This window comes from Ruditapes philippinarum, unplaced genomic scaffold (genome assembly GCF_026571515.1).
Source record: "Ruditapes philippinarum isolate M1 unplaced genomic scaffold, ASM2657151v2 ctg979_1_1_1_1, whole genome shotgun sequence".
Taxonomy (NCBI): domain Eukaryota; kingdom Metazoa; phylum Mollusca; class Bivalvia; order Venerida; family Veneridae; genus Ruditapes; species Ruditapes philippinarum.
In genome coordinates, this window is record NW_026866846.1 from 297,740 (window position 1) to 369,828 (window position 72,089).

General features: G+C 31.8%; 2 protein-coding genes across 5 annotated transcripts in view; one reads left to right on the forward strand and one right to left on the reverse strand.

Moving 5' to 3' along the window:
• Window positions 1-19,340: 19,340 nt before the first annotated feature.
• On the forward strand, window positions 19,341-50,432 carry LOC132733969 (protein timeless-like). Of its 3 annotated transcripts, XM_060720665.1 has the most exons (22): window positions 19,341-19,658; window positions 21,847-21,967; window positions 25,033-25,127; window positions 26,368-26,429; window positions 26,833-27,022; window positions 27,584-27,720; window positions 28,215-28,275; window positions 28,620-28,673; window positions 29,478-29,998; window positions 30,501-30,570; window positions 31,260-31,384; window positions 36,807-36,920; window positions 37,249-37,355; window positions 40,701-40,896; window positions 41,215-41,413; window positions 41,648-41,775; window positions 42,967-43,123; window positions 43,395-43,478; window positions 44,024-44,213; window positions 45,135-45,392; window positions 45,728-45,842; window positions 46,317-50,432. In XM_060720665.1, exons 2-22 carry the CDS (start codon window positions 21,868-21,870, stop codon window positions 46,432-46,434), a joined length of 3,081 nt encoding a protein of 1,026 aa, XP_060576648.1. In that variant the 5' UTR covers window positions 19,341-19,658; window positions 21,847-21,867; the 3' UTR covers window positions 46,435-50,432. The 3 variants fall into 3 exon arrangements, with proteins under 3 accessions (XP_060576648.1, XP_060576650.1, XP_060576649.1); XM_060720667.1 differs by lacking the exons at window positions 19,341-19,658; window positions 21,847-21,967 and adding an exon at window positions 23,088-23,241; XM_060720666.1 differs by lacking the exons at window positions 19,341-19,658; window positions 21,847-21,967 and adding an exon at window positions 23,385-23,563.
• An 8,658-nt stretch (window positions 50,433-59,090) lies between these two features.
• Window positions 59,091-72,089, reverse strand: part of LOC132733974 (serine/arginine repetitive matrix protein 1-like) — a 15,683-nt gene continuing 2,684 nt past the window's right edge. The window contains exons 4-12 of one of the 2 annotated variants that reach the window (XM_060720671.1): window positions 69,841-69,935; window positions 69,073-69,110; window positions 68,308-68,448; window positions 67,579-67,650; window positions 66,889-67,008; window positions 66,068-66,190; window positions 65,541-65,655; window positions 64,812-64,930; window positions 59,091-64,273 (exon numbers count right to left, since the gene is read on the reverse strand). In XM_060720671.1, coding sequence (XP_060576654.1) covers window positions 60,277-64,273; window positions 64,812-64,930; window positions 65,541-65,655; window positions 66,068-66,190; window positions 66,889-67,008; window positions 67,579-67,650; window positions 68,308-68,448; window positions 69,073-69,110; window positions 69,841-69,935 — 4,820 coding nt within the window. In that variant the 3' untranslated portion in view covers window positions 59,091-60,276. The other variant, XM_060720672.1, reaches the window with a different exon arrangement.

Sequence of the window (72,089 nt, forward strand, 5' to 3'; positions counted from 1 at the left end):
TTGACTTCAACACATACCTTGACAGTCACATTAATCTATTTTCTTTGCTTTACTGTCAGTCTATCTATTTCTGTTTACGCTTTTCGTAAAGTTTTCAAATTGTTTTATTTCTAAGTCAACAATCTCATTTCCAAAAACAACTGTCAAACGAACAGTAAGATCATATTTTGTTTTGTTTTCTGGTTCATGGAAAAACATATTTACAACGTTTTGAATTGTTATTCTCATTTAAAATATATGAAGAATTTATATGACAATATTTTCATACATGAATCGTGTTCTCTGTGTGCCCACAGAGATAATTGTGTGCACACAGAGATAATTGTATGCCAATTTTTACTTCATTTTTCAAGTTTTATATATTTGATTTTGTATAAACGCTCGATGATTTCATGAATGGACAAAACTATAACATATTGTGAATGATTTCTAGAATTACCTATTTTACGTCGAGCTGACTATAAAGTGTGGAAATAGTGTTGCTTGTTAAAAACCGAATGTTCATGGACGGAATTTACTACAAATCAAAATTAAAAAATAAAATTGTCAATCAGAATTGAGACAAATTCACAGAGATGCTCATATGTTCGTGATTAAAATAAACTTTTACGCCATTCAATTTGAATGGGCGAATCTCTTTGAAAACTTCCTGTATAAAAAAACAACAATGGGCAAGAATAAATATAATGAGGTTATGAATTTTCCGGATTTAAAAGCATCCTTAAAGATAAGTGTAAAAAAAACGAAAAGGTTTTAGTGGTATGACATTTTTTCACTAAACCATTATCGGAATCTGAGCGATATACCGCTTTTCCCTATTTTTTTGTATAATAAAACATACCTTATAGTCAACTGCTCACGGGTTATGTATCATTTTACCATATAATACTACTGTTTTAATATAAATATTTAGCATTTAACATAATTCATAATAAATTATCCATATCAAATCCTTGAATCTATGAAACAAGCAGATTTTTACTACAATTGTGCTTTATAAAGATATAGCACCAATCATAAATGAATGCTTTTGTGAGTGTTTTATTTTTCTTCACAACATCATCAGTAACGTACGTTGTGGTAGCGTGTTTAAAGTTCAACAGAGTTTTATATTAATCTTGTCTTTTGGAATCATCGGGTTGCAATACTTCTGTTGTTGAGGATTGCATACCCCTGTAATAAGCAAGTGCTAGGGGCATGATATATATCACATATTTGATTTTGTCTCATGCTCAGTCTCAATGAATCCGAGACAGTCTGAGTTTTGTAATGATTTTTTTTTTTGTAAAGCTCTTTAGTCAAATTCCCTTTACATTATTTTATTTAGAGTAATATACCTGACGTGATTTGTGTACTAGTGTATCGACTCTTAATTACAATGTAAAGGTTTATAATGTTTTTTGTCACCACTTTATGAAATACAATCATAATTTAGTTAATCATAGAAGCTTCTGGATTTATTCAAATAATTCTTTAACATAATTATGATGTACATGTATTTGTGTTTGAAATTATTTTTGTCCAGTAGAATTGCAGTATTTCAAATATATCATAACATATTTACTTTAGTGAATCGGCAAGAATAGTAAACCCGACATTTATGTAAAAAATAATTGCAAACACTAAATTGGTTAGTGTTTATAAGTAAGCATTTACTACTGAGCCATCCTTGACCAATTTAATTTGTAAATGCTGACTTATATACACTGATCAATACTTAAATTCGGATTTGGACATTTTCCGTTTTGGCGTGTAATGCTTGTATCTGTCAAATACGAATTGTTTTATCGTATTAATTTAATACTTTACCTTTTACATGGAAAAAAAGAATCTGCATTTAATGTGTCTACATTTGTGCAGACACAGTTACACTGTCATCATTAAAAACATATTGAAAATTATTGAATAATTCGGTACATTTTATCTTTTTAACTAAAATAATTTGATGACCGTAACGGAATTTACTATTACGATATAATATAAAAAATATCAGCTTTTTAGCCTTGAAGCAAATTGGCAGCTGTAAAATAAACTTTGATTATTTTTTGTTATAACGTCAATGTTTTAACTTGATTAATGATAATTCGAATAAATAAATCTAACGGTAAAAATATAAACGATTGATTATTAAGTTATTGATTGTACTGCAATGTTATTTATACAATTACATTGTATTGATTGGGGTTTTCTTTTCCTTTTTGTTTTCTTATTATGGAACTGTTTGTTTTTGTCCTGCTCAAAATAAACGCATGAGTTAAGTAGAACATTGATTGAGACAGGTAATTGACTATAACATTTAAATAGATCAACCCCGCAAGTATGATCGTGTCAACCACTTCGATGACTTGTTGGATATTTTGTTCTTTGTTTATGTGTAAGACGTTTAGACAATAATAGAGTGGAAGATGAGTCAAGCAGCCTAAGAAATACAAATTATTTCTGTTTACTTGTCGATGATACGTTAAAATGCCACATCTTATAAATCAACTATTTACAAGTCAAATATTTATTTACAAATAACATTTTCTTATCAACAGTCTTATCATATATCATAGCGTATATGTTGATAAGGTTTTAAGATGTATTAAATAATGTTTGTGATGTGATTGTACGGCTCATTCTTGTTTTCACCTATCAATTTTTTTATTTTTTTATTTTTTTTTTTGGTTTTCCAGACTTCAATCAGCCCAATACATTTTTATGAACTGGCAGCTTCATTGTTTGCATAATTATATCAACATGGTTTCTTTCTTAAAACAGTGATGTTAAATGATTTGTTTCTATTTTAGGTAACATTTATATAGCATATATATAAATGTTATCTAAAATAGAAACAAATCATTTAACATCACTGTTTTAAGAAAGAAATCATGGTAACATAATTTTATATATACATGTATATAGAAATAAATATATATATAGAAATAAAACGGCAACATAAGCCGTTTTATTTCTATTGTTGATGGGTTTTTTTCTTGAAAGGGAATGCGTTTTCTCTTTTAAGGAATGCAATTTTTATGTTTAATAATATTTTATTTCATATATAAAATACATTAATTTGTTTTTTTGCATCAACACAATTACACAATATATAAATGGTTGGGCCAAATGTTTTTGCAACATTATCTAAGACCCTCCCGTTATTGCAATGATTAGCTGATGGTCGGCATTATTTACTTATTTGGACCACATTCTTACATGTACGTAATTTACTCACATATTTCATTTGAATAAGTAAAACCATATCTGTGAAGTATTTTCATTTAACAAATTGTGCAGATCTATGATGATTCACAGGTTTGCTTATAACCTTTTCTCATTTTTTTATTGTGTAGTCTTATTACCATGTAATATTATTATAAATATTTGACATTTATCGTGAGTTATAATAAGAAATAAAGAACATTTATCAATAAGTTGTCATGCTCTATTACAAATGTGACTTATATAGACTAGACCATAATGATTCATAAAACTTTCTGCACGTGAGCTAGTTTGCCTGGGATTATTTTGATGTCGTATGATCGAAACAACCTATGCACTGAATTCGAAATGTCTTAGTTTCAAAACACGTGCAATTAAAAGATACTAAGGTGCTCACGTGATTTTTACCAATTGTTTTATAAGAAATTGGTTATCATATAGTCGCATGTATCGAAAAGTCTACATAACTTGTTAATATGATTTAAATATCTGAAGTGTTTAGATACATTTGTATATGTTTTCCACTCAGTTTTTTTTTTCAAACTTGTGCCATATTTCTCAAATCATTTAGCTCGTTAACGCCTTTCCCCACTGTTTATACATGTATATTTGCTTAAAACTTTTCTATAATGTAATTAAAAATATGACTTCTAACTGTTGTCTAATGTGATATGTGTGATATTTACTGATATATTTTGAAATCTTTATAAATATAACATGTATAATATATTTTAAAATAAGGAGCAGATAATTTCTAACTTTATCCTATATTCTTACACGGTCAACATGTTTGCATTCTTGCATATCAGATTGGCAAGGTTCATTACCGCAAAATGGGCGGGTTCCCTTTGGACGTATATTCCGAACGAACCACAACATATTACAGATATTATTATTCTAATATGACAAACATAAATGAACGTATGTTGTTTTAGGCCAATAATAAGTTATTATTCATTGCCATAATGCCCTACTTCCAATGATTTTACTATTGGCAAGACTTAATATATATTGTATCATATATCATATAAAACATTGATGTTATTACACAAAGTGATCAATTTCTACTTAACAGCCTTACAATTATTTGTCCCAATTTTTCTAATTGCTTATAAATGATATCTTTTTTACATTTGTTTCGTGAAAGCTAATGCAATTAAGCTGATCAATTTAAAGCAAAATATTGCATGGTCATAATAATAGAATTCTACGCAATTATTCTGAAATTTCATCCAATTCTTAATTATATTAAACGGCTCAAGTTTCAGTGTAACAGTACTATAGTGTTTTGTATGGAAATATGATATATTGATGCCAATGTTTCAATGTAAAAAAAAATAGTAAATAACATAACATGAATCGTATTTTACATGACTGGATCTAACGTATATTGGTATTTTTCCATTACATGTAGTTTTAAAACTTAATAATAATAACAACTTTTATTGGAATATTTTGCAATAATTTAGCAAAATGTTAATCGGATATCTTCTGCTACTTAGATCGTAACAAACACATTTGTCTACATGTATTTTTACGAGGTTATGGTGATTTTGAAATACTGAAATAACCAAAATAGAAATATTATTACAAATTTTGATTAGTGATGGTTCTTATCAGAACAGTTTTAATTTGATTTTGATGTTTAAATGTCAAAAACTGGTGCGCTTTTGTAATAAATAATTAGAACAATTGTAATAAATATAATGATTAGACAGCCTTGGAAACTGAAAAAATATTTTTAATAATTTGTACCATCTAATAAACACGTTGTGTGTTTTGTTTTGAAAGTGAAACAAAGGACAATATAATAGATAAAATAATAATAAAACAATGCAGAATTGCCCATTTGAAAGGAAATTATTGTATAATATTTCTATTATTTTTTATTATTTGATTATTGCATTAAGATAATACGCTGTTTTGCACGTAAAGGTTAAAGACTGGGGCCATGTCCTACATTTGCGTTTCCAAATTAGAATAAAAATAATGAAGTATTAGATTAATAATAACTCCACTTTGTGAAGTATAAATAAATGCAAGGTCACCAATAAACTAGTTAAAACTGCTTTTTATCGAATGGTTTTTATTTGTTTATGAACTTGTCACCTTGAAGCTATTGAGCCTCTTGTCTAACCTTAATAATATTGTTCATTTGATTTTGTATTTGTTTTTCAAGAAGTTCTACAAGATTTGAAGAAAAATCTATCAGCATGTTTCAATAAAATATGATTGAAATAAAAATGATTTTAATTAAGCCATTGTTCATTTATACACCATTTTTCTCATTAACTCAACATTTAGTTAAAATTGACATAAAAATGGTCCCAATTAAGCCATTGTTTATTAATACACCATTTTTCTCATTAATTAAACATTTAGGGAAAATTGAAATAAAAATGGTTTCAATTACGCCATTGTTTCATTTATACACCATTTTTCTCATTAACTCAACATTTAGGTAAAATTTACATAAAAATGGTTTCAATTACGCCATTGTTAATTAATACACCATTTTTCTCATAAACTGAAAATTGAAATAAAAAAGGTTACAATTAAGCCATTGTTCATTTATACACCATTTATTTTATTAACATTTAGGGAAAATAAACCAGTAACCTTCAGAAACTATAATGCGCATTTATCAGTAAATAATGATACCTGATACCCTTTATACATTCTGATTGATTGACTCCATTATTTATAATAGTGTAAGCGGGGAAAAAACAAGTTATTGTGTTTGGTTGTGTGCTTCCTGGCAAAATGAGCCCTACTACATCAAGACATTGTGGCAAATATATCACCATTATAATGTTCAAACTTATTCTATAATACATGAGTATTTAAAATCATTTTAATTCAAAGAAACTGGATCAATCAATAATGAACTATGACATACGCTGATTATATGCATGTATGACCATATTGTGCGGTTGACACTCCATCATTTAAGGAATTCACATGAATATACTGTTCTTTGCCAACCCATACATTGTGACGAAAAGATGATACAAATGTTTATCTTCATCCTTTTTGCTAAGTTTGCTAAATAAAGCATGGTTAAACTAAATTCCAGAGAAAACATATGCTTGTATATAATAAAAGATATAAAAATACTTCTTAATATGACAGCAGTTTCATATACAGATTTAACGTTTAAAAATCTGGAAACAAAGTGATCCCTCGGAAGCATTAATCACAACAAAATTACAAGAGAATTGCAGACTCGGTTTGATTGAGTCTGTACATGAGGGATAATGAATAAGTGCAACATCCCTCACGCCCCCTAGCACCAGCTTGAGTGGTACTCAATTCTCAACACTCAATAAAACGTTGCTTTTCATAGGATAGTCATGACGTTTGTAAAGCAATGTTACAAACTACCAATGATATAAATGTGCGTATAATTACTTGATTTATCTCATTTAATGTAACGTTTCTGGGAAAACAACTGGTAATATTGTTCACGATTTTAATATCGTAAAGTTCGTAATAAATATTTTGTCCATAATAAATACTTAGATATATCCGACTGTTTAATCATATGAAATCATATAACATTCTATGGCGTCATGTTATTGTTCTATTTCATTGTGTACGTATAAGCGAAGAGTGCGTAGCAAAATGTTTAATAACTAACTTGTCACCTGACTTTCTTTAAATTGTTTCTATGGTTTTATGACAGCAAACATCTCTTCTTTGAGCGCGTGTTAGAGATGTCACGAGTTTTGAGAAAACATTGTTTTTAATTTGCATCAAAACATTCAAATACTAAATGAGATGTACGTTAAATGCAGTTTGTTAAAGGTAAGCAGACCATGAGTTAACGTGAGTTAATGTAAAGACTTTAAATCTACTTAAATGTTAAAAGTCCTTGGAATTCTTTTATACTTGTTACATCACTTTTTTTTCTTTTTTTATATAAATGTAATACATTTTAATATACAGTTGAGAATGCTGATGTAATTCCTGCGTAGACACGATCTTTTAGGCAAGACAAGATTTGCTTACATTATTGAATGTACTGTGAAATTACATAGATGTTGATTTTTACATTAAAAATTAAATGTTTCAGTCTAGAATATTCTTTAAATTTAGTATATGCTAAGTGAGCTTGTTTTTATTAATTGTATTTAAGAAATTATAAATACAAATTACATATGCAATCCGACTATATATTTACCGAGTATAATCCTGACTGAAATTTGTTGTTGTCTCGTTTTTACAAAAGTATTTTTTCTTCTCCAAGTATACTGCGCAGTGCTTTTTTTCTCTCATTTCTTTCCCTTTGCTCTTTTTTCATAGTTTTAATTCACAATGTGTATAAGAATACCCTTTAACATGAAGATTCACATGAATATTTACTATGCTGCCACGTCCTTATACCTTTCTATGTATACTAGTTGAGTCTTGTACTCATATTGGCCATATGCAGTGTTTTCTAATTTTGTTTGTTTTGTTTCGTCTTAGATGAATATTTTCACGTATATATAAGTGGGGGTTGGGGGTGCATAATTATTTTTAGACCATGATGACCTCCAATGCGAAGTGGCGACATGGCCGAGTGAAAAAAAGCGTCGGACAATTAATCTAAACTCGCCAGCCGTGCAGTTTCAAAGTCCGTCAGAAAACAGTATATGACAAACGGAGCAAACGTTTAGTAAAGAAACTGCACATATGTTATTCAACATCATAGACATATATGTCATGTGTAACATAAAGGTCATTCTTGCATGTTTTAAATTTTTCTAATTATTTCTTCATTGTCTGTCAAAACGTTTTGCTTTCCGAGTCGCAACGTATGATCTATTTCAAAGTTAACCGGTGTCCGGTCTACTATAGCCCGTTTCAAGTAATAGCAAACACTGTAGTGTTGTTAGTTTTTTTTGTTTACAATTAACAGAACGAAGAAAATTAATGTGAATGAGCGACCATTGGTTTCATCGCTATGGGTTTTGAGTGCTCTTTCCATACAATTCATTTATCGGTTACAACAATCATTTTCTTGCAATTTGGCACCATATATATGTCTTTCAATTAAAGCCCTTGAGGGATATTAAAAATAAATGCTTTGACATCAGCAAAAACTTAAGCCCACGATTTTGTTTCCGAGAACTCTACTACAAATATATATATTTTTAAAAAATAAATCTGCTTCCGGCTTCTCAACTTAGACTCCTGTGTATAACCATATTTAGAAGTAGTAGGAATTTTATTAGGCTAAACCTATATTTACTTGTACATAAAAATCTCAGATTCGTCGTGCTAAAATAGTTTTGCTGCTTCAGGAAATATTTCAAGATGGAAAATAGTAAGTCTGTTAGTTGTATTTACCAAAGTGGTCTTACATTTTCTGATTTCTGGTACTATATATACTCTACTATTTCAGTATAGCCCTTAGGGCAAATGTTATCTTAATTGATCATAATATTTTGAGGTATTTTGACGGTTGTCCAAGTAAGATTAGTTATGGTTTAAAGGTTACAGAAATATCATATATTTTTGGTTCTCGAAATATATTGATATTTATTTCAATGCCCATTATGTCACAGAATTGCTACCGTTTTTATTTCTCAAAAAATTATTTTTGGTATCTTTTTATAGTGTCCAAAAATAAGTCACTTGCCAAATAGATGATCTATCTTTTTTGCTTCTTATGCTCTTTTGGTAATTGGTATCATTATAGTGAGTAAAGTACTTTGTATAGAAGTCAATATACTACTTTGTTTACATTTTTCTAATTTTGTGACATAAAGCATTGCTCCCTATAATGTTAATCTAATGCCAAATGTATATAGCGACCCTTTTAAATAAAATGGCGGCCATCTTGAATGATCAGAAATAGTTTTAGGCTCATTTCACATTTGATGTAGGGATTGTTTCCAGAAAGTTCCATGCTTGTATCACTAATTGCACCTTTATGACAGCAGCCAATGCCTTTTTCCCGCTCCATATATAACAGACATTATTTGAGTGTAAAGAAACGTTGATTTTTTTTGAAGTCGGTTAATGTTATTTTCAAATTTTAAAATAAATGAACCTATCATATTTCCATTAATTTCTACAAAAAGCAGCAGTATTCCCGCCATATACCAATCAACTGGAAGCATTGTTGAAATTATTTAATTATATAAGTTAAAATATGAGTTTCAGAACTGAGCAATTTGCTATTTCAATTTTTTTTTAAAGAATTGTTGCAATAAGCAATCACGGAAAAGAGAAAATTGATACTATATATAAGCCTTGAAAAACAAATGATAAAAAGATAATTGCAAAGCTGTTAAATATTTATTTAAAAAAATACCATAATTTTGTCGGTCTACGCTTTAAAAGCGTGTTCTTAAATATTATAGTTAAAAAAGTATAAGGCTGTTAAAATAAAATGATTGTAAACTGGGTCAATAATATTTGGCTTTGTTATGAAATTTTTTTGATAAGTCGTCCAAGATGTTCGAAAATATTGTTACAATTTGAAAACTGAATTAAGATTCATAAAACGTCTAATAGGATAAAAACTGGTATTGACCCATTTATTCATATATGCGTACAAGCACTTGTGATATGAAGCATATATTCTATAGTCTGTCCCGTTAAAAATGGAAATGAACTTTTGCCTGGTATTGTATATAATTTAAACATTTTTACCATATTACTGACATTTTGGGAAAAAAAAAAGAAAAACATGCCTAGATATATTGACGTCAGAGTTAACATGACATTAATTTAAATGATTATACTGTTATATTAAATAAAAAGATGGACTATTCAAATTTGTTGGGACAGACTATCTCACATGCATATTAAGTAATGTTAAAGTCCAGGATTGTGGAAGCTAAAACCAGCTGTTAGTATAGATGATACTAAACATTTTTAACACAATAAATCCAAATTCAAAATCCTTGTTTTAAATACTTCTACCAAAGGTAAAAGGTTTTTGTGAATTGATTGTGTCAATTATTGCACGTGCTATTAGTCATTTAAAACGTGATATGATTTATTATTTATACTAGACAAAAATAGAAATGTTTCTATTAATTTGAAAACTGGTTCCAAGACACTGTTTGTAAAACATATCTTTTGTTTAAATTATATGAGCATTTTAAGTGTTCCAAACTATATTAAGTATTCAAAAAATATAAGAAATAACAAAAAAATAGCATTCAAAAATGAATCAAGTGCTTTTAATATTTCATTTTCAATTAAACTTAAATTACACAAACAATATCAATTAAAATTAAATTACACTAACAATATCAATTAAAATTAAATTACAAAAAAATGTTTATTAAAATGATGAACAAGGACCACAGCAATAATGATTTTAGTTAGCCTTGAAAATTTAAGAAGCAATTTGGATAATTGGCCATAACTATTAATTTATTATGCTTTATCATCACCGGTTTCTTCTGGTTTTGATATTAAGACCATTAAAGTATTGAGAGGGCAGTGGCTAAATTATTCATAGAAAATGCATCATTCTTTAGTACGTCTGTTAATTTCCCCGCGATTGTTGCGTATTTTATATGGCTAAATGTGGCGTCATTATACTCATTGCTAAGTACTGGTTGGTTCCGGATATGTCTATATATGTATAGCTACCTACACAATTCGAACTAAAATACATTTTGTATAAACTAAGAGCTATAAGCGGCAGGTAGCATTTCCTACAAGGAGTAGCGTTTTGGATAAAAGTGTCGTTATACAACAACTTTCTGAGACATGTTAGTGAGCGCAAGCACAATGTGATTAATCTTCAAACATGCGCTTACCAAATCACATTGAACCGAGCTTCCTGAAAGTAAATAAATATGCCTGTTAATAATTCCCGGTGCGTTGACTTAGTTGTTTTATATAGTTACATGCCTCCAGATGAGTCAAAATATTTCAATAAAATCAAACTTGAGAAAAATGTACTAAGATGTAAGGAAAAGTAAACAGTTTCAAAATTCAAGTAAGATTTTACATATTATGTGCGATTAATGACTGAATTTTCAGTATTTTCAACTATATTTCTACTGCGTTACTAACGCAGTAAAGGCTATTTATGCATATTTGACCACTTTTTGGTAATTTACGTGGTTTGTAAGTGCCATTGAAAATGTGTAAATTGCTTCCTCCTGGTTACTTCACAATATTACACATTCAAATACATTTTCAAAATTTCATGAAAATTATCATGAATCTGGAGGCGTGCTGCTTTAATACCAGTTAAAAAATATGAGCAGCGTCACGACAAAACCAACATAGTGCGTTTGCGACCAGCATGGATCCAGACCAGCCTGCACATCCGCGCAGTCTGATCAGGATCCATGCTGTTCGCTTACCAATTCTATTACAAGTAGAGAAACTGGTAGCGAACAGCATGGATCCTGATCAGACTGCGCGGATGCGCAGGCTGGTCTGGATCCATGCTGGTCGCAAACGCACTATGTTGGTTTAGTCGTGACGCGGCTCATATATTTACTCGATTTCTTAACATAATTATTATGTTGTTATTAACACTATGCTCATTGGACAAATTGAATATTATATTTTTATTTTTCGACTTCCATGTAATGTATTGTAAACTACATTGCTATTTTCAATGACATATATCCAATGTTTTTATTAAGAATAAGTATACGTGTTTCTAATTTACTTCATATAACCGCCTCTCTCGGAAGAAAATACATGTCGGAAGATAATACAAGGCCCTCCATAGTTAGAAATCAAATTATGTTGCAAAACATAAGGGGTGTAAGACAATAATAAAATTGTGTAATAAATTTAATTAACAACGTTTCATTCTGTTCCATATACATGTAATTCTTATTGCTTATGCTAAGCACATATAAAGTTATTCATTGTGAAGAGAGTTCTGAATTCATTATGGTCCCATATATATATATATATATATATATATATATATATATATATATATATATATATATATATATATATAGTTCCTTTAATACATAACCTGTTGGGTCTTGTTTATAATCCCAAGCTGTGTTTCATTACCATTGCAATATGTGCATTGTAAGTTTTTACTGTGCATTAGACAAACTTGAGTCCATAGTTGAATATTGCAGTATTAACAATGGTTTTCTAAGTCATAATGTGTTTTTGTTTTAATGTGGTTTTTGTTTTAATGTGGTTTTTAATACAATTGTTTCACCAAAATGCCTCTGAGATCATGAGATCATGTCATTTGGACATGATATCTTTCCCGTTTGATTTCGTTTTACAGTGATGTCTAAAATAAAACCAATCACTATGTGAAAGATTCAGAATTTTGTACGCACATTCGTTTGATGCTTAAGTCACCTTGAAAACACACGTGACTTTAAGATTATTATATATTTGCTACCACTGTTGCATAAGGTTTGAATTGTATTTGGTAGAGTCTGTATCTGATTATTCAAACATGTGCTTGTTATATCATAATGTTATTTCCGCACTTTCTAAAGTAATTGTGTTTTGATGACCTTTCCCTTGCTTCCTTCCTTCCTTCCTTCCTATCTTATTATCATGTAGTGTACGGAAGAGCACATGTAGCTTTACTTACAGCTTTTCTTACTAAAGTAACGTTGTGTTTCATCTTTATAAGTTACGTAAAATCATTTTGATGGATACAAACTTATTACATTAAATGACGGTACGTGATGAACTAGTTTATATAAATGTATACATGATACAATATTTAGAAACATTGTATCATAGTTTGGGTATTATAATTCAATCGTATACCCTCGTTAACCGGAATGCAGGTATATAATATATTAGTTAGCCACACACCAGTTAACGTCTGTCGGGAATAAAAATATAGCTGGGGTTTACTTTTTAAGGGCTAATTGAAAATAATATGTCATTTTCAGATGATCGTACATCAGTTACCTTTTTCTTGCGTTTCACATGTGAAGATAGGGACCATGTTTTTATTTTTACCTTTGACACAAAAAAAGAAAAAAAAACATGAAAACAAACGGAAGTCTGATTTATACTGGGGGGGGGGGGGCTATGTCCTTTCGTACAAATTAGATAACCTCATTACATCACTTGTACAATACAATATCTCGTTACAATACATATATCGTATAGAATATATAGCTTAATCTATGATCTACAAAATATACATGGGAGAACAAATATGATTTTTTGCAATAATAACAGTAATTAAACAAGTACTTGTTTATGAAAATTTAATCGTTGTTTTGTGTTTACCAGCATTATCTCAGGTTGACAAAATTCATTATCTTCTCCAACAAACAGACAAAGTATGAAGAAAGTTATATATAAGCATAACTTAACATAACAGCATATCAATTTTATACCATTTGTAAAATTGTTAGATTTACATAAATACCAACGATACCGACATAGGCTTTCCGCACGAGGAGTTTAAACATACTATATTTTCTGTAATGATGTTTTATAAAATGTGTCAAGTTTTAATAAATTCAATACTGCTCGCCTGGTGTATATTATAGATAAGCCAATCAAATGAAATTCGTCTTCAGTGTCTTGTGTAAAACAAAGGTGACATATGTGCTCTTGTCCGCTTTATTCTTAAGTTATGTGCTCAGATATTCTGAAACGGGACAAGTAGTGAACTGCCTGAAGAACATTTGATTAATATATCTGTTCAAAGTATACAAAATGATGCTCTTTTTGAAAACACAAATCAAGTGCTGTCAAAGAAGAAGCGCGCTAAACGTTCAAGGAACGGCGCGCTCCACTTCTATCAGTTATAAGCACAGAAAAAAATGGTGGAATATTACTGAAACTGCTAAGAAAATTATAAAAATATAAAAGAAAATTAACAGGAGGATAATAAGGCATAAATGACTTTCAAATGAAACTGTCCTCTAAACTAACATCTTAGTGTGAACACAAGTTAAAAGTAATTATCTTTGTTAACCGGTTGTCTTTTAGAAATTTCAGAAATTAACCAGAAAAAAGTTTAACTAGAGAAAAAGAATCAAAGTTAAAAAGGAGCATAACTTTACAAAATAGTTTTATGAATATCTCTCTGTGAAAGATGGCATTACAAAATAAAGATATTCGCTGAGGATTGATACTTTTAAGCTAATACCTTCTAAAGGTTTCTAGTGAATTTGACCTTTTACATTTTGACCTTACAAAAGGGTGTGACAGATATATGTGTCATCAGGATGCAATCATATATCAAGTTTCAATGTAATAACGTTATCTTTAGTATTGCACTTAATGACCATAAGAAGAACTTTTTCACTCAAGTTGGCAAAAGCTCCTGTATATAAAGAGAAGCGCCTGGGAAAAAAATATTGTATTTAATTTTTACCTAATAATCGCATAATATGAAGTTCGACACCTACTATGCTATTACAGTCGTCTGCCAATAATATCTTAAATGAATCATTAGAAGAAACAACGTGCAATATGTGAAATTCACTATTAGGAATAATGTATAAAATAATGTATACATGTATAATGTTTATATAATTCAAAATTTGTATACCAGTACATTTTCTCCAGGGCGACGAACCAACGTGACTTCTTATATGTTAATGCGTGGCAAATTATGCAAACAAGACAGGACCGATTCGTCGTGAATATCTTATACTGAGCGTTTCCATCTTTTTAACCCTACATTAGCATTTTTCTTTGCTGGTTTCTCTGATTTTCTACAAACTATTATCGGTTGATTCAGTCGATGAATTGTTTTGAAAAACGTGCGCGTATTAACTAAGTGAATCACTTGGCAAAACACACACATCATATTGGTGACTATCAAGTAATGTACTTTCTAAATAAAGAAAATCTATTCAGTATTATTATAGGTATTATTAAAACAACCTAACAAATTGAATATAATTTTAAATCTCCCACCGTGAAAGTTGTCCAAAAGTGACTTGGTTTCGTCACCCAGATGTTGAATAAAATATTGAATATTGTTACACGTCATGTAGTTTTAAAAGTTCTTAAGTTTTACACATCTTTCTGTTTTAGATACTCCGGTCGATCTGTTTAAGAGGCTTTTGACCTTTAATAACAGCTGTATCATATCGTTACCTTAACGTTGTGTCAGTCATGCAAAACATAAATATAAGTTCACGAAGTAAAGAAAAACATAAAAGAACTGTCAATGTTCACGTGAAATCATACAATTCCTTTATTACGTTAGAAGAAGAACGCGGTAAAAGAAGAATAAATCATACAAAGAATTAACGTTCCCATGGATGATTTTGCTTTCATCGAAATATAACTATAAAATTACATTGTTTCAGATGTGCACTTATATGATTTTCTTGCGGTATTAATTTTCTATCAAATGTCATACGACATTGTTATTTATTCATGCATATGTAAGTTTTCTTCTGGAGATTTTAGAAACAAAAAGAACTAAAACTTGTACTCATACTATAATAGTTCACATGATGATCATATCATAAAGTGTTTGTGTTTTTAAATAGATCAACTGGCCCACTAAAATCAGAAATATATGCAAAAGATAATTAAGAAATATGCTCAGAAATTCGTATTGAAAATCGTATTTTTGTGCTATTCGTTGCCAAATTTGAATAAAAAGCGTTGCAATCTCAATAAAATCATTTCTAGTCCCGTAATGGCGAAACACCTCTGTGGAGTCCCTTTAAAATTCTCATGTACATATCATTTGTCTCTTTTTAATTAATAGTAATAAATTTAAAGTAAAGTTACAGAAAAAATAAAGTCGATTAAAGTGAAATTATGCTCATTTTTTCATTGTGTATAGTTGAGCTGAATTAGAGACTGACTGCTTTAATTGTGAGGGACTAATAATAGTTCAAAATAGTGTAATATTTCAAGTATTCCAGTATACATTTGGGAGAGCGGTTTTATAGAATGCTTTAAATGGTGCATTATGCATGTATGTTGGTGACGATAATTATTATAATGAAACAATCAGTAACTTACAAAAATGCGCTCATTTAATATAGAAGATACGCACAATACATCAAAAATAAGGGAAATAACTCTATATGTATAGGATATCTTGCTTTGGATGCTTTTCACACACAAAAAAAGCGCGAGTCTTAAATCCTAGAGCCTTTAGGCTGTACATTTTGAGAACCCCTATAACATGCTAACTTAATAAAAAGGAATCTTTGAAATATTTTCTCTATCTAAAGCATAACTATGAAAGAAGTATGGTCGATCCTACAAGACAAAGAATGTCATAAAGACTTTAGATTTTCCTATAAACGCACTTACACCACGGACAACCAGCTTGTCGCTATACGTTTATCCGGTCAATTACTAAATGCTATACAACTACATGTGCTTTGATTCAATCATCATACAATTATTATATGGTTAATTTTAAATGTATTAAGTCGCTCCACGGACTTTTATTGACAATTTAAATCCGTGGTCGCTCTAGCTGTCTATATACAGGCATTGTCAATATATTCTGGGAGGTACGGGACAATCTTCGAATTCTGTACAATTAATAGTTGGCACGTCCCTTAAAATCACTAAACTGTAACTTAGGCCTAACTATATATTCATATACATTAAATATGTATCTTTCTTTCTTTCTTTAAAAGTGTTATATATAAAGTTTTACAGATACTTGAACGATTATGTAATGAAGCGACTTTTAAGCCAAGACACCGAGCCCAACACTGCACTGTAATTCTGGCAAGCGCGGGAGCCTCAATTGAAACAAAAATATACTTCCGTAAGCTGACCTTATAGTTTCCTCACATTATTTAAGCATTTAAGGTAGTACACCCCTAATGGGCACTATAAGGAATTGTAAATTTGACAACATAGGACAGTTATATGCCTTAAATGTCACCTGTATGCAAAATTTAAACAAAATTTACCGTGTGGTTTATGAGTTATGGACATTTTTATGAACTAAAACTTTTCCATTAGAAAGGATTTTTTCAAAAATGAGGAAACTCTAAATAATCTATAATATCATCATTATGAAAATTGTTTTCCTTTTGCTCATTGTTAAGAAATAAATAATGACATTTAGGTAACAAATTAAACAAGCAAAATGATTGTTTTTAAACGATATGTTTTTAATATGTTTAAAAATGTAACCCTACCCCACCCACTTTTAACACTAATTTGACCATTCCCCTATGTAAAAAGCCTTATTTAAGATATCCCTAAAATTTTCCAAAATGAGGGGCTATTTTCAAAGTTTGCCTAAATTTTCTTTAATGTAAATTGGTTGGTCTTGCAAAATATAAAATACTTTTACCGTTTAGTTTTTATTTTATTAAACTTTGGAAATATCTGGTATCATATTTGCTATTAAATTTGGCATTATTTAGTAAATAAATACCTACAATAATTATATAATTAAAATAAAACACTTTTTTCTTCCATAGGGGGGCTGAGAGATTAATAAAAAGTGTTAAAATGAAAAAAAAGAAAGAAAAAAATTGCCCCTTCTGGGGTTTGAACCCACGCCCGCTCAGTTTCAATACACTTTAAAGTGATTTGAATACTCTTCAAAGTGGAGACAGTGCATTAGGGGTGTACTACCTTAAAGTTCCTTGGCGGGACAGCGGTTAAAGTTACAGATCAGTAACAGATACCCATGTCTCTTGATGAGTGTGGGATATATTGCACTTTTTTGCCTTTGTTTTTTGTTCCATGACGACAGAACAAATTTAAGAGTAAGTGTACGAATGCCTTTTAGTTATTTTGCGTCTTTTTTCCCCCACGAATCTCTCTTTCAAAGACGTTTCTCATGATTTGCGAAGAAAGAATTTGAGGAGTTTCGCTAAATAAAGCGTTTGATAATTTGAAACAGGGTCTTTACTGAAATCTTGATTAAAAAAAAAAATATTGTAATAGATTTTTACAGCGTAAAGCAAAGTTTAAGGTGTAACATATATAATATGCATGTACGTTTCATTGTCAAGTGTTGTGTTGTATAATTGGCTATGTGTATTCTATTTTATTTTGTGACACACAGTATACATATGTTTTTCGTTTAAATTTGTTTGTCATGTTTCCCGCCCTTTTTTCCATTTAAGGTAGGTAAGTAAATTTGTATGTGTCATAACCAACTATTTTATCCTTCACTCCCCATTCTGTTCGCTAACTTTTGCGGTGCCAATGTACGTTTTTTGTATTTTTTGTGACTGCGTTTAAAACTGTTAAAAGAGCTATATACGTTCATTAAATTGTTGATATTTTGTGTATTCAACTTTATAGCCTTAAAAAATGACAGTAGAACTAGTTGGTTAGCTGGGGCCTTGATGAATCCCTGAGCTTCCTGCCAAAAAGCCGAGTTATCCCAAATATTTTTGTAAAGTATGTATGCAGTCTATGTTTCATGAGGGTCCATCAGCCCGGTTAGGCACAAAAAGCATTTATAAATTTCACTGTCGAGCACGTTACCAGTAATGCTTTTGAAGCACAAAGTGGTGATACTTTCGTCCGTGCAATTTCCAAAGAAATGAGTTTTGAGTCGGAAGTAGGTCACTGTACATCCAAACGTGCATCTTGTGACAATAATGAATGGAAAAGCTTAAGCTCTGATAAGTGTTGAACTGTTGCCAACAAAAGAGGACGTCGTTAAAAACGCCGAGCTTCGCACACGGGGCCACGTACATATGTACTTGCATCGTTAGCTGCAATCTATGTACAGCTTACGGTTAACATCTTGATATAGCTATAATTATGGGCCTACTCACCCTACTGTACCAATGTCGAGATTTGACTTACTAGGAACGAAAATACCATAAAACAGATTAGAAAAAACAGCTAGTATATTCAGACTTTTCTAGGCAGTAGTACTTACGGTTGGTGACAAATACGTACAGAAAAAATCGACTTTCAAAGATTATTATAATTCTGGGACCAGTCACCTTAAAAGTGTTAATTCAGAGTAGGCCTAATGGACGCTTTTTATAAAATCACTGGGAAGTATATTTTATAATGTGAATTCCTTACTGAATCACTAATCTATGTTAAACGTTAATAGAAGTTCCAAATATTGGGTATTTCTTTCAATTAAGAAATGATTACTTCGACACCAAATGGGAACGCAAAGCGTACGCAGTTTTACATTAACTGTTGTGCGGGGTGAATTCTCACGTTATACGAAAAAACGTGAACAACACCGTTGACCTGGGTGTGAATCTAATTTTAGTAACAATTACAAAAACATCCGGGCATTTGACAAACGTACAACGCGAGTTTAACTGTTGACTGTTGTTTTATTGGAAAGAGAACTGTCAAACGCTGTGTTATTGCTTATATTGATGGATCATTTGAAATTCAATATTTTAATGCATTTATTTTAATTCAAGCAGACAATCTTAATTCTTTAAATGCAAAATGCTATAGATTTATACCTGGACACTCATTTTGTGCATGTAAAATCACGTGACTTACAGTGGTAGTCATTGAGTCAAAACAGAAGGGAGCAAACAAGCCTTTGAACGACTGGAAAAAAGGGAAAATTAACTTTCTGAAAGGTAGATTTAACGTTTCTTGTGCCAAAGAATTTATTAAAACTGGTTTTCAACAAAAAATGTGTATTTAGGCCATGCGTATGTTTGACACAATTAACCATGTCATTGACATAATTAAATTCGTTCCTAAAACTTTCACTCCTTGCCTAATTCGCACCAAAGTAATATTGATGTGACTAGTTTACACCATTTTGTGTGATTGGTTTAGACCATACATCTTCAAAAATATTGAAAATTGTGTTATTTTGTTTTATAATTGATGGGGATTTTTTGTATGTTTGTAAATACTAGGGGTGCTTGTTTCACTGGAAGTGCCCATATCATTTTTTATGTTGCAAATATTATGTTGCAACAACTATGAAAATGTGAGAGACATAAGATTCTAATCTGAACATTTTCGTGTAAAGTCCATCAAAGTTTCCTTCAAATTGACAAGTATTTGTTCTGACTTCCATTTGAAAGACCCTAAAGTCATGAAGAATTATTGTTAGTACTCAACATAAGAATAAAACAATGTAATGCATGTGATACAAAATGAGATAAAATGATATTTAATGTATGGTCAATATCTTTTCTGACCCAGAAATAAGATATCTCAAAATATAACAACACTTTGGATGTCATAATATTTTCACAAATTTTTTGCTGAAACCTTAGAATAATCATAGAGATTGTAACAAAGAAATGTAATTTAAAACTTCAATTTCACCTGAAGATTAATTATGCTTTTTTCATGGCATTTTATTTTTTCTCATCGAAAATAATTTTATCCTGTAAAAGTGGTAATTGAACAAAATACATTAACAATTTATTGTCATTTTCTTGTCATTAAAGTTATCATGATTCACAGCAAGTTGATTACAGCAAAGTGGATTGGGATTTTTTTTTGAAAGGCAGTACTTCTTACATCATTTAATGGCCTGCTTGCAATGGCCATAGGGCACCAATAAGATATGGCAAAGATTCTACAAATTGTACTATTTTTTTTGGCTTCTAGTTTAATTTATCTATTTGAGCAGTTCTTAAACCAGGAGTATCAAAAAATCTTTTTTCTACTTTAGGGTTTCCATAAATATTATGACATGAAATAGATATCATAATCATATAGACACAAATTGAGTATCTAATATTAATTTATTAAGTCAAATTTAACCAATTATTGACTGGTCAACAAGAACACTCTGGTACATGAAAGTAAAAATTAATGACATATATTCAATCAGGGGTTCCATTAAGTTTCAAAGTTTGGAAGTCAGATTCTGAAATTGTCTGACTTTGGAAGTCAAATTATTTAAGCATTATACATTTTGGAAGTCTGAAACCAAAATCATGAATAAATGACTCACAAATGTCCACTAATGAAAGCCCTGTATAATGTATTTTGTAACAGAAAAGACTGTTAGTGGGGTTTTAAAATATGTTACTTTTTATGTAGTTAATTTTAATTAATTAAAGACATTGAGGTTATTATACTCCTTAGAGAAATGATAAATTTATTGTCTTTGCACAGTTAGTTTTTTTTCAACACAGGTTGATATTTCATACATTGATTCACAGTGACTATTTAGGATCATAAAATTGCTATTTCAAGTGGATGATAGTAAGTACTGATACCATACACAATATGCCGTTTTTAACAATTGTTGAAATCAAGGAAAACAAAGATAATTTTCAAATGAATACAATTACATTGTATGTACAAATATATGTTTGTTTTGATTATATTAGGATTATTATGTGTATTACAGACAATATTATATTTCAGTTTAATTGGGCTTGGAGTATGACAAATTTCCAAGCATTTAATTTTTTTTGAGATATAAAATATATAACATTCATTTCCTATTTAAAGTCACAATAAATATTGTTTATCAAATAATTCAATGATATATATTTTTTTAAATAGTACATGATAGAAATTTATGTAGATCTACATAATGAGGTAAAGAGAGAAGTTCAGTTGCAGAGTAACTTAATTAAAGCTGCTTCGCTTTGCCATTTAATTAATAAACAGATAATATTCTTATTAGTAAGAACTGTAGATTTTCCAATACGGTATAGTTATAAAGGTATACTTATTTGTTATTTTAAATTTTTCTATTTTAAATTCTACTTTAGCTTGAGGTATGTTATACGAGAACAATAGTTGAGTTTAACTGGGTAATTTCAATTTTAGCTTTAACTATTTCAGGTAGTGGTAAAATCAGACAAGATGGAGTGGATGATTATGAATTGTGATGGTGTCAAAGGACACTGCAGTAGTCTAGGAGACAGGGTGGAAGGGGTCTACCAGGCAGCAGATGACTGCTATGGTACGTAATAAAAGTTTTTACCATATAAAGCAATTTGTGATGACTGAAGGGTCTTACTTTTCGTTAAAGGTCACTTTAGCTTGTCTTTAAGTCTTCAAATTTTTTACAGCTCATCTGAGCACCAGTTTGTTTGACTCTTAAATTGTTTGGCCTTTAGTGAACATGTTTGTATGTATGGCTGGGTCTTAGCTACAATGTAGTCTTTTTTGCCAAGTTTATGTAGTTGAAGCATCAGAAAAACAGGACTTGCATAGATTTTGTGTTACTTAAGTTCGTTGCAAAGACTCAAAATATTCCATGGACAATATATCATGTCTTTATAAGGATTTTCTGAAGTTACAAAATTCTTTTTTTGTATAGTCTGATTAAAAAGAAACCTTTGTTCAAAGAAGATTCGCGAACATTTTTGAATAGGGTTTCATTATTGACTGCTGGATAGGAATAGGTGCTCTACATATAGAAATGTTTCCTGAACGGCTTCCTTGACGGCTACGTATGATCTAAATGTAAATTTCGTTCTCGATATACCATAATAGCAAAAGTTTGAAATAGACAACATGATTGGTAGGAGTTCTGTTAATTTCAACGTAAGTTAGTATAAAGGTGTATTAAGAAGTTTGTTAGCAAGAAAGTGACGTTGAATTTTGAATAGTTTGGAATCAAAGAAACGTAAATCTCGTTGTTATACCTGATTAGTTCATATTAAAGGTTATAATTTGATAGGAAATTATAATATTAAGAAAAAGATTGTGTGAATATATCTTTGACAAATATTTTTTTTTGAATACATGAATCAAAATTATATTGTTTTACTTTGCCTGACATTTGGATTAAATACATGACAGCCACATATTGTTTTATATCTGAAGTGAATTTCCTGTTATGTCTAAGAGGAAACAATTTGCTTTCTGGGACAGTCATGTGATCGAAAGTTAAAAGCCCGCTGAGTAAATTATGATGGCAATTACGTGCACTGTGACAAAATGGCTTTTAGAACTTAAAAGAGTCGTATAATTGTGATAGTTAATCAGATTGAGAAATTCACTTGGATGATAACAATTTTATCAGTTCGGATTTAAGTATGATAGGTGAACGGAGGGTAAATCTTAACAAAACTTGTGAATGCAGTAGTATCTTTATCTTGACGATGGCAAGTGCATTTGGATAAGAAAAGTTTATTGATGAGTATTTTGTGAACATTTTTTTAACATAGAGGAAAATTCCGGTTTACGTGATTCCCTGAATGTCTTCTTCGTTGGATAAGTATGATTGCAGTATGTGTTTTATTATACAGATAGAAAACAAATTTTAACATAAACAAATGCACGTTTCTCATAATAAATATTATGTAGGGATGTTGCAATCATTTGTGTTGATTATTCGTCCTGCGTGAAGTGTATTTAATGTTTTGATAACGATTTTTCAATGATAAAGATAATGTTCATTCTATCAGGACGTGATTTAACTTAGACGATTGTACTAGATGATTAACATAGTGGTGCGATCTGGTGTAAAACTGTCATTATTGAACCATGCTGTTTAGAATTGTTAAGAAGCTTTGCGGGCTCATGTTTGGATTGGTCCAACTAGACAAAAGTGTGTTGGATTTTGTTTTTATACGTAAATGTATCTTGCAGGAGTTATATACCCATATGGATTTAATTTTTCATACATGTATTGTACTGGGGTAAAGATTTAGAACGATTGCAGAAAAAAATATGACAGATATTCTGTCCAACATTCAGCAAGTATCTGTAAATACAGAAATATTTTCTTATATTTTCATAGTAAAATCAACATTAATATAATATAATTATTCCAAATTAATGGTCAGTTTTATATGTAATCATTTAAAAAATCTGGAATACCTTTTTGTTTCATGCTTGGTATATGTATATAATTAATAAAAAAAAATGTAATATGCCCATCTTGCATTATATGGTGGTTGAAACGGTGCTTTTAAATTCTAAGCTTGAGATATCCGTGTTATTTTGCCTTTTACTTTTTTCTACTTAAAAGTAGTTATTTCACACAATCATGTCTAGAACTCAGTTGGTAAGAATATGCCAGCTAGACTGCAATATTTTTAGCAGCTCCAACCACATACATAATTTGTGCACTGAGCTATAATGCATTGTTTAGCGGGAAGACAAGAAAATACTTTGAATACAATGCATTGAGCAATGGATTTCCCCTTGTGGTAAATTTGTTTTCACGTTTTGGTGCTATAACAAAAGATACCTTAACTATCAAATTAACAAGCCTTATAAATCTATTTGACTGTATTATTCCAATAAATGTCTGAAATACTGTCAGAAGGGGAGATGTTATTTTTTACATAGCTTTAAGGTTTCTTAAAGTTTTTTTTTATCATACTTAATTTACTAAAGTTGTTATTGTAAAAGGTAATACCATTTAATAAGAATGACCTTCATTTCTTAGAGATATAGGCTTGTGGCTTAAATGTATTATGATTAATTAAGTTCTTGATTACCAGCTATCTTATTTCTTCACTTAATTTTATAATTGACTAATACATAATTGACAAGTAATAGTCCAAGGTCTAATATAAGTTAAAGATAGCTTTGCTAAAATAAGAATTCTACATAGCTGTTGTTTACATATTAAACACTGTAAAATTTTATTTTGAGATGACTTAGAGTTGGAATCATATGTGTTACATTGAATGATTCAGTACTTTAACATTTTATTTTAAGATACAAACCTACTTAGATGAGAAAAATTTAAAAAGAAAAAAAAGTAGGGAATAAAATATTTATTATGATTAGCTAATGAAATTATTAATAGTCCACCGCAATGGCTTAGTGATTCTTTGGGAAGGAACAAAATTTTCTAATAAGAATTATGAAGACTTATTCTCTTTTTTAGCTGAAGTTGAAACTTAAGTAAGATCAAGGCTTAAGTTGAGAAATGACAATGGCTAGTCAGGGACCCTTAAATTTTCTGAATGTTGGTTTATGACTAGAATAATGTACTAAGTACAACTTTATAATCTTGATAAATGTTTAGTAAATAGTTTATGAATATTGTGCCTAATTTTGCAGAAACTCTGACAGCGTTAACAGAGAACCTACAAGAGGAAGACCCTATTGATAGAAGTACTCGGAGACAGCTTGCTGCCTCCCACCTCATACAACAAGTTGGTTATGATTTAAATATATTTGTAGAATTTCTCCTGCCCCCCCCCCCCCCCCCCCAAAAAAAAAATAGAAAGTCTTAAGTATATTGTTTTAACCCAGGTTAACGTGTTGGAAACCGAGAGTGACCAGCCTTTCCATTCATAATTAATAGAGCAATGCCAGCTGGCACATTTTTTGGAATGTGACCTGAGGTTCTCTTCTATTGGTTGACCAAACTCTAAAAATATATTATTTTTTCATTGAAATTGATAATGGACTGTGTCAAAGTGAAAGATGGAAGGATCAGTACAAATATTTACCTGATAAAGGGATAACCTAGTGTAAAATATGTATATATGTGTTTGTTTTTTTTTCCTTTAAAGAAAGCCTGATGTTTATCAGGAAAATGGTATTTTATACACACAAGTTAAATAAGCATGATGTCAATATATGATAATTGAAATGAGAAAAGGTGCTAATATAGAGGGACATTATTCACGCGGTAGTACAACGTGCTTGTTACGTCTACATTTGCTATATAGAGGAGTACATAAAATGTGTGAACATGTGAATACAGAGCAATGTTTGCTTCCTTGACAAATGTGCAGTCATTGACCCAACTCAATACTGTTGTCTGACTGACTTTAAAGGGACTCCACTGAGGTTTTTTGGCATGAAAGGACCGAAATTATTTTTTTAATGTTTTTGTATAATTAAATGTAGGCCTTGACCAATAACTCGTTTTGCACAATTTTGTATCATTCACTCATTTCGTTTCTTTGGAATAATCAAGTTTTATTATATAAATGGACCCAAAAAAGAAAAGTGTTTTAATGTTTCAAATTTGCCAAAAAATCACATAAAACCTGATTATTAATTCATTGCAGAGTATATTTATATATCATCTTTTGCATAGCTTTTAATTTTAAGTGTTCTGAATGAGTTGAGAAAGAATTTCAAATATTATGATTTTAGGCTACTCAGTGGAGTTCCTTTAAATTTTCATCTTGATATCCCCAAAATTGAAAGTGAATTATTCCAAAAGTGGAAGCTGGACAAGTCCATTTAAGAAAATTCCAAATATTAAACTTCAAGAGGTTAAGAAATCTCCCATTGTCTTAAAATGTAACTTGCTTCCTTTTTACTTCTATGCTATACACTGTAAGAACGTAGCCACTCATATTTATTTGTATTCCGTACTTGTTAAACATAGTTTAATTACTGATAGCCTAAAGTTAAACTTTTGTTTCTTTTCTTCAGGACTTAGTGCCTATGCTCATTGATCTTGAAGATGACCCAGAGCTTTTCCAGCTGGGTGTTCGGTAAGACTATATTCATGTATTCTTTTTTATTGTAAAAAGTCTTGAACTTTCCTCATGTTCCATTCATGTAATATGATAGCCGGTGACTCTTCACATGTTTTAAACAGAAATGAGATGAAAATATAATTAATTGAATGAATTGAAAGCTTTGGATCCATTAAAAAAGTTATGCTATCTGATTGGTTGAACTTTAAACCTCCTTCTGAAATAAAACACCGAAAAGTGAATATTTAAACAAAGCTGTCAAGTTTTGTAATATGTAATTATATTGTTGAAATTTAATTGTCATCTGCTAGCTGTTAGTTATGTGATGTTTTTCCTTTTCTGATGTGGAAAGGGATTTGAAAAAGTAACATAGTCGTCTTTGAATGTTTCATGATATCTGTTTATATACTTACTTCAGTCTTCTGGTCAGTCTAACGCAGCCAATAGAATGTCTGCAGCAGACAAAATGTGGGGAAACAAAGGGCCTACAAGGGGAGCCACCATGGGTGTGGGATGTGAATTCCATGCTCCTTGAGGCCAAAACAGCTTGCTCCGAGGAAAAGTTTATCAAAGCAGTATTCTCAGAAATCCAGAAAATTTTGGAAGATGTAAGTACAAATTTGACAAACATATTAGAGGGGCAAATAAGTTTTACATCTGCAAGACAGCTTCTTTAGCTTATGTTATTGAAAGATAAATTAAAAAACAGATTTATTTTATAAACTATTAAATACACTGGGTTTTGGCATAAAAACTTTAGCTTTCTAGTTGCAACTGAATTTACCCATGAAAGTAGTGCATACTAAGTCAGTTAGTCTATTTGTGCATATAAAGCCAGCCTATTTTGCTTCCATTGCTCATTATTGTTGGCAATGTTCACTTTTCAGTCACTAATGTTTTTCAAACCTCCTATAAATGTTGAAAGACTTGGTCCAGATTAATAAATGGACAAGTCCACTTAAGAAATTTAGCGCGGCCAGGTCACAGTAATAATATGTAATGTATTAAGCAGTAATTGTTTTAATTTTTTTTTTGTGAATTTATATCGTATACTAATATGATTATGATCATAAAAGAAGTGTTGATCCAATAATAAGATTCTATTTTTTAGCGGAACTGTCCTATAGGCAGGTAATGTTCATGCATATTTTGTTTTAATTTTACTATAGGCTGGAGAGTATGATTTGGTGGAAGTGGATTGTGAGTCGATTAACCAATGTTTGTTGATGATAAGGAATCTCCTTTACATACAAGACACTGCTCAAGGGCCAGAATATCTGTCTGGCATTCATATGGTTTTCTTGAGGTAAGGTTATTTTTATTTATGTGCTACAAGTCAGATGATTATTAAGAAAAGTTATCAGTTTGTGTTAAAACTTAATTATTTCTGATGGTTATGTAGTTCTGTGAGCAAATGAGCAAAAATATTTTCCTCCTCACCCACATCGATTTGTAACTTTTATCTTTATCTATGACGTTTTTTAACAAAATTCGAGCACAGCAGTTCAAAGTTAAATTTTCCCCAAGAGCAATATGGCTATTAGTTTATTCTAAAAAAAGTAACTACTAGTCCTTCATTGAGAAGTTAAGCTTTAATGTCCACGCTTATTTAATGGTGAATAACGTCAATGTAGTAAAATAGGACATTATTTCACCCCACCCACTGTTTATTAAGTAGATTCTCAATTATTTGTAGCTCTGTATTTCTATTTTGAATGAAATCGTTTCATCAAGGCTGTAACTGTATGAAAGGTTTATAGTTGTATTGCGTGTTCCAATACAAATTGTCTGTATTTTTAGGAACCTGTTTCATTGTGGGATAGACAAAGTACTGTTATTCCTGCTGAATGCCAATCAAAAGGTAAGTTATAGTGAGTTTTTTATCATACACAAATGAGAGAAGAGGTCATTTCTCTTCTGTACTGGATCGCTGTTGATCTGTATGTGTAAATTACGAGTCAATATGGTTAAAATCAGTGAAAAAATGCTATAAATAAGGTTTTTTTCCAATTAATAAAATTGATCATAAGCTTAAAAAGTTGTTGGATAAGATATATTTTGACATATTTTTTTCTGTCATATGGATGTTTTATTTTCTTTTTTGGCAGTATCACAAGATTTGGACATTTCCTAATTGAAATGTTCTTTTTATGAGGCTATCATAAAGTCACATGTGTTTAAATTGAAAGTGATTAAAATTTTCAGGATTTCTGGGGAGTGACTTTGGTTCAACTCATCTCTCTTCTGTACCGAGATTTGGTAAGTTTTTTTCTATCTATTGTAGAACCAAGTTCAGATGGTGGCTGATTTATGTACCATGTACACTTTCATGAACACTTAATGTACTGTAGTTGCCCTGTACAGTTTTCTAATGGTATGATATAAATACTATACTATGAAACTATGATAAAAAAGATCATTTGTTGTGATTTTGGTACTTGCTCTCCATTTTGATGTTGTCGACTTATAAAGGATCTATTTGTCTATGAAATGTGTGCTCTTCATGTCAATACATGATGTAAATGGTGGAATTGAAAGAGTTGGAACTTATTGCTTGGTGTTTAAAAACAATATCTTTGACACAGTGTTTAGATAACTTTTCAGACACATGTGTTAGAAAATGTCTGATGGAAGATTTTGTTGTCACATAAAAAATAAACAAGTCAATCGCATCAAAAGGTTTTGCTTTGTAGGCATTAAATTAAATGTTAAGCCTTCTTAATGACAGTACTTTTGCATGTGACACAGTAAATGATATTAATTCTTTACCATTCATTGGCAAGGGAGAAAATTCTCAGATCCACCATTTTCATGTAGGCATGGAGAGCTTCCTAGGACTTCAGGACAGGGCATTTTTTCTCTTTTTTTTCCTCTCTCTCGAATGATAATCTATAAAAATACACACCATAGATACAAATATTTCTTTTTTTCCCTATTCAAATTGTTGAAAAGTGACTTTTGTTTTTTTGTAAATATGAAGATGACGACCTTCTTATTTAGTTTTAAGATACTGTATTTTTTTTTTGCTGAGTAATCATTTTAGTTTTTTATTTTATTTTCTAGGTCAGTGAGATATTTGTACGTATAGAAGACATGTCGTCGTGTGGGGAGGAGTCATGTGACTCGTCTAACTGTTCACATTGCGAGGCGGCGATGGATCGACCATATCCCTTCGATCCTCCGTCTTTTAGGCGATCATCGTCAAAAAACAACAGTAGTGAGAGTTCGGGAAATACATCACCGGATTTTACAAAAAACGCTGTAAGCTGTACAACGGAATCGAAAACTATGATTCTATCAGATCACAATGAGGTAGAGAGCAGAACCACATCACCGCTTTCTTTGTGCTTTAGAAACTCTTGTCAGATAAATCAGGACTCGGACAGTTTGAGAAAAAACGATAATTGTGAAACGGACCCTTGTTCTCGGTGTTTTGGAAATCAGGAAAAAGACAATGCCAAAGTTGATCCTGCTTTGATCAGTTGTTCGACTCATACACTGGAACAAACTACAAGTGAAAAATTTAAAAGTGCATCTGCCGATAATAAAAGTACAGACTCAGATTCTTCGCTGGACGAATTAGGGTAAATATTATGTCTCGTATTTCTATATTGAATATATTCTGTTATTGAAAAGCTTTGTATTAAGATGTATCAAAACAAATGGAAAGTTCTTAAGTCAAGACTAAATAAGTTACTGCCAGATTTATTCTGTTTACAATTTTATAGTCTTTTGGAGTTTCACGTAAACATTCAGTATTATGTTTAAGATATGTGCATGTACAAATACCAAATGACTTTACTATTTAAATTTGCATTAAAAAGTTTTGCTTTAACTTCACAGCTACTTAACATTACTATTTTAATATTTTACTGCTGATTTTGTACTTTGATTATTTCAAAATTTACAAAGAGATTTACAAATCAAAATCATAACACAATTATGAATATGCTTTTAAAAATTTTTTTTATTCTTTTCTCCCTTTTTGTTTTTGTTTGCTTATACATTGTATAAATGTATAAATTTGTTTTTAAAAGTTTTACCGTGTTGTGGTGTAATATTAATAAAAATCTTGTTTTATTTTAGGTCACAGCTTACAGAGTTCACTTTTAGTTTTATACAGAATGGCTTCTCTAGCTTAGTCAGCGTCTTAAAGGTAAACAAATTTATCTCACTAATTCTCCTAGAATTTACTGTAAAATGCTGTCCATTATTTTCACATTAAGTAAGCAATTATTTTTACAAGAAGTGAGCAATTAATGTTTTGCTTTTGGCAGTCTAAGTAAATTTTGTAGATATTTTATTTTGTCATCGTTATTTGAAGGCCAATATTACAGAAACTTCTTGGGAAAAACAACTTTAAAGTTCTGTTCAGTAATTATGTGCACTTTTTGTACCAGTTTTACAAAGTGGCAAAAGGAACATAAAGTCTGTACATTTATTTTGTGCTTACAGATAAAAATGTTTTTATGTTTATTTATAGTGAAATTTAGTTTGTTTTATATGCATTTCCTTGTTTAAATAAGCCTTATATTATTGTTATTGTGAGAACTGGGTTTTCTTTTCCACCAAATGACAGTTGCTAATTGGTTGTCTGTCCTCTAGGGCTTTCATCAGGATCTTATTTACAGAAATTTTGCAGAGAAATTAACATATATAGAAAAACAATTTTGTTACTGGTATGATTTTAGTTGGTTTAGTTAGGAGAGGCAAACACTCAATGTTTCAGCCCTCTGTTTTACTTCAAGCTACATTTTAAAAATGCCGTAACAACAGAAATAGCTACAAGTCCAACAGAAATGGAGACAAATGTAGATTAATGTTGTCTTTTTTTTTTATTCACAGCAATCTTTAATGAACCAACATGAAGGAGGCTTCACACAAGCCCTAGATGACTCCTATTTTTTGTGGAGCGTTGCTTTCTTTCTCAAGTTTGCCCGTAGGAAAGAAATAGAATTCAAGAAGATCAAGTAAGTTGTCATACCTAATGTATAAATTGTTGTCTTGTCTTGTCTTTGTCTTTATATTGTTTCTGGTGAACGACTCAGGGCCATCATGGCCCTCTTGTATTTATATACTACTGGTTGAGTTCAGATGGTTTTGGTATTGTTTAAGTTAAGTATATATTGAGTATAACCTTGAGTAATATATTTTAGTTGGATGAAATAATGTTTAAAAATGTTGGTATGCAATACCAGGAAAAAGCTACATTTAATACAAGCATTGTTCAATATGTTTAAAAGACTTGCCTAAGTATAAATTTGGAGAAGTTTATTATTAGTACTTTGAACTGATTTCGGGATCGAAATATTGAAGTTTGGGTAGCTGAGTGGGATAAGAATGCACAAAAAATTACATAGACAAGCCTGACTGTACGACAAATGACAAAGATAAGTTATTCTGGCTAATAGAGATCAACTGTTTAAGATAAATAACTATTTATTTTAGCGTTCTTGTGAAGAAATACCTTTGACTTTAGTTTATACATTTATGATTAATTCTTTTCTGAGTCACATTCCTGCGGAATTATCCTGATGAATGTAATTAATGTGTCTGAAAGAGGTTGAGTTAAGATCGCACCTGGTCTGGTTATCCCTTCGCCTGGTCTTATCAGTGAAACAATACAATTAGATCTAAATTATGCTGGAATTTTATTAACCTTAGTCTGAAGCTTAAGGTACAGACAAATTAACCTCGTTTCTTCTGAGAACATTTCTGTAAAACCTAGATTTTATGTTGAATCCGGGACTCGTAAACTATAGTTGCCCACAAGATATTTTTTAATGCTGAAGAAGAAATATAGTCGGTTCTAGAATTGATTGAAGTATTAGTTTAGAGAGATCTTACGTGTGTATGTAATGGTCAAAATTCAGATTTTTTTGTTTGATATAATATGTCAAATGCAGCTTACCAATGAACAAACTGATATGTTGTTGCTATATTAAGATGTTTGAGTAAATTGCTCATAAGTGATGATTTATCGAGTCTTCAAAGACATTGACAATGACCTTTAAATTCTTGTTACGTGTTATTGTTCAGGAAGTTGAAAGCTTGTTTATTTGTTCACCTATTTCATATATATATTAGTAAAATGTACTCATACTTGGTTATTTCACTAGATATTTCCAATAATGCCATGGTGTCAGTTAAAAGAAAACATTTGGTTTTCTGGAGTTTTCGACTTAAACAAACTATTACTGATCGTTAGGGAACATGATCCAAACAGTTGTATGAACATGACTGGTACCCCTGTGGGAAAAAGTTGACCATATCCCTTGGGAGAACCAGACCAATATTGTTTGGTTCGTAATATTTTAGGGATTTTATAACAAATGTCTGTAATTTCAAAGTATTCATAGGTTATAAGAGAGTATAAGTTGATGGTTTAATCAATAATAATAATTTACCAGTTATTGAAACATTTGCTTTTGTTACAACCTATTAGTATTAAGGATTCCGACATCATTGAATATTACATGTTTGTTAGTATTTATAAAGTCTCCGAGACACTGAAATTATTGATTATTTAAGCTTATGTTTTTCCCATAGTTCCATAGTGATAAATAGTATACATCTTCATACTTGTTAAAACATTGTAGACTAATCATGACTGATGCGTTGAGGTTTTCATGAATAATTATCTTTTTTTTTGAAAACCTCAACGCATCAGTCATGATTTCTCCCCTTATCTTCCAAAAAAACATAATTAATTATATACATTGTACTTGTAAATCGGTTACTATGCCAACAGAAGGAAAATTTTGTTTGAAAATGGGTGGAACAGGCAAGTCATTGTGGTTGTTTTCTGTGAAAGTAAAAGATTGGAGAGAAAAATGAAGCACTATTTTTGAAAGTTATGGTGGTTTTATAGTAAACATCTGTCACAGACATCAAAAGACAATGAGTCTTATTTTTGTGATTATGATTTTAAAAAAATCAAATTTTACTGTGTAACATATATTTATCATTACTTTACTTTGTATTTTGTTACTATAATGCAAATTATCAACGATTTGTAGCTTAACCAGTGTACTTGCCATGTGACTTAGACGTCACATGTAAATAACATTGTAACACAAAGGATTGTAGAATATTGACTTTTTGTTTAGCTATTGTTATACAATGATGTCTAGTGACAATAACAGATGTTTGTTACTGTAACTATGTAGTATACAAAGTGTGAAAATATCTGAGCCGCGTCATGACTAAACCAACATAATTGCGTTTGAGACCAGCATGGATCCAGACTAGCCTGCGCATCCGCGCAGTCTGATCATGATCCATGCTGTTCGCTTACAAATCCTATAACAAGTAGAGAAACTGACAGCAAACAGCATTGATCCTGATAAGACTGAGTGGATGCCCAGGCTGGTCTGGATCCATGCTGGTCGCAAACCCATTTTGTTGATTTTGTCATGATGCGGCTCATTTTTTTCTTACAAAAAGAAATGCTAGTATGACTATGTTTATTCAAAACTTAAGCTGTTTTAATTTATTCAAAACTTAAGCTGTTTTAGTTTTAAGCTGTTTTTGTCATGTTTATTGCTACAACAGTCATAGTGATTTGCTAATGCCACCATTGTACAGCTAGACCTGAATTTTTTGTCTACAGTTCAGCAACATTCCATTCCTCATTACATAATATAAATTTTCTCCCTAATTTTTCCAAAAAAACATTTCATTTTAAGGTATAATTCTAATTTAGCAGAGTGATCCTAAACACAGATAATTGAAACCTGTTGATCGGGACCAAAGACTGGAAGTGGTCTTTGATTGTTGCTCTTTGTATTACTGCCACATATGATTTAATATACAAGTCAAATCAATAACCTGCATTAATCAAAATACAGAAATTAAGTTGCCAACAGTAAAAAGCCTAATCACATGGTACTAGAAACAGCACTGATAAATGAATTCTGTAGTATAGTAAACAAAGGTTCATCAAAATGGCAAAAAAGGGGAACTGTTTGTTTTTGAAGCAAAAAAGTCAAAATATGAACTTTTTAAAGTGTCTTTTCAATTTCTTTCTGGAGAGGACTTTGAAATTTAAGTCAACTGTAGATTTTCTGTAATCTTCTGGAGGCCTACTGCTTTTAAGTGTTTCATTAATGATTAAAGAATTGATAAAGTTACGCTAAAATTTCACAATATTTAGTTAATAGTATTGAAATTTCAGATTAACAGAAGAAAAGCATTTTTACGACAATAATAAAATGAGAAAATGATTGTTTACAAGGAAACGTTATATTTTCGATAGGTTATTTAACTCTGTTGGGGAGATATATTCTTACCAATAAAGACTGTTTACACATGGCGTCTGTTATAGTTTAACTAGCCTTTATTGGTTAAGTCACATGCTTATGCAACTCCCCGCAAACTGGCACATGTAGTTATCACACGTGACTTGGTAATACTGGCTTACGGTAGTTACCTAACTATCAAACATGTTGTGATTTTATCATCCATATTGTAATAGAATCAATTAATCTTAATATAAGGAAAAATTTGCAATTTCAAGATAAAGGGAATGATAATTTGTATTAGTTTTTGTTTTTTAAGGTTTATAGGTTTTTGATAGATTAAGATGCAATTATGTTACGGTTCTTCTAAATTTTACCGCTTCAATTTTTTCAAGATTTTAATATTTGTTGTAATTAAATTTTTATCTCGACTGTTGTTAGAAGGATAATGAGGCTGTTCCAGTCTCCGGAGTTTCCACATCAACGTCCAGTAAACACATTGTATACTTTTAAATTTCAGGGTTAAAAATTTGTATGCAACATCAGTCTTAAAACCACACCTTTTAATTGTATTCATGACTATTAATCAAGATCACTGTACAAGGCCCATAACTCTAGACATGAATTCTGACTGAATTTTAGCCCTTTGTGATGTATACAACATTAATCTTATTGACGGTATTCACTGACCTTGTGGCCATAATAATGAAGATCACTGTTTAAAACTTATAGGTTAACATTAATTAGCTTTTGTTGGAGGTTATTTTTCCACGTATTATAGCTCTTTGTTGAAATTTTTGGTGATAAACTATTCTATAATACTGATGCTATTCACTTGAAACTTTATTCATGTTCTCAAAATTATAAATAAAGATCTCTTTCCAAGACTCATAGCTTGGGTTTTAATGAAATATGACCTTTTGGGGTCTAAGTCAATATTAAGACTCATAGACTAACAATGTCATGGATTTTTTCAATCACTTTTCAAAAAAAAAAAAAGTTTGTAATTTTCTTTCTCTTTAAGGATACAATGGGATGGTTTTAGTGTCTATTTTTGGTATAGTTTGTCATAAATAGCATGTTGGTAGTTTCCTTTATTTACTGACAATCCCCTTAGCATTATTTTATCTGAAACATATCTGTCTGTTGGAAAACTGTAATGTCAAAATGGCTGCAAGTCTGTCTTAAATTACTATCCCTGATGTTGATTTACTAGAAATATATCAATTTGTTATCACTGAATTCTTACAGCCTTATTTATGATATAGAAAGATTTCCTCTAAAATTTTGATAATTGAGTTTTAATGTGAATACAGTAAGTAATTTCCATCTTCAGTGGTGTCGAAATGACTGTTTTTGTCAAATTTTGATACTTAAAAAACGATATCATTATGTTCTCTCTCTCATTCAACAAAAAGGAATGATTATAGTGGCTTTAAGTTCACTCGGTTTCTTGTAAAATAATGATGTTAATTTATGTTCAGATTACTTTTAACTGGTGAGAATGATTGTAAACTGTTTCTCCTTTAAGTTATGATGTTTCAGTATGTGACAACAATGTACATATAGATATAAAAACCATAAAATTGTAACCTCTTATGTCAATGTCTATTGTAAGGAAACTATTTTGAGTCAGTGTAAAAAGTTCATTTTAGCGTATGTTGTCTGTTTTGTTGTGTCCGACTTTGTAACAAAATTTCCTTGACTTGACTTGACTGGGAATTTAAAACTATCATTTTGACTATTTTTCTGCTCTTTTTTGCTTTGCCAATCACGAAACATCAAAAAATGGTCCCAGTAATGATGCTTATGCAATTCATTGAAGCCATAGTATCTTAATTATACCTAAGCTACTCAAATGAAGCCAAAGTAAGGTATTTACAGGTACTGATTTAAGTCAAAGCTGTCAAGAAGAAAGTAGGTCATTTATTGAAATAATGGCAATGTGCCAACAAAGTAGCAACGTTGCATAATCATGCAGCTATTTATAGGAAAGAGGAAGACTTTAGTGATGCATGGAATTGGGTGCCAAAGCTCCAAATATTAATGAAAGTTTCAAATATGAATGAAATCCAAAGAAATCTAAATCAAACAAAATAAAAGGTATACTTTCATATTTGAACTAATTTTCAATCGTAATTTTTCTTTTCAGAAATGTATTCACAGAAGATGTGTTTGGTTTTCTTGTGTATGAAGCTGTAAGTAACGGAGAAGATGTGCTCAATTCATTCAGGAACAATAAAAACTACGCCCTTAGCATGAGAAGGTTTGTAGCTCATGTTAAATATTAGATTTAAAATTCAGCAATTTTATGATTACAGTTTTGTTCTGTATATGTGGGAAATGTCCATTTAGTGAAATAATGCATGAAAATAGTTTTGTTACATATGTTAGCCGATGGAAGCTGATTTAAAAAGTTGATTAGATGTGGAATTTATATCAGTTAAACAGTGAAGACATGATATATTTATAATTACATGATTATATGTAATTATAATTGTATGTATAACATGGATGTAATGTTACATAGGGTGACATATTGTACATTTAACGCTAAGATAATATAGTAAAAGAATTCTCAACTACGTTTTCAGATTACATTTGAGTGTCAGTGCCTTACGAGAATTGATAAAGACCTTGACCTTTCACAGAGAGAGAGGACTGGAGGCAGACGATCTACAGTACCTAGAAGAACTGCAAAGTACGTTTCTATATTATGTATTCAAAAGTGCACGTGGAAGTCTTTTCTTTCTACTCTCACCAGCCCTCCCCCCCCCCGCCCCCCTCCCTAGCCCTCCACCAGCCCCATTTAAATTTTGTCACTTATGCTGGTTTATGTTATTCCAAAGAAAAATGTTTAAAGGATAAATACATCAAGGGCATTTTCAATAAAATAAGAGACTGTTAAGGTACTTGCCTCAATGTCAACAGCGTCTATATGACTTAAATACAGTTGGAAAAAAGGCGTAAAATGAAACAAAACAAAAAAAAATGTCAAAAGAGGTTATTTCTGCAAATTTAATACTGGTCATTTATAATGTTTGTTTCTGTCTTATATTATAGTTAAAAGCATACATTGCATATAATGCCTTATATGGAAGTATTCTTACTCAGTGATTATTTTTTCACCGTCAAAGAAACAGTCACTGTGGTAACTAAGCCATATCTATGGTTACTAAGTCGTATTGATTTTTTCACCATTACTGTACCTAAATGGCCACCTATTTCTAGATATTTACTCTTTTGTGAGATATTTATGAGTCTCATTTCACAATATATAGATAATTGAAGGTTGTTTTTTGTCATTTAGTGCTTTCTGTTTTAAAACTTTTTTTATGATATAATTGTTTCATGTTAAGAATAAATGAATATTTTAAAGCAGGAATTCTGATTAAGGAAAATGCAGTTTTTATGCTAATTTAAGAATGTTCAGTTTTCATACTAAATTAGGAATGGTCAGTTTTTATGCTCAATTATGAATTTTCAGTTTTTATGCTCAGTTAAATATGTCTTTGTCCTGCTTTGTAATAGAAACTGTCCAGTTGTATATAGTTTATACTACATCATTGCAATAAAAAACAGTGTGTTTTTTTTCTTATATGGTTTTACTGCTAAATTTTGGAATCCAATAATTGAAGGAAATACAAAAAAAGATGTACATATATAAAGGTTTTAATTGAAAACTTTGTTATTATGGTCAATTTTCTTTCATTCCGAGTGTCACAACTTCAGAAATGTATATTCATAGTGTATGACAAGAATTTAATTTAAAAAAAAATATTTGTCTGGAAAATATGTAGGTAACACTGGCTTAAAATCACTGATACCATAGCAACTGTATACAAGTTTTATCATGTCTTCAAGTCGTGCTATATCACGTTCTTGAAATGTGAGGACGATTTTATAAGTAAATCAATAATGCCTGCAGGCTCTCATACTGTAAGGTAAAAAAGTAATCCATGAGAAGGGTTGAATAAATTTGCTTGTTTATATAAGCGTACACGTGTCTGAACTTTGAGGAAATTAGTACTGAAGAGACCTGTTGACGCTGATATACTACATAACTTATATATATGAATATACGAGATACGTATAGGGCTTGTATTTCAAGGTTAATTTCTGGTTATGGTTATGAAATACCTATATTTGGAAAATACGTATATACTTTTCTGCTAAATCTTGTTTCAAGGTCAGATTTTTAAGAAAAGTATATGTGTTCTGCAAGTAAATGATTATAGTGTGAACAAATTGGGCGTTGTAACTGAAACCTGAATGCATCTGGTTCAAGTTCAAGTTTGAGTTTATTTCTGAAAAGACGTCATTTATCTGAGAAATGTTTCATAATCGTGAACTTTTTGAAAACTGAGAGTATTACATAAAATAACGATACAATTTTTCTAAAGTTCATACTAACCTTAATATAGTTTGAAAAGGTGTTTTATAAAGAACAATGAAAAGGCGTTTTATAAAGTACAGGTATTTCTGAATCTTATTTGTGAAAAAGTGAGTTTTTGCTGTGTGTGATAATCTGTAAAAATAACAAGATTTCATCTGTCTAGAAAAAGATCTGAGACTGAAACATAAAAGTCTTGTTTACACTGGTGATTCTAATCACATTGAGTGTCTGACTTTATTGTTCTTTACTATATTTCTGTACATTTTTGTACCATTTCTTAAATCATAAATGATCACTAAAAGTCATGATGTGCTTTGTGAAAAATGAATCCATTTCAAAACCTTTTAAGAAATCCCAGATAAATGTTGAATTTTTCCTTTCACAAACTGTAGTAATTACAAATTTTAAGATCAAAATAATTGACAACTAATTAAATTGATTATTTGCACTCAGTGCATTTTCTTTGATCAACAGCATTTTTTCTATAATGATGTGCGTGCAATTTTTTCTTTTAAGAAAATAATTATTTTCAAATTGGCCATCATTAGCAAATTGGGGCTACGCAATTTTATGGGTAATGGATTATTATCCAATGAACTTTTTTTCCTTTTAAGTAAAGTGCTTATGATTAAAGTAAAAAAACCTGTGTTGCCTAAGGGGTGAATTACACTTAGTAGTTTTAGTTCTTTTTAACCATAATCTGATGGTGATAAGTGATAAGCCTTTACCTTCGTTATGGAACCAGGCCAGCCTGCACTTTGTTTTTTGGGATGTCATCAGTTTGGGGGGGGGGTGCTGATGGTTGAGATTTGCCCCTGTCCCAGTGTCCCTCAGACACATAGTTCTTAATTAAGACCTAGGATCAATATTAGTGTTCCTGATATACTGCAAGTTATACAGCAATTCCATTGTTTAAAGAAGATAAGATGTGCTGAGCGTGTCAGGTGAATTGACATGTGCAGTTATTACGTGACAGGTAGTTAAGCACGTCATTTATTCAATTCTGGAGAAATTGTATATTGGCAGCATGCCAATTTTATTCATAATTATAGAAATTCTTGTTGTAACGAAATACTAGCAGCCATTTTAATGCTATATTAGAAACATGTGGCATTATTTGGTTTTTGAATTTGATATTTAGAGTTTAATTAAAACTAATACTGATATAAAAGTGTTTTTTTTTAAATTGGTTTCAAAATTATTTGTATAGAGGACAATATATCTCTTTGTATACATTGCCTTATACTTAAAAAATTTATTGGATATCTGCCCCGTACATGAAATTTAGAGGTGGAAATAAGCCCCTAACGGGCAGTGTAAAGATGGACATTTGGTCCAACATCCCTCTGCCCAATAGAAATACTATACAATATTATATATTACTAATACATGTAGAATAGAAACACAATTGAAGTACACATATTTATGTTGTAGTAACACATACAATGTGTATATTTCACTTTTCTTGTGGGTTAAGGTAGATGTGACCCCTACCCAGGAAGTAAAATCATTACAATAACAATGTTACACTGCCTTAAACTGTTATACTGGACTCAAAGTTTTTGTTTCAATACAAAGTTCTTTTTTAAATTTGCAGAAACAAAAAACTAACCTGAAACATGATAGTATCTTTTTATTTACTTTTCACAGAAACACTGGCCAACATGAAAGATTTACGACAATTGTTTTTATGGTTGGTGAGGATTTATGAGCCTGGTTGTCACAGTATACTGTTTCTACGAGACGTTATAGTAACCAACCACTACTTCCTGTTACTGTTGGAGGAATGGATTGGCCGGGGCTTTTGTCTTGATAAGAGAATCGACATGCTGGCTCATGTTAAACAGTAAGTTTCGCAATGTTTCTGTGTGCTGTAAAGTCTTTTAATTTCGTGGTCATAAAATTTTGTGGTTTTCACTTTTGCCACAAAGAATTCAAATTATTTAACCCCATACATGTGGTTTTTTTTGTAAATGATAATGAACTGTCTGCCTATTTAGTTTCATATCCATAATAAATAATGTATTCATTTATAAAAATGAATATTAATTTATTTCTAATGTTTAGCCCTCAATGTTGTCTTTTTATAAGAAATGTAAAGTATGTGAAGGTTAAAGCATATTCATAAATGTAAATTAATGTAATATTATATCTCTTATTACAGGTTTGCGGAAGCAAATGTGATGCAAAAGTACGGGTACTTGTTACAGAACTTTGTACGTAACGATCATCATGTTAACAACTGTATATTTACTATGATGCATCACGTGGCGGGCGACTGTCTCAAACCTGAAGCTCTCCTCCAGGCAGACATACTGAAAACATTCCTACAGATCTGGGACACCGAGTTACCTATAACACAGGTTTGTTATGTTCATGTCTTTTATATATTGATGCAAGAATGGTGTTGATGCATGCTTTCATTGAAAGGGCATTATTTCAAAGGACAAAAATTGATGAATTGTATTTCATTTCATTGAGTATATAGCCAAGTTAAAGTTTCAGATCATTAAATTTTTAATTGTATTTTGAACATGGATGATAATATTAATAGATTAAAACTTTGTTGAAACTTATTTTTTTACTTTTGTTCAAAGGAGATGAATGACCTGATGGAATACGTAATTCATAAATTCCTAGCCACTGCAGAAGAGAATCCCCTGTCATGTGCAATGCAGTTGTTTACAGAATCTTCAAGTGAATTAGAGGATATGAATATTGATGGGTAAGTAATTTGTGACAGTGATTTTTTCACCCTATATAACAAACAGAGGCCTAGCAAAGGCCTCTACCTATATCCAATGGAAATTTTCCTTAAAAAATAATGCAGATTTCCCAAATATCTAAAACTTACACTTCAAAGTGAGATCAGTGACACTCAACTTTGTCAAGTTTAAAGAAATTATACTGAACAGCTTTAATTCTGCCTATATGAAAACTCCTGAAAAAGTCCTTAATTCTTAAATTTGCAATTTCAGCTGTAATTCTTCAGAAAATCAAGTCCTTTGAACCTTTTACTTTATAATGTTGTAACCTTTAAAATAAGAATATAAATTTTCCATTTGAATCAGAGAAAGTAAGCAGTTTATTAATAGGGGTGATAAAGTAGGATATTTTCAGCTTTATTTCAAAGTAAAATCTTTGATTAACTAGTACACACCTTTAAATAAACATTTATGTATCGGCCATATTGTCCATTTAAGGTGTTTGAATATGATAAGGAAGGTTGTTAATTTATTTCTAAGAAGGTAAAACCACGTTGTCTCAACATGCTCAACAACTTTTTTCCCCCTGGAGTTATATAAAGTATTGGGTTATTTTTAGCTCCAGCTTTACGTTATATATTAGTTTCATGTCATTCTTCATGCTTTCTGTCCGTGTTTACCAATAAATAGAACGTGTTCCAGTTTATTACACACATGCAGACTGGTTTTCCTTATCTAATGGAAAAAAGACTGGTTTTCAGTTGGTTTTTATTATTACAAAATCATATTAATAATAAAAAAGTCTGGTAATTTGAATTCCAAGATAAAATTGATAATAATGATTGTAATATAATAATAAAAAAAAGTCTTGCTATTTGAATTCTAATATTTTGAGGCAAAAATATTGTATCAATTTATATGATTGTATGTTTGCAGGGTTTAGTATGTTTTTTTTTTCAACTGATCATTTGTTTTGCATTCAGTCTTTTATTTACCCTTAATATGGGGAATATCTTATATACACTTGTGCACCCTTCATCTCATGTCTTTCTTGACTAGTAAAGCTGGAAAGTTGCCATATGACCTTTACTGTGTGCATACAATGTAAAACTCAACGGGCAGAAAGAAATATTCTAAAAAAATCCAAAAAAACACTTGAAAAACTAGTCACACATTATATATTTATGTATGTTTTTTGTTACTATTTATAGAAGTGAGTCCGAGGACTCCTCAGACGAGGATGAGTGGACAGAGGAGGAAGTGGACAAAGTGTTCATGTGGTATGCAGAATTAGAAGGCTGCTCTGATGTGGTCGACAAAATCACAATAATGTTCAGTGAAGTTGGCATCAAGAAATCCAAGTTAGAGGTAGGTTTTATGTCTTTTGTATTTAAATTGACCTGTTTATTTAGATATGTACATTTATAAGTGATGATGGCTAGGGCTATGTCATCGGAAGAAGAGTCAGTCCAGTCTTCACACCCATGTAGTCCAAAACTGGGGTCCATACTTATGGCATCTTAATTGATAGCTAAGTCCCTTATATTGATAATGAACACCTAACAATTCAGAAGCAAGACAAGTCCATTAAGATAGATTTATTTTGGTTAGATTTAATTTATTCATTTGATTATTTTAGGTTGTAAATCACATGGTGAAGATGGGTTGGTTGAGTTCAGAACAGATGGAGACGTTTATAGACACTGATAAACAAGAATATGATGTAAGTTCAACTGGTGCTGCTTGTGTAATAAATATGTTGAGTAAAATTGTTTTTTTGATAATTGCCTTGTGCCTTTGCTTTGTGAGTTTAACCTTTCATACCATTACATATATAAAAATCTCCTTCATACATGGCCAAGGATGAGCTAACATTGTTTACAAAGAAATAAGTTGAAAGCAATAGAAATGTTAAAATGTTTATAACTGGCACAAAACTTATATAAAAGTATACATATTTTTATATACATATTTGTACATGACCAAACTATAGAAGCTGCTTATGTTAATGTTTCAACATGTATTTTAAAGTCTCAAGAGTGGCGGCATGGCCGTTTGGTTAACACATCAGACAAGTAATCCAAGGATTGCTGACCGCGTGGGTAACCTCTTCAGGGGCCAGGCGTTGATTGCTTGAGCAGAAACTTAACATTCATTGCTTAGTACTGGTTGGTTCCAGGATAGGATTTGAGTTTCAAAATGCTTGTAGCTTCTTACACAATTGATCTAAAATAACTTTGTATAAACTAATGATCTTTTTACTTTCAGCTGGAAACCCCCAAACTAAATATTGAAGACAAAAAACAGAAGAAAATGATCTCAATTCTTGAAGAGCTCTCCAGAATGGAGGAAGAAAAGATAGTACCTTATTGTTTAACGAAACTGAGAGAGGAAGGATTAGATGTCCAGATTGATTATATCCAAGCTAGTTTCTTGGAAGCTGCTTATGTTAAGATAGGTGAGTCTTAGTTTTTGTGAGAATCCTTTAATTACTGACATTTTGCTGGTTAACAGGATTTTAATTAGAAAAGAAATTTCAGATTTTCGTGTATTTTTTTTTCTTTTTTTGTCTGTCATTTACTGCAATTTATATTCAGTTTTTGTTCTCTAATTTTACATTTTTCTTGTATTTAATTTCACATGATTTTCACATTTGTTTTGGTATGAAATTTTACACAATTGCATAATATTCAGTTATTTTTGAATAGGTTATATTTAAAAATTGGATGAAAATAACATGCTAGAAATTATGGTTTTTTTTGTTATAAAAAAGAAAGAATCATTAAACTAATTAATCATAATAAGAATATTTCTCTTAGAATTGGCTGAAAATCTTTTTGTAAAGTAAAAGATTTATAACTTTCTCAGTGAAAGACTTGATATGGTTTTGCCTGGGGCAATGGTAAGGAGCAAGTCCAGACTTGCTATCCAAGAAGTAAGATCCATCTCCATACTTTAAGCAATTTAATGTATGAAGAAAACCTAATGGCTGAGGGGTTGCCTTTAAGGGTAGAGTCATAAGATTAACAGCCACCATTTATCCCTGCATAATTGTAAGAGGCAACTAAATGGGTTCAAATTACCAGAGTCTTTACATCTCTTAGCTCTAGGTGAGATGGTTTTGACCCCTGGTGTTGCTTAAAGTTTGTAACACCCAAGGTTAGCCAAAATCAACTTTCCTGTTTTGGCGCCATATGAGCTAAATTATGTTTGTTCGCCATAAAACCAAACTAAAGAAAACAAATGAACAAAATGTTAGATAAATAAAACCTCCCTTTTTAACACTGAACTGTCTGAAAGAAATAACAGGACCTGTCCTTTTTAAAGATTATGAGACCAACATCTTATGCTTATTTTCTTTTATTAAACATTTTTTCAGATAACGAATATATGGAGAAAAAACATGTAGAGGAGCCACTGTTTAAATATTACCTTGGCAAGGGTAAAGATTTACCGATCGTGTTCTACAACGAGGATCAGGAGAAGATCAGGAGTAATGTTTACATGTTGGCACTACTACAGCAAATGGGACTTCATTTAGAGGAGGAGACAGGACTTCTTTATCCCAGAATACCTAGCAATATGACCGTACAGGAACTGGTCGAACTTGCAAAAATGCTAGGCAAAATTGATGAAGGTGAGGGTTTTATAGAATTTGGGCAATTTTTTTTTTATATTAATTACTGATTTGGCTACACATGAATTCAAATGTTAAGAAAATCACATTGCATTCATAGTCTGATAAAAGTTTCTTGCATATCTGACTGATGTTTCTTTCCATAAGTTTAACCCATGCTAGAAATTTCATCTTGCATGGGGGTGTCACGATATGGTTGTTTTACAACAAATGTAAAAGCTCTTGTCTATTTGTAAGCTTATCAAAATGTATTTCCATGTTTGTTTTTTTGGCCAGTCTAATGCATATCTATTTTTAAACTAACTTTAATTGAGATATTTTTGTTTGCATTACAGAGTATGTTAAATTTGACATTACAAAAGCCGCAGACTACATAAGTGCTACAACAAAAGACACATTCTCAGAGCCACGAGCATTTGGCGATAACAACATGGACAGTGGTGCTGTCAGGTAACTATTTGTTTTTTTAAATCTTCTTAGGCTAATGTAAGAGGCTTTCATAAGTCTGATGACAGGTGACAGATTTTCAAAGAGATTCATGCTTGCCCGTCTTGGGTTTGGGTGCTAGTGGGTTTTTCAGTCTTCATGGATTTTGGTTCTGACATAAACATCAAAGTGTAGCCTGTGACAGGAGTTACGTTTCTAGATTATGTAATATTTATGACTTTTGTGCGTACATAGCTTTGAATATTATGTGAGATGTCTTCTTCAGTGACTTAAACTTGAATTTCAACCTTGACCCTAATCATCTTATCATAAAGAAAAAGAATGGCAAAACAGATATTATCTAGAACAAAATGACATTAAATTGTCTTTCTTATAATACATTACTTTATTTTCTTTCCTTACAAAATGTTTCATTTTGGAAGTTCAAACTTAAAAATAAATTAAAAGTGTAACTTAGTATTTATTCTCTTATTTCAGAAGGAAATCATCAACGAAGGTACCGAGTGTTGCATGGATGAGTCTAGTCTCAAACTTTAACAGGACGGAACAAACATATTACACTAGTACAGTAGGACTCGACATGGATACAGATTAAAACAATAGAAAATTGATGTAATTTACACAAATAATAGTTGTAATGAATGTTACGTTAAAACTTGAAGTAATAATTCTATCTCGTATAAAGTTGGTGAATTGTGTTGGCGCAAAGATGTTAAAAGACTTAGCAAGGACATTGGCACCATTTATGATAGCAAAAGTGCAGAGGTCATGCATCAGACTAGAGGAACAAGCATTATAGTTGAAATCTTGGTGAAGATTGCATTATATGAATTGATGCAAATGAAAAACATCTATGATTATTTATCTCTTTAAATGATACTTATTTGCATAGAATTTGGACAGGCTCGAAAAAAGACGGTTAGTGTTTGGAGTTAAAAACATAGGTGGTTATTAAAGCTGCTTTTTTGTTAACTTTGTACTTAATTTTCTACAATACATTGCATTTTTAGCTCACCTGCGCACATCAGCACTCTGGTTTAATTTATATACTAGCCTTTGTTTAAAAATGCACCATGTGCGTAATATACATGTATATAGAAAACAATGCTATTGACAAAGAAGCAAAACTTCTTTTGGCACAGAAAGCTGCACGAGTAAGAAAATAGCGAGCAGAAAAGTATTTGACTTTTTCTAGATAACTAATAAATTGAAAACTTATATACTCCGATATGCTGGTATGTCACAAAGTTTTCCAAATAAAATAAACACATATTAAGAGGAAAAAGGGCAATAGGGTTAGGAAAAGGGGAATCGTTTGTGGTAAATTGGGTTATAATGTGTAAAGAAGGGTCCATTTTGATGGGTAAAGTTGTACATGGTTAAGTGAAGTTATTTTTCATGAATATATTGGTTTATTTTGTACATGTATATATTTTTACAAGAATATTTATTGTCATGAATGTTTACATCAAATTGTAAATATATATCAAATGATGTACGAAAATGTTTGTACTGTGTCTTTTATTGACACACTTGTCGTATCCCAGCCACAATTGATATTATTATTATGTCAGTCAAATATTTTTGTTATGATGTTTGACATAACGTTAGATACTTTTAATGTATGTGACTTGTATTTTAAATGTCACACTATGAATGAGGCCAACATTACTATTGATGTCTATAGACTAAAAATGCAGGACCATGCCAGGAGCCAATAATTTATTTAGTTCCGGTAAATTCGGTACCAATAAACTTAATCTAGCAAAAGTCAGTATTGAGTGTAAGACTGCTTCTTGTGAGACTGGTTCTTTTGTGAAATCAATATAAAATGGTATACAGTCAAATAAATGAGTCAATATTGATTGACTGGTTCTTGTAAAATCAATATGAAATGGTATACAGTCAATATTGATTGACTGGTTTGGGCAAAATCAGTCAAACTCCTCACAGTGATTACCTCCCTTGGCAGAATTGTAATCACTGCTTTTGCAGAAATCACATGATGATGAAAGTCACACGACGAAATGTCGAAATTCAAATGTAAATATCGACTGTTACATAGAAAATTAAATGTAATTCTTTTCTCTTTCTGTTTTTTCGTACTTATATCTGTTGTAGTTTATAAAAATAATGAAAAATAAACCCAAAAGCTAAAAAAATGTAAAACTACAAAATACAATGTATTGATAAAAATGTGTATGGTGGCAGAGATATCTGTACTGATAAGGGGAGCTCACTGTGTAGGAGATTGAAAATCAGTAGTAATTGTTAGACTGGTTTAGATAAAAAAAACTGGTTCAGATAGAATCAGTATTTACTTTAAGATTGGTTTAAGTAAAGTCAATTTCAATTGTTAAGACTTTGTCTGCTAAAATCAATTGTGATTGCTTAAATCATTACAGACTTTGATTGTTTAAAAATTTAGATTTTTACAGACAACTATAGGTGATATATTCTATATTTCGGAAATGTTTATTATTGTACAGTACTTTAATACACTTGTACATTAAACAATATTTTTTTTAAATAAAAATATTTTATGTATTTATTTTTGATTAATTTCATACAGGTTCATATAATTTCATACATTTTTAAAATTTGATACCTGAATTTGGATATTGTAAAGATTTTAAATCTTAAAACATGCTGCTTTCTTTGGTTTACAAAGATTTTTATATGTTTAATAACAACAGTATTTTATACATTGTTAAAACTTTTACCTAATAAGTTTTGCTTATTACACATTTTGTATGAATTATTATTTATATCATATTTTTGATGTTTTCTTTTTTGCACTTAAAAGAAAGTTTTTTTAGACAAAAAACAAACTTGCTTACAGTTCATTTGATTAATTTTTTTTATTGAAAATGAAAGTAATTGTTCTAGTCACTGAGCACATGTAAATATTTTTGCACTTAGCAACAAAAACTTTCATTTCTTTAAACATGATCAAATCATCACTGAACAGGTTTAGATTTGGCAGGTAGGGGATACAGTTTTGTTAATAGGACTTTTAATTAGCAAAGTCATTTTCAGGAGAGCTGGAAATCTTGTTTAGTTTTATGCTTTACTTATACCATCAGTGATACAAATAAATTGATTATGTCACCAGAATAACGGCACGTAGTTGGGCCAGTCTCAAAACTGTAGACAACTAAATTAAGAATTTTATATTGAAATCCATGAAGTGTTAACCTTCTGGAACCCCAAGGTGATTATCTGATCAGCCTTTGCCACCATTATAGAACCAGCTGAGCCTTTTGGTAGCTCAGAGTTTTGTATTTTGATATTCAAGCTCTTTAAACTTTGAATAGACTGTTTGAAATTCAAAACTGGGCAAAGCCATTTCACTAATTCAAGAGTTTCAGGGTTCAAGCTATACAAAGCCATACCAAATTAAATGCACGATAAATCCATAAAATATATTCTTGGTTAAGAATTAAAAAAAAAACACTTTTGTGCTTCTTATCACAGATTTAGTCAGTCTCACAGATATTTATAGATTACACATTTCATATTGTATATATATCCGAGCACATCATCATTTTTCCCATTACAGACCCTCATTTAAAAACATGTTCATAAAATGTAATTAACAGTTTTATCAATTTGTACATCATTTTCATGCAATTCTCAATTAAGATGGAGAATATTCTTTTTTTATTTTAATGTTTTGTTGAACCAGTGACTTTATGTTGTAAAATTTCTCTATATTTTGTCATCTTTCATTGTGATGTCATAGGTGATGATTTGTATTGTTTTCTGTTTAATTGACAATAATTTGTTCATGTATGCTGAGATATTTGTTTTTTAGCCCGAATTTTTCGAAAGAAATATTAGAATTATTGCAACAGTTATGTCGTCCATTGCTGTCAGAAAACTTTCAACAATGGCCATCATTTTTGTATTTCTTAACGGATTGTCTTCATACTTGGACCCAACAACCCTTTGGACAACACCTTCATTTAAATAGCCCAGATTAAACTTGGGCTTGAATTTTAATGACAATAATTTTCAAGGGGTATTGACTTTAGAAATAAGAAAAAGTCGAGCGTGGCCCCTGCTACACGGTGGCTCTTGTTGTCATTCCTTTTGTGAAGGGTACACATTACATTTCACTTATTGCAACTGACTCTTTATCTAAAATATGATTGGACACATTGAAATTTAAAATTGACCAATCGCTGAGTTGCATGAATGTAAACTCGCTTGGTTGTTATCAAATGAAAACAAAGAAAATTGTGCAGTGCCATTTTTATTGTATTTTGTTTATGGTAATTTGTGTTAGCTTTTAAGTTCAAATTTTACTGTCAGCGGATAAAAAACATTTAATTTGTCAATTCAAATATTTCAACAGTCAAATACGATGTAATGTGTGACGATATAATGTGTGACGTCACACTATTGCGTCCTGCAATGTTTAAAGGTACCAACAGCAAATGATTGGATTGAAATCATATATCTCTGAGTTGATTGTCACAAGGTTTATTAATGTAATGATCTTATGGTAATCAGGTTCACATGGTATTTCCCAGAGCACTTTTTCGTATTAAATGGCTCCTATTTGAACTGTGAACTGACGTGTTTTTTTTTCATTATTATTTTAAATACTTTTGCTTTTCCGTTTATATTATTTGTGTATAGAATGCTCATTTGTTAGGTTTTGTCACTGTAGATTGTTGTCAATAAAATATTAAAATAAATGTGAAATACAGTCTTGCTATTTTGTTGTTGTTTTTTGTTTGATTTTTTTCTTCAATTTTCAAGGTAATAAAATAACTGACTGAAAAAAATATATTAGAGACCGGGTATACATGTTTGTAGAAAAAAATATATTAGAGACCGGGTATACATGTTTGTAGAAAAAAATATATTAGAGACCGGGTATACATGTTTGTAGAAAAAAATATATTAGAGACCGGGTATACATGTTTGTAGAAAAGGCTCTTACTTTTAGGGCATTCATGAATATACTGTTTTTACATAAATTAAGACTGGTCTGTTACGTGGTACCTGTTTATAATATAATACAGCACGTTTTTACGTCGCTTTTCATTGGATAATCGTGACGTTTTATATAGTTTTTTAAACACAGCTGCTGTCAATTTACGAAGAAATCTCACTTATTTCCTTGAAAAGAGAGTTTGCTGTACATGTTTTATAAATTCGTTACGGTCATATGGGGTCATATGGTCGAATATACAACTCTCGTCTGGTGGTTCGGATTATATATGCACGCAACCGTTTGTATAGGGCCATATTACCTGTCAATAAATCTGTATATAACCAATAGTATATATTAACACCATCAAGTTTATCAAAAACTCTGGTGCAATATATTGACAGTTAACACATTGACTGGCCTTTATACAGCATCAGTAATATGAATACAAAAACCTCCGCTTGTGTCGATATCGCGTATGTGGAAATATCGCTTATAAGTCGATATGCCTGTCTTGGAATTTGACAGCATTTGTAATCGTATATAAGTTATTTAGCGTTTATCCATTTCGAATTTATCAATATTTCGGATGTATCGCTGCAAATTTTCAACCCCAACGTATGGTTTTAGAGCTTAATCGTCTTTTTTTTGTGGGGGGTTTGGCTTAACGCAAACCAACACGGTATAGGTCATAAGGTGACTTCCAAGCCCTACCGGTGGAGGAAGACCTCAGGTCACCGAGTAGAACCACAGACGATCCGTAAGCTAGTATTAAAGGGTCTGACGACAGGTGTCATTGAATATTATATATAATTATAAGCGCCGCCTTGTACAGAAATAAAATCACTTTTTACTTACCATGCGTTCTTCGATGCTGATGGTTGTGTTTATAAGCTCATTGCGTTTTCCTTCTTCTAAAGTAAAGCTATGTTATAAAGATCGTATGTAAAGATGATATTCATTTGTTTGGGTTTATATGAGGAAAGCAATATGCAAATTATTCCGGTGAATGGTTCGTGAAACTAAGAATATATGTTTAAAACAAAGAAGTTCATGGTGAACCATTGTGCAGTGCACGTTTGCATCTTTTCAAATGTGTTTTTTTTCATAAAAGAGACATAGTTTTGCAGATCATGAAGTATTTATCAGAATAAGCAATTTATAAATATAACAAAATCACTGTATGCCGATTTCCGGTGTTGCACATGCCATGGTTATAACAATGGCAACTCTTCGTCGAGGCGCTCGACTGGGGTTTTCTTTTTGGTAGAAGGAAATTCATTTAACAGGTAAGCATGCCCTCTTTCAAAACACATGACTTTTGGAGATTCTGATATGCTTACCAGTTTTCAAACTTTTAAAGGAACTCCACTTAAGTTAAAGGCTTAAAATTTGAAAATCTTAGAAATATCAAGTGAATCATTTTAAAATGGAATGATCTGCTAAGGATAACAAAGAAAATTTACTGAGAATGAATTGAAAATCGATCTTTTGAGCCATTCTTAGGCGGATTTGAGTGAAAAGCCTTGTTACACAAACGCTTTTGATTTGCCGGTCATTTTGTGCACGATTCAAATGCAATTCTGGAAAAACGGTGACAAGGAATAAAATGAATATCTTCATAAACGTTATTGGTACACAAAGCTCTCAAAATATTTTTAGTTCAGTCATGTAAAAACATCAGTGGAGTCCATTAATGTAACGACAATGAGCTATAAGATGTGTGTGTATTTTGTGTCTTGCCGTCTCTTTTCATACGGCCTTATAACGACAGCCGTATGAAACGACAGTTGAAAAGAACAGTCACAAAAAGCTCGTATATATATAGGCCTACATTCGCTTAATTCTGGCGCCTTCCAAACTTTTGTTTACTAATAAAAATATATTTTGCTGAGAAAGAACAATTCGGAACACCTCAGTATGACGGATGTGACTGGCGTCAGGTCTACTAGGAGACGTTCATATTTTCACCTAACCTCTTTGATATTGCTGAACACTCCAAGGACTGGTGAAGGTTGTAACGAATTGGAATGTCGCAATAGTTTCCACGAGTTTGCGCCACGTGACCAGATTACAGACAAAGGAAAGACTTCGACATCGTGATTCCGTGCAATTCGTATATTAAACACTTAAATATCAACAAGTCTTATTTACATTTAAACTAGTGAGATGCCGTGAAGAAGTTCAAAACAATATCTGATGTTTAAAAACAATTATACTGTTTGTCATATATATCATTAAACGTCAGACTGCAATTAGTTTAAGTGCCTAGCGCTGTGTTTATAATCCATTTAAAACTGGTTCAATCGGCATTTACAGAGAGTCACGTGTAGGATACTCAAGGAAAAATATTGTTCTCAAACAGTCATAAACAATACTATAAAAAATTTATTAAAGTGCACGTAATTCGAGGATTTCTTCAAGGTTTATGATTAAATGCACGGTAGTCACGAGTAAAAACAAAGCATGCCGTGATCATTGACCTAGCAGGAGGACACGTGTTGTCGAATAAAGTTTTAATATTTTGAATTTTTCATTTTATTGCGAGTATAAAGCAATGAAAAGCAATCAACACTATAGGATTTTAATTAAACGTTTCTAATATGAAACAGTTTTTATTTCGTTTATTACACTATCCTTGTCTCAACATTATATCAGAGAATGACATGCGGTGGTTTTTACATCAGTTTCAAAATTTGTCGTGCCGTGAATTAAATGCTTGTAGAGCAACTTATTGAGTTTGTCGAAAATACAATTTAAAAAAAAGAAGAAATGAGCCGCGTCACGACAAAACCAACATAATGGGGTTGCGACCAGCATGTATCCAGACCAGCGGCAAAATTATTCCACTTTGAAACAAGCCCAAACAAATTTGCGGTTTCACAAGTTTGGTTGTTCTGGGAATAGAATTGGCTTTTAACTATTAAATGTTCCAAGGTTCGAACTACAAGCAAGCGTTCATTTCATAAAAGTCGCAAACAAAGCGAAATAATGGGCATCGCATTTTTAATAATCTACTATAGAATGACTTAATTACTGTTACGTGTATAAGTGCCTATGCAAATACTAGTATATTTTTCAAAGACAATGCTTCTGTTATGTAACAGGACATTCTGAAGGACAGCTAAATCCCCTTCTGGAGCGGTCATTGTACTTATTGACCTTTAACCAACTATGACCTTGATGTTATGCCATGCATATCATAATCACATTTGCTTTCCAAATCAGATTCAGTCATTTAGCAATTATCTTCCATATTAAGAAGGTAGAAACCGTTGTAGATCTTCTAATTTTGTTTGAATTTTTAGGTCAAGGTCTTGGTAACCATGGGTAATTCTAGACTACATATATTGACACGTTCCTTACATATTTGACTGTATCATGCTTTAGGCAAAATCGCTGTTTCGTGGGCATTAGTGATATGTCCTGTTTTTACTTATAATACCTGATTGTGACTCTACTGAATTAATGATCGTTTTCGTGTTTTACAAATCATTCAGGTGAGAATCACAAGACTGTTGGCTATGTTTTACCTTGACCTTTGGGGAAGCGACCTGGTTGTTGCCTTCTGAAGGTGATGATGGTGATCAATTATGCCAATTTAATTTTTAAAAAGTAAGTAGTTAAAAGTTATGAAGAGGACACATATTGTTAACTAATAACATTTGACCTCTAGGTGTGGCCTCGACCTTGGAGGTAGCGACCTGAATATTGCCCTCTACACATCATTTCATTATGGTGACTATTTGTGCAAAGTCATTCAAAAAATAATTCAGTAGACTGAAACTGGAAAATGTGGACTTTATAATTTGAACTTTAAGCGTGACCTTGGCCTTGGGGTAAGCAACCTGGTTGTACCTTAGCGGTAGCAACCTAGTTGTTAAACCCTGCAGATTGTGTCGTAGTTGGGATAGCTTGTGCCAAGTAATTAAAAAACCTTTGAATTGTCAACAAATAAGTTATAGAATGGACATAAAAAATAGATGTTTTGAGTGTGACCTTGAAGGTAGTGACTTGATTGTTGTGCTATGCAAATCGGCTCTTAATAGGATAATTTCTGCCAAGTTATTTTTAAAAAAAAAACATTGCAGCGCATTAAATGTTATAGAGCGGACACGAAAAAAGTAAAACTTTTTACCACTAGAATTTTAAGTGTGACCTTGACCTTTGGGGTAGCAACCCAATTATTGTGCTCTGCACGTCGTCTCATAATGGTGATCACTTGCTCCAAGTTATTTTAAAAAATCAGCGGCTTATAGGTTATGGAGCGGACACGAAAGTGTTACGGCAAGACGGACGGACGTCGGCCGAAATGGAATGAGGGGGGGGGGGCAATTCTTTTGTTATTTTCTTTTGTTTAATAGAGAGCCAAAGGCCTCTTCTCTATTGCTAAGGAATTAACTCTTTTATTCTCTTTTGTCCTGTTTACAGTTAGATGACCCCCTATCCCTATTCGGTCGTGCGGTTTAAAAGTTACAGAGCAGACACAAGAAGTGTTACGAATGGACAGACAGACAGGCTGACAGACGGGGGCCATGCCTATAATCCTGGTTCTGCTTTATGGAAGGGGATTAAAAAATCAGGTCACAGACATGCAGAACAAGTGCCCGTTATACTTATACGTTTAATGAAATCGACCATCCCTCCCATCCCTACCCAAATACTGCACACACATTTTTTTAAAGGACAGTAGATTCTTTTCTCTCAACTGTTCTGAGAAAGCATAACTGCTACTTATATCAAATCTGTGTTACTTTAACGCATTTGCTAAAATATCAGATTGTATAGTATTAAACGTAGACGTCTTAAATTTTGACGCCAATATTATTTTCACTTCAGCTACATGCAAATGGTAGTATTTTTATGTAAAATTCTTCATCACCATGCTTCTTAGGATGTTCAGTTCTTAGAAAAAGGACAATTATTGGCATTAAAACAGTCTCAAGACGAAGACTTTATAACAGTTTCACCTGTACTTTATACGAATGTCGCCTGTGAGGAGGGCTCTTGCTAATGTTTTTATTATAACTTGTAGCCTGACCCATTCTCTTTGTGAATATTTGTTGTTTTTTTGTATTATTCATGTAACGTTACATGTATTCAGGGTCTTTTAAATAAAATCTATTTGAAAAACCCTGATTTATTTATGCAAAGATAAGTTGCAAGACAGTATTATTCAACTAAATGAATTCCGCCTCAACTTCGGCGAATAACGCCTTAACTTTTGGCGAATGTCGCTTTTACTTTTGTTATTTTGTCGAATGTTGCTTTTCTTGTGCGCAGTGGCTTTCAATTTGCGCTTCTTGGCGGCGACTTTTTCTTCTTAAACATTTTATAACAATCTCATGACAATTGTTACGATTTTTTTATCAATAAAATTTACTTCGACCATTCATTCACTGCCAATGTCAAAACATGAGAATCATTAAAGTGTCGTTGTTTTTGATGTCAATGTTGTAATAGTGTGAATAAAAACAATATAACTACATTGTGGGCATAATTACGATCAATTTCCTACTATATAAAACTCTCGTGTATCTAATAAAGACGATTCCTACAGATATGATTGATCAGAGCCGATCACCTTTCACAGTGTTGTCATCCCAGGTTTCAATATAATCCTTAAATGTCACGTGTGGCGAGTCACAAGTGTTCCAGATATTGGAACACCTGTACAGAAGGTCCACGCGAAACACGCCTAACTTTTGATACGTGGTCCACGATTTATAGATCTTCGAATTACATGTACCAACAAATCGGATTCCTGGTGTAACTTAGAAAACAATAACTAAGACATAATTCCATTATATGAGTGATTTCTCAAACTGAAGTTTTATAAAAACAGATCTGTTGATGACTCTATTGGCGACACGTGAACAATTATTCTTTTAATAGTCTTTTAAAGAGTTGGAAAAGCGGTACAGATAATGGAAAAGACTTAACATTAACGGTAATGTTTCAGCTCTGGGTTTCCTCAACATTTTTCAGCATTGTCTTATAAATTGCTAAGTTAAAACTTTAATAATGATACATGTATTGTGGTAATGTGGCTTTAGCAAACATCTAAATAAAAATGACACTAAAATTTTTTAAAATAATTTTCCATAGACTACACGCGAGCTTATAAAAAAAGAACATTCAGTTATTCTTGAAATATTAGTGGTCGAGTTATGGTCCTTATCACATATATTGTGTGACGATAAGGAAGTCAGATGGAAGTCTCTCAAGAAATAAAGGAGTTAGAGTAACAAGAGCGCTCAATGACCATGTGTCACCTGATTAACATGGGATGATTGGACAGTTTCTTCCATATATGTCGTGGCTACTTTGTAGCATATTGTAGCTACTGTGTAGCATGAAACACAATTATCATTAATATACCAAAAACGCGGTTTTTTCCACGACAATAAGTCAGTAACAAATCATTCAACCGGAAAACTCGTGTAATTAAGCATAAGTACTTGTGGAACTGCTGATCAATCCTCTTTCAATTGCATAAATCATTATTTACATTATATTTAATTATAAATGATTAAAGGGTCTTAACAATGACAAAATCTTTAAACTAGAAAATGCTGGTCAACGATATACACAGCTTAACTTAGTCTGTAAAGTTCGCATAATTGCATCAGTAGTTTTTCAGTAGTTCGGACAATGGAGAAGTGATCTATATATGTTATGGCTCTTATTAACAGCCATACGCCTTTTTCATTCAAGGGGTCATAACTCGGCCAAACAAGTAAACCCGTGTAATATGCGTAAGGATCCAGTCTTTGAAGTTTCATTCAAATTGCTTGAGCGTTAAAGATTAGTCTGGGCAAACTTTAAAAATCAAAATCATTAAAGGGTCACAACTCTTACAAAAATCAATGAACCGGACAATGCTGCTAGACTTAGTACAGATCATTCCTGTAAAGTTTGGATGAACTTTATCACTGTGTATTCACATATGAGGAGGGTGATAATAAGGAATATATATTTGAAATCTGAGGTAAATTATTTAAGAAATAAAGAAGTTATTAAAAAAAATCCAGCCAGAAATCTGGATGCTGAGTCGAGTAGGACAGCTCTCCCTAAAATTACAGCCTATAATCAAAATAATAGTATTACAAAAAAAATATTCATTTTCTTTCATTTATTCACGTAAAAATCATTCTTTTTTCCAGTAATAATTATTCCAATCAATAAAATGTTTATCAATAGCACATATTATGAAAAAAAAACTACTTCATTTATACATGCATACACCGCTAACAATATAAAAATAATCCATCTAAATGGTGTTATATCATAGCAAACTGGACACATCTTCTTTATAGTTTACAAAATTCTTATAGATTAAACATAGTTTTTTAGAGAATTTTACAAAATCTACAGACCTTATTATATTGCTACTGAGTACTGTTTTCCACGTAAGACCATCAGGACAAATAAATTTAGTCACATAACTGTGCAAGTATTAATGTCTAGCTCAAAGCCTATGACATTGGTCTGTCATTTACAGCATGAAAACTGTTTTGTTTTTTTACATTTGAAACAATCAAGTGTACAAACATACAAAACTAAAAATCTCCTAACTTTCTCAGTCTTCAAGAAAATGACAAAATAACAAATTGCACAAATAAATGTCAATTCATACAAACAAGTGTGAAAATGCAGGCATTAAATCAGATAAAATCTAAAACAATTTTATCACTGCTCTTTAACATATAAAATATACCTCAAGAACATTATTCAATATATCAATAAAGCTATTTCAACCAACTAGTAATTTGTTTAGAACAAAAACTATATCAGCATATAATTTTCTGATGAAAATCTCATTGAATACTTCTTAACCAAAATTCAATGCTATAAGGTATACATATTCAATTCACAGTAAGTCTCATATATGTTGAACATATATCCAATGCCTTTACATAAGTATCATTCCAAATTCAAGTTGAGAGTTGACTGATTATACTGGATTAGCAAGAAATTTTTATTTTCATTAAAATTATGAGCCAAAATGTTACATTAGATTTCCTAACATAACATAAAACAGTAACATTGTAAATGAATATTTCTTTTTTATTATATACTTATAAATGAAATATTGAGAAATATTGATGAAATAAAATGCATATTTTCATTTTCCGTATTTTCACTGTAAAAATTTATTTTTCACTGCAGTGAAATTTATTTTCATCTTGTGATATGAAATTACCATATTTCACTCGTGGCTACCGCCACTCATGAAATATTTATTTTCATTCCACTCGATGAAAATAAATCATGTATTTATAAAAAAACTTGAATATCCTCTATCTATATCCTGCCAATCTCAATGCCATAATCCCAACTGGCTATGTAATCTTATGTCCTTACTTGAAATGACATGTTATCTCATGGCTTTGCCTCAATAAACAATATTTTCTTACGGCCTAACCTTAACTTACAAAGTTATTGAATGCTTATACATCAATTCACAATGAAACCTAATACTCTAACCTTATTTACAACATTCTTATACTCTAAACTTATTTACAACATTATCTTATGCTCTGACCTAATTTCACGATGTCATATCCCGAACTTCCCTCAGTTCAGAATGTTACCTTCACATTGCAATCTAATGCCAAGGTCTAACCTTAATTCACAATTTTCTTGCAGACTGAACTTTATTCACAATGTTATCTCATTGGCTATTTTCAATCACAACTTACTGTGATGCTAAAACCTCAATTTACAATGTGATCTGATGCTACTAACCTTAATTCACAATTTTCTTGTTGTCTGTAACTTTATTCCAATGTTATCTCATTGGCTATTTTCAATCACAACTTACTGTGATGCTAAAACCTCAATTTACAATGTGATCTGATGCTACTAACCTTAATTCACAATTTTCTCGCAGTCTGAACTTTATTCACAATGTTATCTCATTGGCTATTTTCAATCACAACTTACTGTGATGCTAAAACCTCAATTTACAATGTGATCTGATGCTACTAACCTTAATTCACAATTTTCTCGCAGTCTGAACTTTATTCACAATGTTATCTCATTGGCTATTTTCAATCACAACTTACTGTGATGCTAAAACCTCAATTTACAATGTGATCTGATGCTACTAACCTTAATTCACAATTTTCTCGCAGTCTGAACTTTATTCACAATGTTATCTCATGGTCTAATAGCAATCACAACTTATTGTGATGCTCCAACCTCAATTCACAATTTCTTCTTCTCTAACCCTAATTCTCAATTCAATCTAACACTCTAAATTCAATTCACAAGGTTATCTTCTGATGTTACCTTTAATATTTACATGGTTTTCTCTTATTCATCTCATTGAATAACCTCACAATTTCATAGCCTGTACAAAAATATGACTATTTAACGGCATGTGCTTATTAACAATCTAAATTCCCAATGTAACATGTGCTAACCACTGATTCTGGTTGAAAATAAACAAGAAAAAAAAATCGTCAACATTTTTTTGCTAATTCATCACTTTTTGTCACCTGACTCTTTCCTTTGCTTTTCCATTTTTAATTTGTTGTAAAATTCTTCTAGCTGTGTAAGCGAGTCTTTTGGTACGAGAGTTGATCCCTTCTCCTCAGTTTTTGACTTTTCTTTATGTTTTTCATCTGAAGAGTCTGAGTCACTTGACCATTTTGATTTAAAGGTGGGCTTGAACAACATTCCTCTTGCTTTTACCTGAGGCTTCTTTGATTTGGGTGACCTAGACCGTGACCTTTTCTTCAACTTGTTTTTATTTGCCTCAATTTCGTCACGATGAAACCAGAAAACTCTTTTCTCATCTGGATCCTTTTTAGCACTTTGAACAACATCTGGCAAACTTTTCCCACTACTCTTTCTTCGATCACTTTCGCTTGTTTTTCTTTCTCTGCTCCTTGACCTATCTTTCCTGTCTTTACTCAACTTTCTGTCCTTGCTTTTACTCCTTGATCGTCTAGAACTTCTTTCCTTGCTTTTACTACGAGACTTGTGCTTCTTGTTGCTACTTTGTTTCCTCTCTTTGCTTCTAGATCTGTCCTTTTTCTTCTTCTTTTCTGATTTACTCTTGCCTCTATCACTTGAACTTGACCCATCTCTCTTACCATGACTATCCTTTTTTGATTTTGAACTTCTCTCACGGGACCTTGATCTTGATTTTTTACCTTCAGTTTCACTGCCACTATCAGTATCCCATTTTGACCGTAAACCCTTCATTTTCATAATTTTCTGAATGTTTACTGAGACCTTACCTTCAGTTTTAGATTCTTTAGAAGGTTTTTCTTTATTTTTTTCATTTGCTTTATTTTTTTCCTCTGTAAATATTTTCTTCTCAACATTAGCAGCTCTTGCCCGTATTATACTGGAAACTTCATCTTCAACTTCGTCTTCGGGTAATGGAGATACACTCAACTCTTTCCACTTCTTTGCCAGGGCAGCTTTTTCTTCGGGTTTCATTCTTCGATGAGGTGGAGGAGACTTTGAGATCAGATGTGCCGCTAACATGTTTGCCATTTTCTCCTGTGCCTGACTCACTTGTGACTCTGGTAACAATTTAGGTCCAGTCTCTGAAGTGCCCCAACGACTTTTCTTTTCTTCTGGACTATCCCATCGACTGCTGACCTTAGGAAGGTCACTGGCAACAATTTTTCTTCCAGGTGAGGAACCCTTTCTGGTCTTCTTTGCACTAGAAGATTTTCCTCTAGACCTAGAACGTGACCTTGAACTTGAAGAACTATATGATCTTTTATGTTGTTTGTAATGATCCTTTTTACTCCTGTACTTGTCTCGTGACCTGGACCTAGATCGTGTTGCACGTGATCGAGACCTGCGTGATCGAGATTTGGATTTCGGAGAATATGAACGGCTTCTTGACCTCCTACTCTTCCTATACTTGTCTGCAGATCTAGATCGAGATCTGGACCTTGACTTATATCTTGATGATTTCCTTTTATTTTCAGGAGTTTTTGGTCTAAATTTAAACCTTGGGTCATTATCTAAATTAGCATTCTTACTGGGCAGATCTCCTACGGTTTTAACATGTATATTTCTCGTTTCCATGTTTACCATTTCTACCTTCTGCTCAATTACTGGAGGTTTACTCTCTGGATTAATACCAATGGGATGTTGCTGCTTCAATTTTACTGCTCTTGGCACGTAAGTGGAAATCATTTGCTTATCTTTACTGGCTCTTGGTGGAGGTAAATCAGCAAAAATATCAGTTGACAGCTTTGACTGATCACCATTTGACCTTTCAGTGCTTCTCCTCTCATAATCTCTAGAGGGATTTCTGTCCAATGTTGCGTCCTTTCCTTGACCATCTATTTTTTTTGGTTTCACTGCAATAACTCTCTCATATGTTTCTTCCCTACTACTTGATCTACTTCTGCGGCTATCGTCATGTTTTTGTCTCGAAAGTGATCTTGACCTACTTCTATGTCTATCATAACGTTTTGGTCTGGACAGTGACCGTGACCTACTTCTTTGGCTATCATAACGTTTTTTTCTGGAAGGTGACCTTGAGCTACTTCTGCGTCTTTTATCTTGTATTTGTCTTGAAGATGGCGACCTTGACCTACTTCTACGGTTATCATCTTTTCTTTGCCCAAGAGGTGACCCTGACTTACTCCTGCGGCTATCATAACGTTTCTGTCTTAATGAAGGTGACCTTGATCTACTTCTTGATCCAGCTATTTTTTTCCTTATAATAATTTCCCTTCTTTCACTGCTTTCGCTCGGTTTCTGTTCATAGTAATCTTCCTTAGACTTGTATTTATACAGTTGCTCTCGACTCTGTCTGCCTTCTGGTGAACGTGATCTTGACCTTGCATCTTTGAAACTTTTCTTCCACTTATTGTCTTTTATAGCAGAACTTTCCTTTCTGTCATATTCCATATAGTTTTCTGGTAATGGTGATCCTCTCCTATCTTGTTTATTCCCCTTTCCAATCATAATACTTCTTCTTTCTTGACTGTCATTAAGTTCATCTGTCCGTCTTGCATCACTATCTCTGGGCGGTGACCTCCTTCTATATTCATTTTGTTCAAAGTTATAGCTCTTTCCAGGTTGATTCTTGTCCTTCTTTGACATAGATATGATTCGCCTTTCTTCGAATTCTTCTTCCTGACCTTGTCTTTTAGGCCATTCTGAGTTATATGACCCTCTATATTGGTCTTCCTGCTGCCTAGGAGATGGCCGCCTTGGAGATATAGTTCTTCTATGAGATGAACCTTGTCTTGGAGGTGAACCATGTCTATATTGGGGAGTATGGTCAGGGGGTGATGTAAATCTACCAGAGTCCCTTCTTTGTGAAGGATCGTGTCTTCTTGGAGACTCATACCTAGGTGAATGATTTCTAGGTGATCTATTTCTTTCTGGTGAATGCCTCCTTTGATCCCTATATATATGATCATCGTTTCGTCTATCCATACTAGAGTCTCTGTACCTATTATCACCTTGCTTGCTATATTTTCTATACTGAAAGTCATCTTGTCTACCATATGCTCTGTATCGATAATCAGCACCATGTTGACCAACATCTTCCGGAGACGAGATGTCTTCTAAGCCCAGTCTATCACTCACTTCATCTTTGGTTGGAGTGACACTATCCCGACCCCCTGTTATAGCTGGATGTCCTTTATTTCCAACCATAACGTCTCTCCCAGTTGATCTACTTTTGTTTGAATCATATTTTAGATAATCATCTCGTCTTCTATCTCTGTGTTCATAACTTTCACTTGTTCCGTACAAAAATTCATCATCTCTTAAGCTCTGGCTTTTCTCTTCGTCATACCTCCTCCTGTTGTCTTTTTCAGTATTTCTGTTATAATCTCCTCTCTCATTTTCTGGAGGTTTGTAGGTGAGCTCCCGGCCCAATGACGGTGATCTTTCATCTCTACTTCGTCTACTTGGCATATTTCCCTCGTACAACCTCATACTTGACCTTTCTTCCACCGCATACCTTGATTCCTTACTATCCTGCTTGGTTTTCTCAGCCGAATGTCTCGATGATGATGCGATATCTACCGGCTGTCTTTCCATTTCTTCCTGCCGTGGAGGACTCTCTCCTAATCCTGGGATTTTCTCATTACTTCTGCTGAAACTGTAAAAGCTTGACTTGGATTCTTGTTTGATATCTCTTGACTGATCTTCCCCGTAAAGAAAATCATCTTCTCTGGAGCGTGAATTTTTTGGCGACTTCTTTCCTCTGCGGTCATCATATTCTTCTTTTGACTTTGTAACAGACTCCTGTGATTTTGACTTTGCATACAGACTCTCATCTTTTTCTTTTTTAGAAGCAGACTTAGGTTCCCTTTTTACTTGTGACCTCTGACCTCGTGACTTATCACCGTGTCGTGACCTTGATGACTCTGATGAACTAGATGAAGAACTGCTAGAAGAACTAGAGGATGATCTACGACGACGTCTCCTAGGTGATGCCGACCTTTTCTTCCCAGGATGCTCCTCTGAAGGATCCTTTTTTCTCGACCTGAATAAATGTTAACAGAATAATACATTACATTCTATAAAACTTGTTAAAATGATCAAACTTTATATTTTAAAATGCCTCCATAATTTTTTGGTTCAAAAATTTAAATAGATACAACAATTCTTATAATATAGGCTGTTTTAACCAAGTCTTAGGTAATTCAAATTCTCACAAAAATATATGAATTGTCTAAACATGCTGAGAAAAAAACCCACACCAAATCAGCCATTATTTCTATGATAAAAAAGAAGAAAACTACAAATGTATAAACAATTATGTACCCACATTCCACTGTTCTAACAGTAGAACAGACTAGAGGAAATCCCAACCCCATCTCACCAGTAGAGGGGATGTAAAATGTTCATAAAATACAGGTCCAGACATATCTTTCATAAACCATGCAAAGCATCATAAAAACTGTGAGTGATGATTTATTTCTAAAATTTTGAATTATATTATATGTAGTCTTAAGTGCCATTTATTTAAAAATTTGTAATCAGCTTTATATGCTGAAATATTAAAGTAATAAAATCAATACCTGGAAACTTTTTTCTCTTCTTTAATAAGTTTTTTCAGTGTTTCAGTGGTATCTTTATATGGTACGGGTGATGGTGTTCGTTCCTTCTTTACCTTCGTACTTCTTCCGGCTTCACGCTCCTGTGACAAAGAACATATAATTCAGGAAGCAATACTTTATTCTTCGGATGCAATAATTATACTTAGGATGCAATTGTTATACTTGGGATGCAAAACTTACACTTAGGATGCAATACTTTAGTTGCCATCAGATTCTATGAATAAAATTCTCTTATGAACAGTATCAGCAAGCCTGACCTCACAGCTTTGAATTACAGTGAAGGAATTGAGATATTGTGGAGTTAAAATTGGATAGCTAAGTATCCTTACTCTATAGAAACATATAATATTGAATGACTGAGAGCAATAAATGTCAAATATTTAAACAATTCATTTTAAGGAAATATGTTTAATATAAAAAAACAACTACTGTAAGAATGACTTCTCTATCTAAAATAATAGTCACATTTCAAAAAAGGACAAACTAGAATGCAAGTATACATATCCTGCTGGGGTATTAACTTTCATACAATGCATGTGTATTCTTTGTGAATGTGAAACTGAAATTTCCCTAAAATTTCAAAGGAATTTCAATACCCAGAGAGTAAAAGTACAGAATAAGGTCAGACAAGAAAAACCCAACTGTTTGGGTAGTAAAATGTAAAGAAGTAAGACAAGTAACATTACCAACCTCTTTGTATTCTATATATCTGAGATATTCCTTGGCTTCATCAGAGTTAGGCATTATTTCCACTGCACGCTGGTAACAAACTTTAGCATCAGAAAATTGTTTGTCATCCTCATGGCTTTAATTGAAAACAAAATAATATCAATTATCAAATATTAATTTGAAAGGCATCAATTTGCTACAATTTGTCTTATCAATTGTATAATTATTAATTTGGCTGGCATCAATTTTATATTAATTTGACTTGGATCAAGAATATATCAGTTTGGCCAGCCTTGCTTGATATCAATTTGCTTTAGTTTGGCATGCATCAATTTATTATCAATTTGACTTAAATCATGTATATTATATCAGGTTGGGTAGCATCAATTTAGCTACAATCAAGAATCAGAGTTTCAATCATATCTGCCATATCAATCTTCCTTTTAAAAATACAGTTTTTCAATACAAGTATCCTCCACAATTAAATGATTTAATCCCATTGAACATTAAGATATTATCTTACAAGGAATTAGTCTAGAAAAACAAACCATTTTCCCTTAGCGAGGAGTGTCTCATGCATGTATTTTATAGCATTTGGATGCTTCGAGTTAATTCGCAGAGCCTCTTCAAAATCTACCAAGGCCCTTGTGTAACTCTCATTGTTGGCATACCTGAAACAAAAACAAGTGTTAGTTTTCTGCTGTAAGTACAAAGTACTTATATCAGAGTTAGAACTTTAAGTCAAAATACTTCCAGCATATATCTATTTAGATGTCAAGTGGGATTTCAAGTTTGGAAGTTTAAAGTATTTGATTGAAAATAAGGAATATAAAGTTAAAAGAACTGGCTATTCAGTATCCAATTAGAAATGAAACAAATGTGAGAGTTTGCATGCGCTAGCCTTTCTCTCTTTGGAATTTTTATAGACCAAGTAGGTTCTTATAACGGACCACATAAAAGACCACATATATTAATAACATATAAGACCAGAAACTTTTTGTTTAATTCGATTCTCATAATTGTTGTCTAACATTATTATTTTTAATATTATTTTGTATATAAGATACATGTACAATGAAAGCTGATACAAATAGAATTACATATCTTTAGAAAAACAAACAGGCATTGATGTAGAAAGAAACTAGAAATGTGCTCATATGATAAGACACAAATGTCGCCCCCTGCCCCCAACCTCCCTCCAGATTCCACTGTTTTTTGTTAGACTGCAGATTGACAAAGTAACAGCAGGATGGATAGACAAGGCTTCTCATAAAAAGAACAAGCATTCTAACTTATAATGACAACGAAAGATAAAATTGAGTGATGCCTTTTCATACAAATAATCAAGAACACTAAAATATGTACTTACAATGCTCCCCTGGCAACTAAAGCTTCTACATTCGTTGTATCTATCTGTAATGCCTTGTTGAAAGACTGCATGGCCTCAGTCTGTCTATTTGCCTTAAAGTCGTGAATTCCTTGTGCAACACTGTAACAAAATATATATAACATAATCATATGTCTGTTTTTCATACCAATATTACAATACATATATAAATGTATGTTCTGTCTGGACAGCAGGAAATAATGAATAAAAAAAAAGAAAAAAAAAGAAATAAATTTTTCAATACAAATTAATATAATTGAATTCCAACAATTATAACCATTCTTATTTGAGCTGTGTCACGACAAAACCAACATAATACGATTGCGACCAGCATGGATCCAGACCAGCCTGCACATCCGCGCAGTCTGATCAGGATCCATGCTGTTCGCTATCAGTTTCTTTACTTCTTATAGGGTCTGTAAGTGAACAGCATGGATCCTGATCAGACTGCGCGGATGCGAAGGCTGGTCTGGATCCATATTGGTCGCAAACCCATTATGTTGGTTTTGTCGTGACGCGGCTCATTTTATGAAATTGCAGTCACATTCTGGCTGACCCATTTTTGAATTCTAAATACAATGGGAAGTAATGTTTTGTCCATGTCAGGTCTTGTAAAAGCATCATTACAATAAATCAACAAGTTCATTATAATTTAACAGATATATAACTTACCATTGGTAAGCCCATTTTTGTGACTGTGATTTTCTCAAACTTTCAGCATAATCTTTCTCTGAAATCTTCAACCTAAAATGACAGGAGAAAGAAAACTATCAGTAAAAATAACAGATGTTTTTTTTTTACAGAAAAGCAAGTCTGTGTGATTTTTTTTTTACATCCGACATTTCATACAAATTTTTATTTCAGTTTTAAATCCAAACTTTTGATAAAATTAACCTTTCTAATAACATGACATATTCTAATTAAAAGGAAAAAATTAAGATTATCTTTTATAAAAAGTTTAAGAACTTTTGGCACCCAGCTTATTGATGGTGCAACAGACCAAGAAATTCTCTCATTTTTTTTTCTTCTTTGTTTGGCTCTGATTAATTATTAAATGAATACAAATTTTCAGACTTTCCCCCCACAATCTGTCCAATTACACTTATTTTTCATGTCAAGCTATTTAACTCAGTTCATTTCATAATTTTCACAAAGATAAAGGAAAACTAAAACATCTCATTACCTTGAAAACAAGCTATAAAAATCTAACTGATTTCCATTATTTATTTTCACCTCCTAAACTTGCTCACCAAACTGAAACCATATCAAAACTTCTTTCATCCCTTTTTTTCTGACGAGCCCATCTTTTCTCATATACATTCATTATGGAATTCCTTGGAATTTTAACTTTTTTTATTCTTTTCTGACTTTATTCTCACATGACGAGACACTATATATTACCGGTACAGGCCCCTCATCATGGACACTTCTTCTTTCTGACCCAACGTCTCCAACAAGAATCGGACGTTTCCTGGGTTAGTGAAGCCAATGATGGAATTGACTAACTCATCAAACGTCAACCCTCTGATGTGCAACTTCCTCCTACAACAAAAATCAATCAGTTTAGATTTGCTAATAACTTACACTATTGAATTTCTATATTTATAAATATAATACAAATGCAGGCGGGGGTGGGGGAATCAATCAAAGTGTTAACCATATGTCATAGCTTGCATTGAACATGTTTTACCCTAGGTATCCTGTTTAAAACAACTCTTTTTTCCACTTTCTTGCGATTTTGATGCACAGACATGGTGGCTACTTCCATGGGAGAGGTTTGACATTAATGGTAGATAGATAAAAATTGATCAATCTAACTACCATTAATGTCAAAGAAATATCTAATCAACCACCAGTGTTGACCACAATTAAGTAATTTCATTAAGCAATTTTCTGATTCAAGAAGATTAACAGTCAACCTCCTTTGTCTTCTTTTAGAGTAAGTAAATTATAGTCAGCAACCTTGATTTTTTGCCACAGATGCCTCAAAGACATAGTTTTTATGACTAGTCCAAATTCTTTACAAATTTCGTTCAGAAAATGCATTAAGCATATATTTGAATGTAAAAGCCACATTGAAGTTCCATTATCAATTATTAAAATCATTATAACTTTATATCTATAGCTTTATTTAGATCAGAATAATTTGTCTATCAACATTATTACCTGTATTGTACTGGAAAGTCTTCTTCCTGTATCAGTCCCTACAAGAAAAAAACATTTCTTCTTTTTCATTTTTGCCTTCTAGGAAATAGTAACTTATCAGTTTTCTTAACTTAACTACAATCTTTTTGTCAATAACTGTTGTAGTATTTTCTTCTGAGTCCCAAAAGCATTCCAAAGTTGCATGAATACCCCAAAATTGCATAAATACCGGAGATGTGGGATAATTTTATGCTGAATGGCTGATCTGATAATTATCACTTATTAACAAACAAAATACAGACTCCTTTGCCTTAACATGCAATGAACACTCTCACTATTTGGTCAGACAAAATATTCAGATTTGACAGGAATACAGATACAAGAATTCACATAGCACTATTCTTGTATGTAATATTTATACTCTTATTAGAACTATATATCAATGTTAAATCAATGTGCTTGCAATACAGCCATAATATAAGTACATGTACCTTTTTGATGACTTGAAACAATGCCTTTAGCATATAATAATTGTGATGAACTCATTATGTTTTAACTTTATCCCTTAATCTGCAATGTGAACATGATAAGCTTTTGATGCCAGAATTTAACCAGGGCCAGTCTGACTGCACATCTATAGTTCTACCAAGCTGTATGCCCATGCAAGTTCATTTTTTTGTAATCCCTTTAACTTCAAATGGACTGTTTCAAATTCAAAGCAGTACATTAAGTTTACATAAATACAAGAGGTAAAGGGTTAACTAATCTACAGTATAAGTTTTATCTTACAAGTGTTGGTTTAGGTCCAGCAATATCTCCTAGCGATGTATCCATCAGGGACATAAGAACACTCTCAGCTTCCGGGTTCACATTTATTATAACACCTGAAAGAAAAGTAAAATTGAAACTCATTTAATGCAGACTGGGAATTTTCTTTCAGAACTGTTCATGGTAAGCTTTGTAGAAATACAAGTTAAATGTATCCTTTTTAAAACAAGAGCTGTCGGTAGGACATCAACGCTCGACTATTCTTAGTGCTTGATAGTAAAAAAAATGCTTGATACAGTTACCTCCTCCTGTTTACAGGTTGGGGTCTTGATGGTGAACAAGTGTGCAAAGTTTCAAAGCCATATGTCAATGGACTTTGAAAATATTTGAACTATTACAAAAACTTTAACGTAAATTCTAAGTCGAAAAAGGGGCATAATTCTGTCAAAATGCTTGATAGAGTTACCTCCTCCTGTTTACAGGTTGGGGTCATGATGTTGAACAAGTGTGCAAAGTTTCAAAGCCATATGTCAATGGACTTTGAAAATATTTGAACTATTACAAAAACTTTAACATAAATTCTAAGTCAAACAAGAGCTGTCGGTAGGACAGCAACGCTCGACTATTCTTAGTGCTTGATAGTAAAAAAAAATGCTTGATACAATTACCTCCTCCTGTTTACAGGTTGGGGTAATGATGGTGAACAAGTGTGCAAAGTTTCAAAGCCATATGTCAATGGACTTTGAAAATATTTGAACTATTACAAAAACTTTAACGTAAATTCTAAGTCGAAAAAGGGGCATAATTCTGTCAAAATGCTTGATACAGTTACCTCCTCCTCTCTACAGGTTGGGGTCATGATGGTGAACAAGTGTGCCAAGTTTCAAAGCCATATGTCAATGGACTTTGAAAATATTTGAACTATTACAAAAACTTTAACGTAAATTCTAAGTCGAAAAAGGGGCATAATTCTGTCAAAATGCTTGATACAGTTACCTCCTCCTCTCTACAGGTTGGGGTCATGATGGTGAACAAGTGTGCAAAGTTTCAAAGCCATATGTCAATGGACTTTGAAAATATTTGAACTATTACAAAAACTTTAACGTAAATTCTAAGTCGAAAAAGGGGCATAATTCTGTCAAAATGCTTGATACAGTTACCTCCTCCTGTCTACAGGTTGGGGTCATGATGGTGAACAAGTGTGCCAAGTTTCAAAGCCATATGTCAATGGACTTTGAAAATATTTGAACTATTACAAAAACTTTAACATAAGTGGTTACGCCGACGCGGACACCAACGCCGACGCCGACGCTCGGGTGACTACAATAGCTCTACTTATTCTTATCGAATAGTCGAGCTAAAAAGGGGCATAATTCTGTCAAAATGCTTGATAGAGTTTCCTCCTCTTGTCTACAGGTTGGGGTCATGATGGTGAACAAGTGTGCAAAGTTTCAAAGCCATATGTCAATGGACTTTGAAAATATTTGAACTATTACAAAAACTTTAACGTAAATTCTAAGTCGAAAAAGGGGCATAATTCTGTCAAAATGCTTGATAGAGTTACCTCCTCCTGTCTACAGGTTGGGGTCATGATGGTGAACAAGTGTGCAAAGTTTCAAAGCCATATGTCTATGGACTTTGAAAATATTTGAACTATTACAAAAACTTTAACATAGGTGGTTACGCCGATGCGGACGCCGACGCTCGGGTGACTGCAATAGCTCTACTTATTCTTATCGAATAGTCGAGCTAAAAATATATATACACTGACCATCAAAACAATACCCACACTTCTTATTTTTCTTGTTTTCTTGCAAAATGTAAATATTCTGAATCAAATACAGTCTTCTTGCTTTCTTGTAACACATACTTATCAAATGACTAAAGTTTAAACTACACAAGAGTCATGAACAGTAATAGTAGTTGTGAATAAGTTAGTACTCAAATCTAACAATCCCTGCATTGAGAAGCAGAGCTTCATCACATAACGCTTAATTTTTTATTTTTTTTTTACTCGGGTTTTACGTGACACCAACACAGTATAGGTCATTTGGCGACGTTCCAGCTTTTACTGGTGGAGGAAGACCTCAGGTGCCCCTCCGTGCATTTTTCCAGGCACGAACGGGCACCTGAGTAGAACCACCGACGTTTCGTAAGCTAGCTGGATAGCTTCCTCACATGAAAGAATCTGAAGTCCCTGTTAGGATTCGAACCCAAAGCGGTGTAATGCTTAATTAACCACCCTCATACAACAAACTAAGTTACATCAT

What these genes read in the sequence shown, in the direction of transcription:
- LOC132733969 (XM_060720665.1), top strand. Translation starts at nt 21,868, where the DNA reads ATGGAGTGGATGATTATGAATTGTGATGGTGTCAAAGGACACTGCAGT. An exon ending in TCCAGAAAATTTTGGAAGAT is followed by an intron (nt 27,023 to 27,583) that starts GTAAGTACAAAT and finishes ATTTTACTATAG; the next exon opens with GCTGGAGAGTATGATTTGGT. An exon ending in TCAAGAAATCCAAGTTAGAG is followed by an intron (nt 43,124 to 43,394) that starts GTAGGTTTTATG and finishes TGATTATTTTAG; the next exon opens with GTTGTAAATCACATGGTGAA.